Genomic DNA, 72,089 nt, shown 5'->3' with positions numbered 1-72,089 from the left:
GATTGGGTAAGGGAAAAGAGATGCTCATCCGGAAACTCGTCCCGCAATGGGAGAGGAGTTTCATTTGAAGTGATCCGACTTAGATGATGGCAACGAGGTTCTCGCATCCGCTCTTATCCCGGATTTCCAAGTCAAATTCTTGTAACAGTAGGATCCACCGGATGAGTCTCGGCTTTGCATCCTTCTTCATCATCAAGTACTTAAGAGCTGTGTGATCCGAATACACTATGACCTTGGTACCAAGTAGGTATTGTCTAAATTTCTCCAAGGCGAACACTATGGCCAATAGCTCCTTCTCCGTGGTAGAGTAGTTGCTTTGGGCATTGTCTAGTGTCCTTGATGCATAACAAATCACATGGGAGGCCCTCCCATTCTTTTGACCCAAAACGACGCCAATTGCATAGTTACTTGCATCACACATGATCTCAAAAGGGAGATCCCAATTTGGTGCTTGCATGATGGGAGCGGACGTAAGCAACTCTTTGAGCTTGTCAAAAGCTTCTTTGCACGCCTCATTGAACTCGAAATCGACCTCCTTTTGCAAGAGTTGGCACATTGGTCTTATTATCTTTGAAAAATCCTTGATGAACCTTCGGTAGAAACCTGCATGGCCCAGAAAAGAACGAACTTCCCGAACACAAGTCGGGTAAGGTAAGCTTTGAATAACATCAATTTTGGCCTTATCTACCTCAATTCCTTTTTTAGACACAATGTGACCCAAAATGAGACCTTGACTCACCATGAAATGACATTTCTCAAAATTCAAAACTAAGTTTGTTTCAATGCATCTTTTTAAAATTTTTGTGAGATTAGTCAAACATTCTTGAAAAGAGTTGCCATGTACCGTGAAATCATCCATAAAAACCTCAATTATGTTTTCAACATAATCCGAAAAGATACTAACCATACAACGTTGGAAAGTGGCCGGGGCGTTACACAATCCAAATGGCATTCTCCGGTATGCAAAAGTACCAAATGGGCATGTAAATGTTGTCTTTTCTTGGTCCTCCGGTGCCACCAGGATTTGGTGAAAACCAGAGTACCCGTCTAGACAACAATAATGGGATTTCCCGGCCAACCTTTCTAACATTTGGTCAATGAAAGGCAATGGGAAATGATCTTTTCGTGTGCTCGCATTGAGTTTGCGGTAGTCAATACATACTCTCCACCCGTTTTGCACACGGGTGGGGACCATCATACCTTTGTTGTTCTCCACCACCGTGATTCCCGTCTTCTTTGGAACGACTTGCACCGGACTCACCCACTTGCTATCCGAGATTGGATAGATCATCCCCGCATCAAGAAGCTTTAATATCTCTTTCTTCACGACTTCCATCATTGGTGGATTTAGCCTTCTTTGCGCGTCTCTACTTGGCTTGCATTCATCCTCCATTAAGATCTTGTGCATACAAGTGGAGGGGCTCAAACCCTTGATATCTGCAATCGTCCAACCCATGGCTTCTTTATGCTCCTTCAACACCTTGAGGAGTTGCTCTTCTTCAAATTCGGTTAAATGAGTTGAGATGATAACCGGAAGGGTTTCATTCTTTCCCAAGTAGGCATACTTCAAGTGTTGAGGTAAGACCTTTAATTCCAATTCGGGTGGTTGAACAAGGGATGGAGACAATTTTGTACGAGTTTGGGACAATTCAATTTGCTTGACATCTAATCTTGTGGATTTTTTCATTTCCATTTTATTTACCAACTTCTCAACTTCCGGATCCAAAGAATAAAACTTTAATTGCTCGGCTAGCTTCCCACAATCGAATCCTTTGCTTAAGATCATCTCCAACATATCACTGTTAGATAACTCAAACAATTCTTGAGTAATTGGCTCAACAACATCAACAAAGTACAAAGATGAAACATCACTAGGATATCTCATGGCATCATAAATATTAAAACTTATTGTTTCACCATCAAACTCCATTGTCAAGCTTCCCGCATACACATCGATTTTTGTCCTAGCCGTCTTCAAAAACGGTCTCCCAAGCAAGATTAGAGCCGATTTGGAGGACACTTGCTCATCTAGATCAATCACATAGAAATCCGCCGGGAAGACTAATTGGTTCACTTGCACTAGGACATCTTCTAAAACACCTCTAGGAAAGACACTTGATTTATCCGCAAGAGAGATTATGACACCGGTTTCACTTAAGGGTCCGACATTTAATGATTCATACACTGAATAGGGCATGACATTGATAGAAGCACCAAGATCAAGCATAGCACTACTAAAAGTGACATCTCCAATCTTGCAAGGAACCGTGAACATTCCGGGATCTTTGCATTTGGGTGGAAGTTTCCTTTGTAAAACCGTGGATGCGTTTTCGTTCATCAAAATTTTCTCATTTCCCTTCAACTTCCTCTTGTTGGTACAAAGTTCTTTCAAGAACTTTGCATATCTCGGGATTTGCTTGATTGCATCAAGTAGAGGGATGTTTACTTCCACCTTTCGGAAGGTGTCCAAAATCTCTTTCTCCTCCATATTCTTCTTTGAAGTTGCAAGTCGAGAGGGGAACGGTGGTTGAGTGGCTATTGGTGTTACTAGAGGGATGGACTTCTTTGGAACTCCGGCTTGTGCATCGTTCTTGACTGTAGGTTCTTCAATGGGAATGATCTCTATTTCTTCCTCTTCTTCCCTTGGCTTCTTCTTTGAACTACTTTCTCCGGCTTGCTTGCCACTTCTCAAGGTCACCACATTGACATTTGGGTTCTTTTCGGTTTGAAAAGGGAGTTTACCACGAGATTCCAACTTGCTTATAGATGTAACTATATCTCCCATTTGTGCTTCAAGGTTGGAGATACTAGTCCTTGTCTCTTTTTAGAATTGTTGGGTGCTAGTGGCTAGAGATTTGACAATGTCTTCAAGAGACATTTCGGAGCTACTTGGTTGAGATTGAGGAGATTGTTGATGATGATGTGGAGGGTGCGGTTTGGATTGATAGTGTGGTTGTTGATGTTGGTATTGAGGTTGTGGTGGTAGATAGGACGGTCTAACCAATGCATTGTGAGGCAATGGTCTTGGGTTGTAGCTTCCGTTGGGATTTGGTTTCCAACTTGAATTATATGCATTTTGGTACCCGGATGGTTTGTTGTGGTAGTTTTGGAATTCTCCCGTGGCATTCACATGCTTCGCATCTTCTTGAAGGATGGGACACATATCCGTAGGATGTCCCATGGTTGCACATATTCCACAAACCATCACTTGTGGAGTTTGTCCCATGGCTAGCTTTTGGACGACGGATGTTAGATCTTTTATTTGAGACTCAAGATTCGATGTTCCCACTTCATTAACTTTGTGTTGTGTGTCTCTCTTCATGTCTTGGCGAGGGCCAAAATGTTGTGAATTTGCGGCTATGGTGTTGAAAAGTTGTCTTGTTTGTTGTGGGGTTTTACTAAAGACATCTTCACCACTTGAGGCATCAACTAGTCTTCTCTCCATTGGCAACAATCCCTCATAGAAGTGTTGAATGAGGAGTTGTTCCGGAATTTGGTGTTGTGGGCAACTATAGCACAAGTTGTTGAACCTCTCCCAATAATCATGGAAAGTCTCATTTTGACCTTGGCGGATTCCACAAATCTCATTTCGAAGACTTGAGACTCTTGAGGCGGGATAAAACTTGTCAAGGAAGGCTCTTGCCATGTCGGTCCATGAGTTGATCGACCCCGGTGGAAGATAGAATAACCAATCTTTTTCTCTATCGGCCAATGAAAAGGGGAATGCCCTTAGCTTGATTTGGTCATCGGTTGACCCTTGTGGCTTCATGCTAGTGCAAATAATGTGGAACATCTTCAAATGCTTATGAGGGTCTTCATTCTCCAATCCATGGAAAGTCGGTAGGTGATGGACTAAACTTGACTTCAACTCCGAGCCTCCTTCCAAAACCAGGTAATTGATACCGGTTGGAGTTTGTGTAACATCGGTCTCCATCATGTGCCTCAAAGTTCTTTCGGGAACTTCTCCTCCGTCCTCCATTTCAATTGGTTCAATAATGGGTGGATTTTGTTGTAGGGGTGGTGTTTCGGGAATTTCTTGGCGAAGGTCGGGACTAAAATCGGGCTCTATGTCACTTAGTGAAGCGGTTTCGACCTCCGGATCCCCGTGGGGATTAGAAGTTTGACCACGTTCAATTCGCTTTTCCTTTGCCAAACGCCTTGCTTCTTTTTCGATTTCTGGATTGTAAATCAAGTCACCTGTACGCTGAGATCTGGGCATAGAGAAACAAATTGATTAAAAATAAACCAATCCCCGGCAACGGCGCCAAAAATTTGGTGGTTGTCGACGCCAACACAAATAATAACCCTAAATGTTACACACTAAAATAGTGTATAGTAGTAAAGGGATCGAATCCACGGAGATTGGTTCAATTTCTAACTCTATGAAAAATCTCTTTGTAAAAATACTTGTAAAATAACGATAAAAATAAAATGGGGGATTTTGGTGTTTTGAAATACTTGAAGCTAACTAGAATTAACTATGATTTAAATAGACAATTGCAACAAAAATAAGAATTTGATGTAAAATCAATAAGGGAAAGATGGTTGACTTAAAGTTTTCTCACTTTGACTTTTGATGAACATATCATTAGAATTCAATGGTGCAATACTTGTTTTAAATCCTCAATTTGGCTATAGTAATCCAAGGAGCTTGAGATTACCTAGACTTTTCTTAATTGTTGAAATGGCTAGAGAAGCTCATAACAATTTCCTTAGTCAAAGTCACTAATTCCAAATAGCATGTAATTAGTGAAAGTCAACTAGCATTAAGAACCAAAAAGTCACCAAATCCAAGAGGGGTCAAATGCTTTCACCACCATGTTGGAGGAAATGTTTTTATGATTATGTGAAGCAAAAACAACACAAAAATCATTTGTTGCTTGCTAATTTGAGGATCCTTTACTTAATCAAGAAATTAGCCAACTAATCACCACAAACACATTTAAACTCATGAACTAAAACATACAAGTAATGATAAGATGTTAAAACACAAAACATTCCCATAAAGATTCAAGAACATGTTCATGGATTCTTCAACATTCAACAAAAGTTCAAAGGATTAACCAAAAATCAACCAAGATTAGCTTAGCCAAGCATGGCTAAACACAAAGAAACAAAGTTAGAGAAATTTGTACCAAACATTAAGCAAGAATCAAGAGGTAAAAATATGATGTTCTTCAAGGGTTCTTGGCCTTCAAAAGTCTCCAAAACTCCAGAGAGAATCTTCAATCGGATGTCCAAGAGTGTGCAAAAGATGGGCACCAACCTTCCTCAAATAGCTCAAAAGAAGAATTTCCGAAACTACCCCTGCAGGGCCTTGTGCGACCCGCGTGCTGCTACGCGGGTGGTGCCTGACATGGGCTTCTTTGAGATTTTGGGCCTCTAAAGCATATCCCACTAGCCCAGATCGAATCCAATCACCTCCTAGCCCATTTTCTTCAAGTTTTTCTTCATTTAAAGCCCAATTTGACCTCTCCAAATCCTCCAAAGCTCGTGAACTCGCCCGATTAATAATTTTCATACGCTTGAATGTTCCCCCGCATATTGCAAATTTAAAGCTTATTTCTCTCCAAGTCTTCAAATAATCATCAAGATCACTTCATGCATCATCTCCACTACCCATCAAGCCCAACGTCATTTTTGTCTACCAAATCTCATCGCCTCCTATACGTCCCGAACACTCCCGCTCCGCTAGACCCGAAAACCTGCAATTATGCTCACAAGATTCGAGAGTACCCGAAATAGTCATAAAATAATAAAAAGGAAAATATGCATGGAAATTATCTAAGTTATGAATGAAATATACTAAAATAAACTATAAAAAGAAGTAAATAAAATGAAGCTATCACTAAAGAATGGGGAGCAAAGTTGCCAAAAAAAGATCCAAATTTACTATTGTTAACTGTGAAACCCAACAATAATATACAGGCACCAATTCTACTAAAAAAATAGCAAGTTCACTATTCCTAATATTCATTTTTTTAATATATATATATATATATATATATATATATACATATATATATATATATATATATATATATATATATATATATAGATAGATAGAGAGAGAGAGGGTTAGATTTATGTGAGACGGCCTAATTTTGTGAAACCGTGAGACGCATTTTTTTTTTTTTTAATTAATTCAAGTTCCGAAAATAATATTTAAAAAAAGAATTTGTTTGATTTTTCCATTTATTTTGCATTTTAAAATTATTTTTAGAATATGTACAGTGTAATATTCTATTTAGAATATTTCACGTATTTTTCAAAAAAATATGATTTTTTTTATTTTTTTTTAGTTAATTCAAGTTCCGAAAATAATATTTTAAAAAAGAATTTTTAGATTTTTCCATTTATTTTGTATTTTAAAATTATTTTTTAGAATATGTTGTAATATTCTATTTAGAATATTTCACGTATTAAAAAAAAAAAAAAAAAAAAAAAAAAAAAAAAAAAAAAAAAACAGGATTTTTTTTTAGTTAATTCAAGTTCCAAAAATAATATTTAAAAAATGAACTTTTGGATTTTTCCATTTATTTTGTATTTTAAAATTATTTTTAGATTTAGTTTTACGGTCTCACAAAATTAGTATGGTTTCAAATGAACCTGAACCTATATATATATATATATATATATATATATATATATATATATATATATATATATATATATATATTCCGTGCATTTATTTGAAATATATAAAATATAAATTAATACTTTATAGTTATATAAAATGTTAAAATATATAGTCATTATCAGCATAATATTTAATAAATGAAATTTTATTATATATTAAATAAAAGAAATTAGTAATGATAAAACAAATATTTAAAGTTTAAATATAATTAAGAAAGTAATGATATATTATTGAATAAGAAGAATTAAAATTGTCCTATTACTAAGCATTGAGCAGTATTAATTGATCGTTCATATAACTTAATCAAATTTACTAATAATACTACATTGCAGCAAATAAAGTTTAAAATTTTTTAAATAACCTGATGTAAAATTGTCCTATTACTACTTATGTATACCACCAAGTCATGAGACGCTGGCAAATGACTTCCCATTCCTATGTTTCTAGATGTCGTTGCACCGACGTTAATTCTTCTCAAATCACGTCTCCTATATACTACACCTTCCATGATCCAGCACTTATTCATCTTCATCACTTCTTTCTAACTATTTTTATAACTGAACCTTCTTTCTGGAGCTTAAGATGAATCCTGCAACAATAGAGATCAAAGTCGATAACACATTCAATGACATTAATGACGAAAACGACGACGCCTTCTCCCTCCGTGACCTTCAAATGTACGACAACACCAACGCCAGTTCCACCCACAGCAGCCCTAGAACTTCATCTGGCCAAGAACTATTCGAGTTCTTCCACACTCTGTCGAATCCGCCTGAAACTGTAGACATTGTGTTCTGTGGTAAAGTTATTCCTGGTTTGGTTGGTAATGGTAAAGGCAACGATGATCACTTTACACTTGTTAGATCGCCATCGTCGAGGTTGCCTGACCCGCCTGTAGTCAATCACGCGATCCCGATGCGATCCGCGTCGTTCTCGACGTCGGTGAAGAAAATGAACATCACTTCGCTGACGTCGATGTCTTCGAAGTCCAGGCGGAGGATGTTTATGTTTGGGCCGGTGAAGTTTTTGCCGGAGATGGAGATGAGCGCGATACGGGAGAGACAGCGACGTCGTGCTCCGTCGCAAATGTTCCCGGTGGCGGAAGGTGGTGGTAAGGAGACGACGGTTAAAGTGATTGCCGGGCGGCATAAGAATATTCAGAGGGATGCAGTAAAGAGATTGACGTGCAGGGCCCGCCTGAATACGGTGTTTGAAAGGTCGCTTGCTTGTCTTCGGCTTTGAATCGGCAATTCTTTTCGAATTCACTTTGACTTTTGAATTTCCACTCATTAACTAATTTATTTATTTGATAGTTTATACTTTATACCTTTATACCTTTATATTATGTTAAGATATATAAATTATAAATAATTATTATATAGATTTCACGAGATGGATAATAAAGAAATTTTGTGTATGTATAATAAGAAAAATATAATTTATAATAAATGAAATTTAATTATATATAAGAATGTATTTTTTTTATTTGTACAAACAAAAATGTATAAAAAAAACTAAATTTTATACATTGTTACAACTTTATATTCATGAAAAGAAATATGTAAAGGAAAAAAAAAAACTAAATTACAAATTTATGAAAAAAAATCTTAAAAAACATGCAAACAAAAACAAATATGTAAAAAAAATCTTTAAAAATAGTTTTATAAACAATAATGCAATAAAAATGATTTTGTAAAAAAAAAAGTTGTAAAAAATTAATTTTATAAGCAAAAACCTAAGTTTAAAAATATTTAAAAACACAATTGTAAAAGATATTGTGTAAACATTATAAAACATTTTGCCAAAATTTTTAATAAAATTTGAAAATTCAATTAAGTTTGTAATAAATAAATAAAATTTATAAAAAAAATAATTAAAAGAGAGTATACTTGGTTTAGAAGCTTGGATGTGTTCGATATGATGTTGGGTAGGCGGGCTTGGGTTTGGATATAAAATAGATAGGTTTATGACCCATGCGTAAGGTTAGACGGAGTGGGTGCGGGAAAGGAGTGAGGGAAGCTTCCTTCACTCCTGCACACCACCCCATGGGTGAGGGAAAGAACCGCGGGAAAAAAAGTGGGGGGAGGGGGTGCCGCACTCTCTCTCCTCACGCTATTGGCCAGTTTTTTTTTTCTTTTTTCTTTTTATCTTTTTTAATATTTATAAAATTATATATCTACTATAAAAATATAAAAGTATATTAAAATTAATGATTTTTAATTCCCTACAAAATGAGTATAATATATGTATGAAATATATTAAAAAAAAGTGAGGAAAAGGTTTCCCACCCATTCATTAGCTTTTAGGTGAATGAAAAAGAGGTATGGTCCACCAAAAGTGAGGAAAGTTTTCCTCCCACACCCTCCGGTCTAAAACATTTAAAAAAAGCATAAGTGTAAGGTGTTTGTATTCGAACAATAGATGTCACTACCACTATCCAACATGGTTTTGTTTAAAACTTACACAATAAATATAAAGTAAAAAAGATAGTAAATGTCCACGTATTGATAACTGGTAGTATCATATACGGCATGTCATGTAGAAAGTTTTGAAGCTTCTAGTTTTTAGCGAATGATAAAACGTTTCATTTTGAATAGAAAGTCTTATTTGGTACAACAAGTGTAGTATTTAATTTAAACAAAATACTCCAAATTCAAATATTATCCCATTTAGCGTTTAACAAAACGCTACCAGCTAGTTTTACTGAACACGCTTAGAATATCGATAATCAGTATGCTAGTTTTTCTTTTTTTTCTTTTTTTGAAATGACAAGTTTATTAACTTCATCCGAAAAGGATCTAGACAAAAATTAAATAATAATAATAATAATAATAATAATAATAAAATGTCAAAACAACCAAAAACTTACACGCACTTAAGTGAATTACATGTCCAATCCCCCATGTACAATTTGTAATGTTATCCATGTATTTCACCCGGCTAAAAATTTGTCACGGTTTTCAAAGACAACTGGTTTATTTATGATCAAAAGTTCAAATTTTCATATGTAGATATTTAAAGCGTACATAGGGTCTTTGAAGGTTTTCTTTATGAAATTTAAAGGACCATACGAGATTGGAAAATGATATTGAGTTACTGGAAGGAGGTTTTCTTTATAGTGTGACTACCATTATTAGGGGTGAGCAAAACCGCACCACAACTAAAATTAACCACAAAAACCGCATGAACCGCAATCGATAAACCGCGTCATAATAAAAACCAATTGTGGGGTTTTCTGTTTTTCGAAAAGCACAAATTTGTGGTGCGGTGCGGTTATTTGTTTTCAAAAACCACAAAAAAACCGCACTGCACCGCATAATCGCATATAATATATACAATTTTTTATTAATTATTAATATATTAAATATTAAAAATAAGACAAGTTTTATGGATGGAAGAATGATAAATTTCTAAAAGACAAAATTGTTGATTTTTTGTTATGTTTAACTTTAAAAAATTATGAAATTTCACAATTTTAAGATATTTATTGTTAATTATTAGTGATTTCACGTTTTTAAGATATTAGTTGTTTATGATTTAAGTTAATTGTTTTATACCTTATTCTTTTTTTAATATTACAAATAATATGTTTGAACTCTTAAAACCGTTTAAATTCTAAACCGTGGTTAAAAACCACACAAAATAACCGCACAAAATCCATGCGGTTAATAACCGAAATAAAATAAATAAATAACCCTACACCTCAAAAATAATCGTCTAACCGCACCGCAAAAATAACTGCACCAATTTGAAAATGGATTAACTGTATTTGCGGTTAGTAGTGAAGTTTTGATCAATAACCGCACCGCTCACCATTTTATAGAAAAAAAAAAAAAAAAAAAAAAAAAAAAAAAAAAAAAAAAACTCTAACCATGGAAACGATGATTGCAATCAAATCTAAAGTTATTTGACACCTTTTCCTTTTCGAGATTGGAGTTCATTTTGTCCGTGTTTGTGAATTTTAAGTTAGAAATATTATAAAAAAAAAATTAATACACTAGAATACATTTTATTTTCAATGTTTAAGTTTATTTTGTTCAGTGTTTATAAAACTTTAGTTATATAAAATTGCAAATCAAAATGAATAGACCAAAAAAGAAAAAACCCTTTCTTAGGTAACTTTTTTGTGACATTGTTTTTTTCAAATGTTTTTGTTGAATGTAGGAATGTTCACTTATACGTTTACAAAACGATCATTAATTTATTATACACCAACAATATTCAGAATGGGTTCGAGAGATGAAATGTTGATAATCGAATCTCAACCCGATAATGTGAAGATTGCTCCGACATTGAATGGTCTCTTGTATATGAAAGATCTAATCCATAATCCATAATATAGAATAAACACAGATACATAACGTAATAAAACAACATATAATAACGATAAAACTTAAAATAGGGGGAAAAATAACCATGTGTATATGTATATATTATACTGACAACAAAAAACAATGAAAATTAACAATAAAAGAAGTGAAGATATAACAATAAAAGTTAAAAGTAAGAGAATTAAAATTTATAAGTGATAGTGGAAAAATATTAGCATGCAGTTGAAGCAGAAATCTCTAGAACTCCAAATTGCAGATTTAAAGCTTCAGCAACATGAAGAAAAGTTGGTGAAAGAACAGTCTCAGATGAAGATGTATGCAGAACAAGTGTCGCAATTGCTGGCCACTGAAAAGAATTTACGGTTACAGTTAACTGCTGATGGTGAAAAATTCCAGCAATTCCAGGTTAACCTTTTCTTTTTTTAGTTTTACAAGCATGTGCGGATGCACTTTTAACAAGCTAAGCTTGTTTTCTTTTTTGGTTGCTTCACATAATCGAATCGAGCCCATGAAAGATTTTTCGGTTAGTAATGAAAGAATCTGAAAATATTGGTTCCAAAGTGAATGAGTGGTAATGTTTTGTTTTGTATCACCTCACTTGCTTCTTTCGAAATTACATGTCTTTCCCTTTTAACAATACACAATCATTAAAATATATATTGCCCATGTCAATATGACTATAATTATAGTTTGTAGGCATGAGGTGTTTTTTTTTTGACTAAAACAAGCTAGCTTCTGCTTCTGCAAATGGCAGAACCAAACATTAACAGTTGTTTAAAAAGTGACTACATAAAATATCAATTCATTTTTTTTCCACTTTTTTAAGTTATGAAGTTAGTTTTCGTGGAGTGAATAGCAATTTGTAGTGGTTATTTTGATTAAAAGTGTACATAGGGTTTAATTATATCTTCGATCTGTAAATAAGTATTTATATAAAATATAATACCTTATCCACGAGAACGCTACCGACGCACCACCAATAACGCATCTGCCACGAAAATAAAAACAAGAAACCTAGCAATCGAAAAATCGTAATACAAAATACAAGAAACTAGTGTTTAATTTGTGAATGAAAACGCTGCAGGGAGGGAAAGTGAATGAAAACTTTTACCTGAATTTTTTCTGTGCGTATAGAAAATGTCGAGAGAGAAGAGAAAATAAAACACAAAGATTAGAATGACGGAGAGGTTACGCTATCGGATCTGAATGACATCCTATTCAATACGATTACTTCCTCTTTTCGCGTCCGGTTTCAGAGATAACAAGAGAAGTGGATTTTTCCTTAACGGTGCTCATTAGCTTAGGAGTGGTCAGCCTCGCTGTACATTGCCCTGGCGCGCGCTAGGAGCTCGCCGGCGATGGAGAAGAGAAAGAAAGAGTATTGCTGTTTTGTGTTTTTTTTTTTTTTCAAAAGAAAAAAATCTAAGAAAATAATATACTATCATTCTCTACATTTTTTTAATTATGTAATCCACCCTTTAAGTCATCCGGTTCTTAGACCTTAGTCATACATTCTTGAGTAACTTATAAATATGGTGCCTATTGTATATCTTTTTTCCAATTTTGTCCACATTTTTACTTTTGTATCAAAGTCATCCATATTGTTTGTTTTTTTTATACAAGGCAAAAAAGAATATGACATTCTAATTTTTAACGTATGTCTATTGTTAATTTGGAAACTGGGAACAGTAACGGCCGACTAAATACAAAAGTTGTTGGACTCATTCATCTGGCAAGGCCATTGTTAATTTGGAAAGCTAGAAACCACGTGAGGTTCAACAACAAAATGTGTAGGCATGCAATACATGGGTACTAATGTTTTTATTGATTAAAAATAGGGTGAAGCTTAGAGGTTAATTGAAACGTTTGGATTATCTTTTCTTTTTGGCTTGTAATGTTAAAAATGGTATTGTTTGTGAGGGTGGGTCTGTTTGCTACTATATTAATGTCGTTCAGAAAAAAAAAAAAAGATATGTGAATTTTAGATGATTCCGTCCCTTACAATTGGTATCGTGAAATTATCAAAGAGCCCAGTTGATTAAAAGGGAGATGATGGAGATGGAACTCCTTTTTCAAGAAACTAGTAGGTTTGAGAAGTTAAAAGTTATGTTATAATTAAGTTAAATAATTAATACATACGAAATTGCAACTTTGCAAGTAGCCCCTCCGTCTTTCTCACACCAACTAACAAAGTTGGAATCTCACCTAAACTTTTAAATAGATAAAATAATAAAACTCAATCTTAATTTCTAAAGTCAAACCCTATCTTCTTCACAAAAGATGTTGACTGTTGACACCCACCCACGTGGACGATGTCATCAATCATCATTGTTTACCAATAAAGTAACATTCAAACCCTCCAGTTTCTCCAAAACTTGACAATCAAACCAACTTGAAAATCCATTATCCATTACTTTTCAAGACTTTAAACATATCATCATCCACAACACAAATACAAACTCCTGTGAAAAAGAACACTACTATAATATAACCTCTTTTTCCTTACCTACAAACAACATTGACATTGACATTGACATTGACAGACAGAATTATTTTGTGTATCTTGATTAATAAATACAACAAACTACAAACCTCTTCCTCTCCCCAAAATGAAAACAACCTAAAAAAAGACCAAAAAAGACGGCTTCTCCTATATCAGCCATCCAATCATCCTAACTCCTATCACTGCTTGCTCAATTCCTTACATATAATACAGAGGCGCGATAAAACATCATCATCATCATCATCTGCTACCTATATCACCGCTATTACTGCCATTGTTGTACTGTTCTGTTTTAGCATAATGCATTCTAATGGCTGCCACTGGATCCGAAACCAAAACCCCTTTGAAAGACTCCTGGTTTTTGTATGAATACACTTGTCTTGTTTGAAAACCAGTCTTGACTGAAGAAGATGAAGAAGAATTACCAAAGATGGAAGAAGGGTCTGGTAAAGAAGGAAACCCGGTGGTTTGTATTCTGTTCCCATCCCAAAACCCGTAACTCCTCCTCAATGGAACCTCTGATAGACCATGATCATTATTAGTATCAATATCAAACTTCAAGTTAAAAGATGATTTTCTTTTTTCACCATTCTCTTGCAAGCTACTAGTATTTGTATTTGTACTTGTTTTTGATCCAGATAAAGATAAAGAGGGCTTTATTAGAATCTGACCAAAAAGCTTCACATCACCCTCACCCTGTCTCTGTCTCTGACTCTGTTTTTGCAAACATGAATCACGTGGCAGACAGTGCTCTGGTAACAGATTTTCATCTTTTTGTACAACAACTTGGGAGGATGAGGATTCAACACAATCCATTAATGAATGTTTTGGAAGATGATGATACCCATCAGTACTTGAACATCTTTGAGAACCACCAATGCTTTTTCTAAATGAGAGTCTTGATGATGTATCAATATCATCTTGGCTAACACTCTTCCTGTGTGAACTCACACCTGGAAGAAAACCATTCTCTTGACAACCCTTTGACTTTTCTACACCATTCAACTCCATTTTCTTAGTGTTATTGTTATTCACAGGCTGCTGCTCAATGCTTAAATCCATACAGATGCTGCTGTCTCTTGAATTAAGGTCCTGTAACTGTTTTGACTCCTCATTTACTACAATCTGCTCAGATTCAGATTCAGGAACTTCTTGCTTTATATCAGATGAGTGAAGGAGGTCTTCTACTTCCATCTTTACATCTGAAGATGATTTATCGCATGAGATAACAGACCCACTATCCACCATGCATGTATCATCATGACCATGACCATGATCAACATCACCATCATCATCACCAGCTTTCCTGTGAATGGAATCCAATCCAAGACATTTCCGTGCCTTGCTGTAGAAAACTTTGCACTCATCTCTCGACCTTGTTTTCATGCATCTTGAAATCATTGAAAAATCCTTACCATAAGATCTAACTGCCTGCAAGAAACTAGACTTCTCTTCATCAGTCCAATCAGAAGAAGTAGGATTCATCTCTCCTCCACAACTCTCATCACCTGCACCAGTTTCCTGTTCATTACAAAGCATTTCTGAATGCAGTTTATGTTCACCATCCACACTGGCAACCATTTCTGAAGCAGCGCCAAGCATCTCAAGGGAAGTAGCATCTGCAGCCATTCGCCTCCCAGATGTCACCAGGTACGTATTAGTAATACAAGACATCCCTTTTGCAAATGCTGATTTCTTCTTTATCTTCTGAAAACATTCAGACTTGTGGTTCTTGTAGTAAAACTCAACACAATCACCACATGTTTTGTTTTTCAGAAAAGACGCGATTTTCTTGAAATCTTTTCCAAACAAAGCATACTTTTCCAAAAAGATTTTCTGCGCTTCTTCTGTCCAGGCACTGACAACGGATCTTTCCTTTTCAACTTCAAGAGGGTCCTCCACCAATCCATTATCTGAAACAAATCTTGTCATCGTTCGTTCGCTCCTGTCTAATATCAAACAAGGCATCTTTAATGTCTTCCTCTGAACCTTCACCCGTGAATCTGAAAGCAGCTTCTTCACATAATCAAGTGTCTCTGTGGTTGGAACCAGACTCACACTCCCACCTACAACATCAAATTTAGAGTTCAACACACACACACAATATATATATATATATAAAACACAGCAAGATTTCATTTTAAATGGTTCAGTTCGGTCACTTACCAGGAGAACCTAAACGAGAATAAATTGAAGAACAGTATTTCTGATGATCAGCATATCCCATTCGTGAGCTCGATTCAAACTTCTTCTGTGACTTGCCACCAGTTTTTTTTACAGAAAGCAACTGAAGATCTTCCTTCCATGCATGCTGTAACACCCGAAACTTACTTGTGATAACCCTTTCCTTAAACTTTAGAAAACGCTTCCTCGAAGCAATTGTAGTCTTATTCAATGATTCATCAGTGGATTTCAAAATACTGGTACATGAGTGTGTAGTTGGCAATAACATCCTATTAAGTTCATCAGAAGTTTCATTTGCCATAGCTTTGTTTGCAGCGAATAAGAGATCATATAACTTATCATCTTCTCTGCCATTATCTACATCCTCGCCATCTGAAACTGTAGAGCTACTGCGGTCCCCACAAGAAGTTACAAAGCCTAAAGCATCATCATTACCAACATCTTCAGAGCATTTAGAAACAGACTCCACAAACTCAGATGTTGTGTCTGAACTCTTGTCATCTGAATCTTCTGCTCCATTAACTTCTTCTGGAGAGCTATCAGTTTTCTCCACAGGCAAAGGTCCACCACAAGTCTTATTCTGGTAATCTGTTGGGAAAGAAGCAGCATCTGAAACCAATGACTTCAATTCATGCTCAAGAGAATCAATTTCAGTTTCTGTCATTTCAAGTGTCCTTGTCAGCTCTGCTTTCCATACATGTAACTTGTCCATTGCAGTAGATTTCACAAATTTAGACCCTGGAGAACTTGAATCATCAGCCTGCAGCAGTTTATCAAGTGCAGAGCTAAAGTTGAGCTCCAAATTCTCCAAATTTGATGATAATCCCTCTGTGTCATTCTCAGACACATGACAAGAAGCAGGATTACAGGTGCCATTATCCACTGTAACTGTCTTAGTAGATTCCTTTTCTTCTAGACCTGTCATGGCAATAGAGCGCATACAGTTTTAGATTCATCCTTACATAATATATAATAAAAAGCAATGTTTTAAAAGTCAGTAATTTAGTTGACATGGTGTGCAGACCGAGTCACAGTTCAACCACCGGGTCAACCCGGTTCTCATAATTTTCATTCATTCATTATATATATATATATATATATATATATATATATATGTGTGTGTGTGTGTACATTTATGGATAAACCAGGAATTTGATGTCTCACAAATTGAAACATAAGAAAAACACATAATCACAAGTTCTTGATTATGAGAATTGATCCTGGTTCAAGTCATTTTCATGTTTGTTAGCCTTTGATTCAAAAAATAAAAATAAAAAATTCTTGAATCTTGTTGTCGATGTAGTATTTTTATAGCATGTAGGAGATAAAGATTGTTTGTATAGTTACAGATGATGATACTGCACTAGATGGGTATAACAAGTTTCAGAAAAATAATGGAAAAAAGACGCATGTGATGAATATAAGCATTATACAAGTTACTGGTCAAGGTTTTTATACAATTGGCGAGGCTTCCAAGTTCCAAGTTCCTTTTTTGCGTATTTTTGTGGATTCTTGAATACCATTCTGAAACGCTCAGCTTAATTCTCCAAATGACTGAAATTTTTGTGACTAAATATGAATAAACAACAATGATCATGAGTTTTAAGTGGTTCAACTCGGGTTAGTGGTTCCAGGTTCACCATTCATGATTGGCCTGCTCTCTTCATTGGGTCACGATCCAAGGTTCAACAGGCTGGGTCAACCCGGGTTTTAGAACAAATCAAAGTATATGAATTACCTGGAGAGGAACTGCAAGCATACGAGTAAGGAGTAGTAGGAGATGCACATTCTGAATAACCATTGACACTGAGGCTTTTATCAGTCAAACTAGAAGGACTAGTAAGCAAAGGTTCAGAGCCACTGACACCATCAACCATACCATTTCTAGCTGCAGCCTCTTTATCAAGAAGAATATCTTCAGGGTCAACCTTCTTTTTCTCATACTTGGCAAGGCCTTCCCCCCATCCAAGGCGCTGCTTCTTGCGGGAGGTGGCCTCATCATGAGTCATTGGTGTCACACAGGGGGAAGCATCCTCAGAGGGGGATCGAAGAGGAGTGTTGTTACCCAGTTGGCTGTTCTTAGCATGTTGGTCAGCTGACTGAAGTTGATCCAGCGAGTTCACAAAGTCATTATGGGGAAGAGAGTTACCGTTGGGTGATGCAGTGGTCTCCCAAGAGTTGACTCCTTTAGGGTCTTTCAGACTCCCAAAAGCCATACAATTATTCTCTTTGGTGCCTGATTCAACTGTTGTATTGTGCCAGCCACCACCAACCCGCTTACCATGAAGACCTTTACAGGCAAATAACCAACAAAAAAACACATAAGGAAAATCACCAAACTAATTAGCGAAAGTAAAAATAATCACCCCTGTCAAGACAATAATTCTTGAAGACTATCTAGCTTCCTCCGAACACAGATATCATGCCAATAAATGCAAGATATAACAACAGATCTATGAAATTACTAGCCATACGGTTCAAATTAAATGACTATCTTCCCTTCCTCTCAGATCTGTCCCCAATTCTATATGCCTGTAGCGCGTGTGTGCGTACTTAGGAGAAGAGAAGAGCAAGGCAGTCTATAACATAAAGAAGTAGACTTGGTTCACTGAAATTAATTTCAAAGCAAGCAGATTTTGGTTTCCAAACCCCAAGTATGTCACCAGAATGGGAAAACGCTAGAAACATAACACAAAAACTAACCGGAAAATGGTCGGCGGAAATCAGAGGGTCCACCTCCAGCGCCCCATCGACAAAACGAGGAGGATCCATGGATGTTATGCTGCGAAGGAGTAGTAGGCGGCTCTCTCCATCTCGGCGGAACAATTCCTACAGGGTCCGCATACGACGGCTTCCTATCCTTCAAAAAGTCCTTCCGGTCGAATGGCAATGGCTCCGGCGGCATCAATGGTTCAATTTAATCAAAACCAGTTCCAACGATACCTTATCCACAAGAACGCTACCGACGCACCTCCAATAACGCATCCGCCACAAAATCCGTAACGACAAATCAATCGAAATAACGTCTCTTTGTTAGGGTTATTCCACAACAAACAACAAGGAGATCTTACAAACTATTCCACAGTCGAAATCGGTTAAGATTAGGGTTAGATTCTAAGAAATGAACCGCGACCGTGAGGGAAGAAGAAGAATGAGAAGTTCCCAAATTTCTGAGCGTTTGGAAAAATCTGTAGAGAGAGAAAGAGAAGAGAACGTGAAGTTGATAAGCTGAGAGACAAAATAAAAATAAAAATAAGAGTTGTTAAAATGACGGGTAGGTTACCCTCTCTTATGTATCTCAACGGCACCCCTTTAAACCCGAATTTATTCCTGTTTTCACGTCCGGTTTGAAAATAAAAAAATAAAAAATATAAATTAAATAATAATTCCTGTCTTTTTTTGCTTTTGCTCTTTCCCTCCGCTTTCTCTTATTCATTGCCCTAATTGCGGGGATGCCTGCGAATTTTCAAAAATACCCTTGGCTTTGGGGCAAATGGCATTTTAGTTTTTGCTTTCTTCTTATATTTTTCATTTTGTTTTTTACGGTAATATCTAATAAATGGTAAAATGTCAAGGAAATTTTTTTAAGTGTACTAATATTTCTATTTTTTTTTTTTTTTTGAACGGCTAAAGTGGTTTTTTTACTTTTATGTTCAATATATTTAACTCATTTTGTTTATTATTTTACCTCTATTGGAATTGGGTTCGAGAAAGGTTCAACACTTGGTATTTACATCTTTGCTTTGATTATGGACTAAGTATCCCCAATGGCGGATCATGGAGACCATACAAGATATCCTCGGTGTACTATAAGAGCGTCCAAGGTAGGGGTGAGCATCTGGACCGTTGAATCGGACTGGACCGTGTTTATTTGGATCCTCGGGCCGGTTCTCGGTTCTAGGAATTCATCAAAACCGGTTCGGTTTTACCAGGTTTAGAACCGGTTGGATCCGATCTAAAAAAATTTCTAATCTGTAAATTTTTTTAAACAACCATAACTCATTTGTTTTAAATCGGATTGACACGCGATTTTTTCCAATATTTAATTTACAGTTTGTAGATGAATTTTGACTATAATTTTGTTGATTTTTGGTATTATATTCAATGAGTTACAGTCTTTCAAAGTTGAATTATCAAAACTGAAAATTTTTAGCTTTTTAGCAAGAGTTTTAAAATTTTGTAATTTGTGAATTTTTTTAAACAACAATAACTCATTCGTTTTAAGTCGGATTTACCTGCAGTTTTTTCCAACGTTTAATTTACAGTTTATAAATGAATTTTGACTATAATTTTGTTGATTTTGGTATTATATTCATTAAGCTACAGTCTTTCAAAGTTTAGTTATCAAAGCTGAAAAATTCAGCTTTTCAGCATATTTTTAAAATTTTGTAATCTGTAAATTTTTTTAAACAACCATAACTCATTCGTTTTAAATCGGATTTACTTGCGGTTTTTTCCAACATTTAGTTTACAGTTTGTAGTGAATTTTGATTATAACTTTGTTGATTTTTGTATTATATTCAGTGAGTTACAATCCTTCAAAGTTGAGCTATCAAAGCTGAAATATTTCAGTTTTTTAACTATTATTTTAGAATATAATTCTAAATTTTATGTATATTTGACAGATAAATCATATGAAAGGGATTTTTGGAAAATTATTTTTGCAAGTTATAATATTATAACATCAAGGTAGATTAGTAATACATGAAACGGAAACGTAATCATTTTTAAAAATTGTATCGTATCAAACTCATCAAGATATTCATTTTAACGAGTTCAATCAAACCTAAAAACTTATTTTAATTACTTATACTCTATTCAATTAAAGTTGTACCGGTCCAAACGGGTCCAAGAACCGGAAAGCTCGGACCTGAACCGGACCCGCACACGGATTCGAAAATGACTCATCCGGTCCGGTCCACGATCCACAATATTCTCCATATTCGGTCTAGTCCAAGAGTCGGTCCGGTCCGGTTCGGTCCAAATGTCACTCATATTCCATAGATCCCACTTGAAAGTAACCTCCATTTTACTAAAACAACCCTTGAAATTTTCATCTGTTGCTCAAATTATCCCTTTTAACATCAATTTTTGTTGAAAAAACCTCTTTTTGTAATATTTTTAACAGAAAAATCCCCCAAAAAATCTCATTTTTTTTCTATTTTCAAATTTTTGTTTATATTTTTATATAAGATGGACATCATTAATATTGTTTATGGACCCTTCATTGGGTATCCCAAAAGATACAAAGTAAGGTACCATGTTGTGTGTGTATGTGTGTGTGTTTGTATATATATATATATATATATATATATATATATATATATATATATATGTGTGTGTGTGTGTATATATATATATATGTGTGTGTGATATTGGTTTGGTTGTTGAATCTATAAATGAGTTCAATGTTATGTTGGATACATGGAAACTAAGTATAACATCCATAAAATTTTGAAAATTTTAAAACTTTTACATAAATCCAAAAACCATCATTATGTACAAATTGTTTTCAAAAATAAGTTCGACATCAGAGAAATCTCAGAAATTATGAAAACAACATATGAGGAGGTGCACGATCATTCCTTCGCCTTCTCGCGATCCTCTGAGATTACTGAAACATAGTCGGAAGCTGTAAGCCTGAAGTTTAGTGAGTTCCCCCAAAATATCAACACAATACAAAAAACCAGAATAATATCACAAACAGAATGCATTCAGAGCCTTCAGTCTGACTGGAACGCCCCACCTGCCTACAGTCTATCGGGTACGCTCATATAACCTGCAACATGACAAACACACTACCTTGGGCCTTCAACCTATCTGGAACGTTCTCCGAGCCTTCGGCCTGACTAGTACACCCCACTGGCCTTCAGTCTATCCGGGACGCCCTAGGTCTATTGGCCTTCAGCACAAAGCAGGTTCGCCTCAACCCAACCGTACATAACATGTCAACATATACATAATAATTAAACATATAACCAGTCCACAGACAAACACTAAGCATAACATCATCATATTACTAGGATACATATCTAACATATTACTACAATACTCATTCATATAATAATCAGGACAATAATCCAAAAGGGTCGGTCTTGGTGCCTTCGACCCAACAAGTAAAATGAGGAACACTCACCTCACAAGTAGTGTTAAATTGGTAAAATCCAACTCTAAAACTCAACTTCGGACTCAAATGCCTAAAACACCATGTGACCATCCCCATTAAAACCCCGAAATACCCAAAATGCCCTCAAGAGTCAAACTTGGCCAACCATGGTCAAAGTCAAAGTTAACAGTTAATGTCAACATTCCATGTTGACCCAACTCATCGAGTGCACCCACTGACTTTTCGAGTTCCCACAGTACTCAAAAGATCAGGAAACCCCTAAGTTGGCTGGAAAACTCGTCGACTTAACACATTCAGTCCTTTTTCATCAAGTCTAACGCTTTAAAATGTAGATCCGATACCCAAGAGCTGGAAAACCACGTAAAGTTGCTAACTTTACGTCAATGCATGTTATAAAGAGGCTCCAAAACTCAAGGAAGGCTTAATAAGGGACCTAAAGCAAGAAGGAGGCCTAGAACTTAATAAAGATTGAAACTTTATGTCCAACGAGGCCACAAAACATCGAGATCTGAAGTGATAACTTCATAAAATACTCAAACCATGAACAATCCAAAAAATGAGCCAAATTATGACAATAGACTTCTAAGGAAGAGATCTAAGAAATAGATAAGCAAGGTGTCAACTTTATACCTCAAACTGACTGCAACAAAAGAGTAGGTTCTGGATCTATAGCCTTCTTTTCAATCAAGCCACCTCAAACTTTAAGCTCCTTCAAAATAACACCAAGAAATCACTCTTCAAGCTCACACATACAAATATGGGTGAGGATGCACGAAACTAGGGTTTTTGGATAGAGGATACTGGTAAGGAGGCCATCTAAAAGGTATAAGGCCTTTTAAATAGGGTGAAACACCCTAAAAATTAGAATTTCATAATCAGCCACTAACTCGTCGAGTTTGCCTCTCCAACTTATCGATTTGGTCCAAAAAGATGTGCGACCCAAGGCCTTTAAACAAGTCGAGTTGAGGCCATCAACTCAACGAGTTCCAGGGGAAACTTGGCTTTTTAAAATACTAAATCTCATACATGGGAATCAGGATGTTACAACTCTCCCCCACTTGGACTAGGCTTTGTCCTCGAAGCCTACTACGGTGAACAACTCCGGGTAATGCTCCTACATCTCTGCCTCCGTCTCCCAGGTCCACTCAGAGCCCTTCTGATGTTGCCAACATACCTTTATTAAAGGTATTTCCTTGTTGTGTTATAACACCCAAAGTCTTAAAGGCCATGAAAGGAAAGAAAAGCCCTAATTTAAGGGCCGACTCGGCGAGTCCAAGGAGGGACTCGGCGAGTCCGAGCGGGATCCGGGTCTAGTGTAAGCGACCGACTCGGTGAGTCGGCCAAGGTGACTCGACGAGTCTGGTCTGTGCGTGGAAAACCCTAAATTCGGGACTTGGAGCCTATATAAATGTCTTAATCTTCTTCCTAGGGTTCCTTACTGCCTCTTTAGCCCTGGATATCAAACCCTAGCCGTCACATCTCCTAGTTGAGCCTTGGAAGGTGCTTTAAAGTTTGGAAAAGGAAGAAGGAACTTGGAGGAGCAAGAAGGAGCTATAGATCTGGGATTGTGAGTTCATCTGAGCACTTGGAGGTAATAAATTAGTTCCTGGACCCTTTTTGCACCTAGATCTATGTGTGGTTGTTGGGGCTCTTTAGCCATAATGTTATTATTTCGAGTTAGAAGTCGGATCTGGAGTTGCTACTTCAGATCCAAGTGTGTTATGGCCTGGAGAAGCATAAAGTATCATCCATTAAGTCGATTTTGAAGCCCCTTGGCCTTACACCCTAGTTTATGGCATATTTTGCCTAGATCTCCTTCTCTACACGTAAAGTTTGCAACTTTACGTGTGGAGTAGGCTTGGGAAGGGTAGATCTACAATTTGGAGTCCATGCATGACTCTAAAATCCTCTGCATGTAAGGAGATCTGAAGGGACTCGGCGAATACTTTGAGTGGACTCGGCGAGTAGCATGAAGTTGTGGAGGAACTCGACGAGTGAGATGAACAACTCGTCGAGTCGTATGAAGATTGCCTTGTACTCGGCGAGTCTGTTCTTGGACTCGGCGAGTCAGGTCGCGAAACCCCAAACCCTTCGAGTTGTAACTCAAATCAGTGAGTTAGGTGGAGACTCAGTGAGTTGGTCAGGTCTGGACTCAGAACTCGGTAGACTCGGCGAATCATGGACTGACTCGGCGAGTCGAGTCAGGATGGAAGGAATCTGAATATTATGAACTCGGCGAGTCAGTAGGGTGACTCGGCGATTAGGGTTGACCTGGAAGGTTGACTTTGACCAGGAATTTGACTTTGGACCAGGGAGGACTTGGTTGTCTTTCATGGGTCAGTTAGACTCAGTGTTGCATTGATATTGGTAGTTCGGGGAGCAAGAGGAGCAGGAGTTCCGCGTGTTGTCAGGCAGGAACTAGTGAGAGCATCAGCAAGTTCAGCCAGTGCAGGTGAGTTTCCCTTTATGTGAATGGGTCTAAGGCCACAATGTCGGCCTATGTAGTTATCAGTAGAAGACCCGGGGGTTAGCCCTAAGCACAGTATGCTAGTATTGTTTGCAGGACGAGGTCCAGTAATAGCGGGCGGGTGCCTAAGGAATTGTTTATATATGATAGTTTATACTTGTTGTCTGTGTGATACATGTATGTGCCTGGTAGGGAGGTGAGTGTGGGCGAGGTCCCGTATCTCACCAATAGCAGAGTGTGGATGGGGTTCCATATCTCACTAGTAGAAAAATAGGGGCGAGGCCCGAACTAGAACAGGAGTGAGAGTGGGCTAGGCCCGTACCTCACTACCATTAGGAGCATGGACGGGGTTCCATGACTCATCAGTAGCAGGACATGAGCGAGGCCCAGTATAGGCGAGGCCTTAGGACGGAACTAGTTGCATGTGTCAGTTATGTGTTGTGAAATGTGTATGTGTTATTATTTGTTGACGGGCGAGGCCCTGTGACAGGCGAGGCCTAAGTGAAACAGATCTGTATCCGAGCGGGGCTCGAAGCCAGGCGGGGCCTGGAGCGGCGGGGCCGTTGTAGCGGGCAAGGTCCGAGGTAGGGGGCGAGGCCCAAGATAGGGGGCGTGGCCCAGTATGTGCAGTATGTGGTTATGCATGGTATGTGGTAGGGTGGGGAACTCACTAAGCTTCGTGCTTACGGTTTTCAGTTTTGGTTTCAGGTACTTCCGGTAGCGGAGGAAAGAGCTCGGGGTGATCGCATGGCCATACCATAGATTAGACAGCCAGGGAATGTTTACTCTGATAACGAACATGTGTTTTGAAAACTTATACTCATATTATGTTTTGGAATGATGACTTTACTTTAAGTAATGATTTATTAAAGAAATTTTTGGTCTTAAATTTTGGGTCGTTACATGTGCAAAATCTTCGCCTTCATTTCCAAGATAGCTACCGGCCTCTCAACATAGTTCAGGCACTCATCAACCTAAATATCATCAATGATACCACTGCATCCTCGTCCAATACGCACTTTCGCATCTGTGAAGCGTGGAAAGTGTTATTAATTTGACTGAGCTCCTCCGAAAGATCCAATCTATAAGCCACCTTGCCAACCATGGCGATAATCCTGAATGGCCTGATATACCGGGGACCCAATTTCCCCCTCTTCCTAAAACGAATCACACCTTTCGAAGATGAGACTTTCAACAACACCATGTCACCGACTTGAAACTCTAACTCGGATCGGTGTCAGTCAGCATAACTCATTTGCTGACTCTGAGTAATATGAAATCTCTATCTAATCTACAGAATCATCTTTATAATCTTTAGAACCACCTTAGTCCGACCCATGACCATGTGACCAACCTCACCCCAAGAGACTAGGGTATAACACTTCCGCCCATACAAAAGCTCAAAGGGTGTAACATACAAGTTTTGAAATCGTGTTTTGTAATGAATAAAATTATGAAATATTATGTAAAATTGAGTGTTGAGTTCTAACAGATGGTTTTTTACTAAAAATGAAGTAAAACTATGCTTAGAATCACTCAGAAAATATTGGAAGTCTTATGAGATTCCAATTAAAAGCCAAATAGTGAAATTTAGCGAAAATATAAAACTTTAATAAGTTAAATTTTATTATTTGATGTTGTAGAGAATATCGTTAGAAACTTGTAGGCGAAAACCTCGTCAAAATCCGAGTTATAACGAAGAAGTTATGACCAAGCGAAGATCCGCGACAAAACCGGCACGACACCGAATGACGTAAAAAGTGAGTTTTTGATAAACTACTTTTTAGCCTTAGTAATCTAAATGAAAGTCTTAGTATTCGTTAAACTGAGAAATTCGATAAACAGAACGTCAAAATCTGACTTCGTATGAGGAAGTTATGATTTTTCGAAGTTTCAACTTAGCAGTAGACAGCTAAAAACTCGAATTTTAGATCGACCGATATTTTACCGATACATCCTAAAAGAGAGTCGAAGTTCTCATCATATGTAGTTCAACGGTAAAAAGTCTGACGAAAACGGATGTCGGATGAAGAAGTTATGAATTTTAACGGATTTTCCTGTCCCGGTCTGTTAAAAATAATAATATTAAAAATAAAGTCAAAATTAGCCAACGAAGTCTAAACGAAAGTTGTAGAGCATAATTTTACCTATGAGCGCATATAAAGAACGTCAAAAACGGAGCTTGTATGCGAAAGTTATGGATTTTAGAAGTTCGGGGCCCGAAAACCGAAGAAATTCGCATGAATAGTGTTCGGACACGTCACTCGCACAAAGCATCAGCGTCACCGAGACGTGGCCCAATCCGGAGACCGACGCGTGTTCCCTTCTGATTCTCCAAAGCTGAGTCCAATAAGATATTGACACACCTCGCATCGGTGGCCAATCCGATGCGAGCCACGCCTCGCAGCTTCGTCACCTTTCCGTTCGAGCCTCGCTGGAGCCCTACGCAGCTGCCGCGTGTTTCCGCTGAGTCACCTTCTCGGTCGAACCCTCGCCTGTAAATAGGAGGACCTGCGAGACCTTCCGACTAACTTTGGAAATTTGCCACTTTTAGCCCCTCTTTCCATATTTTCTTCATTTTGACTTTCCCCGAAGCCCCGATATCAATTTTAACAGCCGAAACACGTCCCGAGACCCCCGAGAAGCCCGGAAATTTTATCTTTTCAGTTTTGAAGCCCTACCTTCGCAGAGTCTGGTTTTGAATTAAGCTCCCGGTTTTCAACATAGAAAGACATATTTAACGCCGAAGTGTTGTCCAAATTACTATTTTACCCCCCGGTTAACTTAAGGTGAGTTTAATATATAGGAAAATTTGTATGTTATGTGTTATATGTGCTATGTGCTTTTCAGTATTATTATTATGAGTTATTTTCTCGGTGTTATTCGCTATGTTTATAGCAATTGTAATACCTTTGACCATGTGATCAGTGAAAGGACTTAGATTCACATTGGTACTGGTACGTAGCCTCTAGCCATGTAGAGCATGTCTCCGTAAGAGAATGACTTCTATTGTATGGGATTAGAAAATGGTTAGACAGGACTATATGCCTGAAATCTAACAAGATGTTAATCAGAAATTGCATGTCTTCTATGCCATTTGGGCCAAAGCTTTATTGATGTATATCAAGAATTGAAAAGTATATCTTTGAATAAAGTCTTTGATTGATATGAACGCTTTTCACATGATCTCACATACATCTTATTGTTCCTCTTTTCTTTGCCACATTGAAGTATATATATGGCATAACATTATATTGTATCTATTTTTGAACTCACTAAGCGTCACCGCTTACCCTATCAATGTTTAACAATTGCAGGTGATAAGTAACTAGTATGTTTACATACTATTGAAAGATGTAGAATAGTTTGTAATAGTATTTTTGTACTACTTTTTATGTTTGTATAAATTACAATATCCTGGGTAGTTATGTAATATATATAACACTTTGTAATCAAAGGTTTGTATCCAATATTTTGTAATTCCCTTTTTATCAATGTAAAATATTGCTTTTATAAATATGCAAATAGCATGTTTTGGAGTAATGATATTGTGAAGTACGAAAGTTTGGGTCTTTCAAAAATACGAAAGTTGGGGTCTTTCAAAGGGCGGAGGACTATTGTTGGAGTGGAAGTTGTTGTTGTGGGAGAACTTTGCAAGGGGTAGGTAGAAGTCACAACTCCCACCAAAAGCTACGGCACATGACATGACCTTGAATCTGGCGCTTAGCGTTGTTGAAAGTGATAGGGTTGGAGGCCAAGAAATGACCTTGAATCTGGGGTGACAACCCCCAAATGTACCTCTCAACCTTTTTCGGTTATAGGTTGAACATGGCAGGGCACAAGGCAGCAAGGTCGCTGAACCTGGCCGTGTAGACAACTAGGTCAGACCCAGTCATCTTCAGATTCCAGAGCTCCTGCTCTAGCTTTTGTATCTCGCCCCTTGGGCAGTATTCCTCCAGTAGTAGGACCTTCAATTCCTCCCAACTCATGGCATTGGCGATGGTGAGAGTCACGAACTTCACATGGATTTTCCACCAGGTGAGGGCTCGATCAGTGAGGGTGGGTGCAAGCGGCGAACTTGACTTTGCTCGCTTATTGGCAATAGCATATCTCAAAGTTCGTTTCGGTCTTTTCGAACCGTTGCATCAGTGCAATGACTCCCCCAATGCCATTAAAAGTTTTTGGATTTGCGTTGGAGAACTCTTTGTAAGTACATTCCCTTACGTGACGATGACCAATGCCATGGTTGGAATGATTCGTGTTGCTTCCTGCCCCTCCATTTTCATTGGAGTTTATTTGTGAGAGGGTGGCGGTTACTGCTGTTGTGATAGCAACCTGGACCATGGTCGGATCATAAGCTGGTGGTGGAGGTGGTGTTGGTACCGTGCCCGGTTTGGGCCTTAGGTTTGGACAAGGAGGCATCGCGCTGCCAAAAAATAAAAATGAAAGATTATAAGTTTTGGTGGTTGGGAGTTGGATGATAATGAGTTAACTATTTTTAATGGTTCAAGAATTTGGTTAGACCTACACGGGGCTTTGATTTTGATTCACAAATGGAGTTTGAATAGTAATAGATAAACTCATGAACTCGAATGAAATGCACAAAATTAACACATAAAAGAGATATGCCCTATATATATTAAACATATGGTTGTGTTACATCCGACGTTAGAAAAAAAATTGACCTTTCTAAAGGTCTCCGATTTACAAAAAGTTAAAGAAAGTAAGACTTTTAGCCGATGGTCCTATTCTATATCAAAATTTGGGAGTTAGGCGAGCACTACTTGCTGCGCGGATTGCGCTTGGAGCTTGACTCCGCATTCGATTGCTTGGCTCCCATGAGACGCCTATCAAAGGAAACTTGTTGCTCCCTTAAATCCCTAATTTCGGAGAGAGCTGCAGTCATTTTCTCCTGGAGGGAGTTGGTGTGGAGTTGAGCATTCCCTTGTAGCATGTCTAGGCGACGGATATCATGTAACGCCCGTAGATCAGGGCTAGACAATTTAGAGATGATAAGCATCAAAAATGACTTTTTGATAGAATATTATTTAGAATAAATAATATTAACTAAGTTGTAGTATATGTTACAAGGATTCCGTACATATAAAGAACGTCGGAATCCGAGTTATAACGAAGAAGTTATGACCTGTCGAAGTTTCGCGACAGAACCGGCACGACACAACACGACGTAAAAAGTGAACTTACGTTAGAGAGATATTTAGCCTTAGAAATCTAAATGAAAGTCGTAGAATATTTTAAACCGTGAGCGTGCATAAAAAGAACATCCAAATCTGACTTCGTATGAGGAAGTTATGATTTTTCGAAGTTTCTGTTGGATTAGTGTCTAAGTCCATAACTATTTTGGTATGTACTTGACCCGATGGTGCATGGTCCTTTTGGGTTGCCTTCACCAAAGCAACTTGATTGGAGAAATAAATAAAGAGAGAGAGGTTATTATGATTTATTAATATGTTATAAGAATAATATATTAAAGGAGAAATCATATTTGCTTAATTAATATTGGTCAATAATTAATTAGGAATTAATTTTGTGATCAAGTGTAATTAATTAAACTAGAGGGGCTGAATTGTAATTATGTGATAGTTACAAAATATGGTAATAGTTATCCTAAATATGGGTTGAACGAATTCAAGGAGATAAGGATCCTTGAAATCGTCCAAATGATAAAGGATAAGGGTTTTCAAGGCTTATCTTATGGTTGCTTTGTGGATAAGCAACTAGATAAGGATAATGACTGAAACCCTATCTCTACACCTATATAAAGACCCTAAGGCCTTAGAATTCGTGTACTTGTTCCCAAGGAGTCCTAAGGACGAATTCCTACCTCTCTCCTCTCTCTTTATACCTTCTCCATTTGCTCTTGGTGTTTGTAAGCCATTAGAGGAGTGACACTTCTGACTCTAAGCATTCCAAAGTCAATTCAAGGTGGAATTAGGATTGCTATTGCTACATAACAATCAAGGTAACATATTAAACCCATTCATATGTTAATATCGATTTCATATAATAGAATTAGGGTTTATAGTCTTGGATTCAAAGGATGTACAATAGAGAAACCTAGATCCAAACATTAGGGTTTGTATGAGCGCATAGGATGTCTTATGACCAAAACCCATCAGTGGTATCAGAGCCATTGGTTTGGTTTCAATTGTATGAACTTGATATATTAGGGTTTATTGTCAATAAACCCTAGGAGGCTAGGGTTTTTTAGAGATTAGGGTTTGCAAACCCTAATTTGCAAGAGTTTGAATAAGATCTTCAAATACTTTCCTTAAACCCTTAAATTTCGAAATCTAGGGTTTGTTATAATCCCTTGATTTTCAAAATTTGCCTCCTCCCCAAGATAAGATCCTAATTTTTAGGGATTTGGATTATCCCATATCTTGTAATTATCCTTTAATTGTTATATATGGTAATTCAAGATCTTGCATTATCCATCCATATTTTCGAAATATATATAGATATTTAAGGGATTAGGATAACTTAAATGTATAAATGGTAATTATCCTCATTATTTAGATAATCCCTTATGATTTAATAATTAAATTAATAGTCTAATTCAAGATAATTATTAAATCAAGAGTTTTAATATTTAAAAATTTAATTTAAATGTCATAAATTCGAAATTTTAAGATAGATTAAAACTAAATTGTTTTGAAATGTTTCAAAACTTGCTCTCAAGTTTTGGAATTTAAAAGTTGATTAAAAAGGTTTAATTAGGAGTGTTAAATTCTAAAACCCTAGTATTGTTTTGAAAAGTTCAAATCACACATTTATGGTTTTATTAATTAATTAAGGTGTATAATTAAAAGAGATTTAATAAATCCATAAAAGTTTTGCTTTGCAATTTAATTGAATTAAAGGTATAATTATTAAATTTGACTACCTAGTATTTTAAAAGTGTAAAATACACCCTATACTATATATAACATTAAAAGTCTAACATTATATATATGTATGAGTAAAAGTCAGTCTTACCGTTAGTAAGTCTTATTCACGAAGTTGGTCTATAAGGGATGTTTAAGGAAATTGCCTATAAAATGGCGATTGAATGGGTATCCACTCTTACCCACTGCACTCTTGACTAGTGGAGGGTCGTTAGCCGAACGGGTAGGATAGTACGAAACCTTCCATTATAAGTATAATGAAATACAAAGTAACTAAATGTTTTTCAAATTCCCAATCTTAGTTACTTAGGCAAAAGTGAATTGATGCAATTCCATGAAATTACACTTTGTGCCCTTGCAAAGACGTTAGTGGAGCGTGTGTGGTTTACCGGCATGCTAAATGGTTCTAAGCAAAGGTAGCAAAGGGTGACTCAATGTTTGTCATAGTTCGGTGGAGCGTGTGTGGTTTACCGGCACATCGAATAGGTGACTGTAACATGTGAGGGCACCATGTAATTTTGCATGGTTATTCACACCCGCTTTGTGATCCTCGGCATCCCAGTCACAAACAAGAGGGGCATATCGAGATTTAAACATGCCATTGAAAGTTAAATGAATCTCAAAGGATCTAGGAGTTTTCATAGATTTAAAACTTAAATTTCTTTTTCGTTTTTCATGGTGGAAATTAGTGAATCGTCATTCACTTACCTTCAAATATTCTTCAATTAGGGTTACGGCATCCCTCTCCCGAGTTGTAGAATATTTTGTTGGGTCCTAGCCTTAGTATTTCATTTGGGTGATTTACTAAGGACTCAATCTATCAACTAACTTGAATTTTTTTTCTCCCGTTCTGTAGATGTCAAAGTTCGACAACTATGGTCTTCTCAAATCCCGTGGAACAAGCATTCCACATGAAGATGATATTCCACGATTCGATCGAGGAACAAGAAATCATGTTTCACTTCCTCCTCCTCCTCCAATTATTCTCCCTAACCCACAAGATTGTAAAATTGAAAGGTTCAATATTACTCAAGCCTTGTTGGCAAGTAAACATAAAGAAGGAAAGTCGGTGTGTGCACACGTCTTAGGGATGAAGTCACACATTGATAGGTTAAGGATGATGGGATCCGTTGTCGGTGAAGAGATGGTTGTTGATTGGGTTCTTCAATCACTTCCTAACTCGTATAGTGAGTTCGTAAGAGAGTACTATATGATGAACCACGACGTAACCCTTATTGATCTCACCTATATGCTTATTGCTGCTGAATCAACAATGGTTTGGCACAATAGAAAAGCAAAGTTGATTGGTGAATCTGCCTTCAAGACCTCTATGGATATAGACAATGGCAATGAAAGACATGCAATGATCGAAAAGTTTGATCATAAGAGAAAGGCGATGTCTGAAGTAGTTCCATGTGTTGTTCCAAAAGAGTCAATTTGCTTTTATTGCCAAGAGAAGGGGTATTGGAGACGAAGTTGCCCTATTTACCTAAGAGATCTAAGAGATGGGAGAGTCAAAAGTATGACTACGCTTCAGGTAAAATCCACTATCTAACTCCGTTAAGTTCCTATTCATTGATTCTTAATACATGATGTGATAAGATTGCATTTGAATGTTTTGTAGGATCGGTGAAAATAAAGGAAGCTTGATAAGAGAGCAAGATGAATCTAATCACAAGAGATGGATCTCGATCGCAAGGACTTGAAGATTGGATTTTGAGCTTAGATAGTTATGATAGAGTTGTTAGAAACTTTCCTTTTTGAAATACATAGTTTTCAATGGATTTTGCATTGTAAGGACAAATCTTTTACGCTGCTTTTATAAATAAAATAAATTTTGACTTATTTATTTATTTGTTTACTTCCTTGCAATGAAATCGTTATGAAAATTGATGTTTGCATATTTCTACAACGAATAGATATGATTCTTAGTTATGTTATTTATGGAAATGTCGAGAATTTACCAAATAGGGAGAGTTTCTCATCGCCCAAATTTCAATTGGACAGAAATTTGGAATCATGCAACTTGGTTGCATGATGAATGAGAAATTTCATATTTGGAAATTAGACTAATTCGTTGACGAAGTGTCAAGTAAAGGACTAGGAGATCGAGTACACAAAGTTGTGTGTTGATAAAGTTCACCATAAGAGTAACAAAGATATTCGTCATGATTTACTAAAGGCTTAGTAAATATGATTACACTTACAAGATTAAGTGTAATTCTGAATTGATTAAAGGGTTTAGATCAATAGCAAAACGAATAAGAAGAATCAAGTAGGCAGGAAGATAAAAGTTTCTCCATTCTAAGAAGAAGGGAGAGTAGCTTTTATGCTTTATAATGGGTCTTAATGATTAAGAACCATATCTCAATTGATCCTCTAAGTGAGTCTTAGTACAATTGTATGTTTAAGAAGAGGAATCAAAGATTGAAGAAATGGTTAAATCAAGAAGTCTATCATACTTCGTTCCAATAACAAGTCTTAAAGTTAAGATTGTGACAATGAGTGAAAAGTATTAAAGGCTTATAACATTCATTAAATGTGGAAAGTTGTGATGTATTGGATAAGACAAAGACCAACTAGGACCAATTTATGAAGTGTTTTGATACAAGCTACACTAACTCTTGAAAATTTGTTTGTCAATAAATGTTTATTGACAAAAGAATCTTATATGTCAAGGAGTCAGTGGAAGTCTTAATGGTCTTGAAAGGTTTCAAGAACAAATCAAATAAACCTTATTGATCATCACTAGCACACGAGTTAAGGTTTACAACCTATCGTATTGACATTATTTGGTTTCTGTGATGTTTCCAATTGAGTTAATTATGCATGTGAGTTCTATGAGTTCTCATTTTGAACGCATAAAGGGCAAGGCACCTTGATCAATGAAAGGTACATTGATAGGAAAAAGGTGAGATGCTTAACTACTTGGAAGACGTGGTGGGCAGTTGTGCTACCATAAGGCAAGAAATCAAGATTAAGAAAGTTCGGTCCATATGAGTTTGAATTTGTCATAAACTTTGTTTTTAACAAATTCACATGGATAGGAACATACACACCATTAAAATCTAAGTGTCATAAGATTTCCTCCTTCATGAAAATGATTATGAGGAAATTCTTTCACTAAGAAAGATTTTAAGAAGATAGTGATTGTAAAATTGCATTCTCGAATTCGATCATGGTTACGGTATCCCTTTCCATAATTTGAATTGTGAAGTTTGGCAATTAGTCTTAATTGTTAAGACACACATATGAACTATCTAAGGCAAAGGTGTATAAGTTCAAGAAGCCTTGATAAAAGATTATCAAAACACTAAGTATTAGAAACATGGACTTAAGAAATTCAATAGGTATTGTTTTTCTGAAAGTTAAGATGTTTATGAATACATGTCGAAGCTAGTGGGAGCTTAAGTGTTATGTTTTATAGTAATCATCATGATAGTGGGAGCATAAAAGTTATGATTGTATGATTATTATGGAAAGTATTGCAAGTTGGCAATATTAATTATAGAAAAACAAGAGTTATACCTTGCAAAGTCGTAAGGGTTGTAAAGTTGTTTTGCTATAATTAAGGGAGAGAATATTATGCTTCATTTCAAATCTAAAGGATTAGGTTGTGAAACGTTAATAGATTTAGTCAAAGGTACATAGTGTGTTCTTAAAATTTCGATTATGATTACGACATTCCTCTTCACAATTCGAATTTTGAGAACATAGCAAATAAAACATTGTGCATCGTGTCCCATACGCTTCGGGTATAGGATTGATTGCAAATGCTTTAATGTTTGACCATTCTTAAATTTTCCAAATGTCTAGCGCATTTAGAGGGAAAAGGGACTAGAATCGGTTTTGACTAAAATAATTAAACAACTATCAAAGAACAATCCAAAGTTCAACGAGGATTGGTTGCTTGTGAGTAGTTGGAAGCATGGTATTGGATGGACCATATTGACATTATTATGAATAGATAAGATTCTATTAAGAATAAGTTGTCATATGGAAAATATGGAAGCATGTCCATATTGGGAAGTAAATATTGAAAATCTATGACTAGATTAGAAACTTTTATGCAAAAGGATGTTCAAAGGAATGTACTTTGAGTGAGAGACATCATATCTAAGGAATTGTCTTGTAACAATCTACGTTAGAGGACTTTGTAATATCATTGGCAATAGTCTTTGAGACTTTGGTTCAGTGACATTACAAAAGGATCGTTGCATAAAGTGTTAGAATCTAGTATATTCTATAAGTAACAAGAATTTGATATTCTTACACTTAAGAAAATGGATTTGGAGTTGTAAAATAAGAATGATTGGAAATGTGTTCAATTTGTCTATTTCACAAAAGTAAGAACCATAGGTAAACATTGTGTGCATGCTAGGAGCATGGGACAAGTGTAATAATTCAAGTAAGAAGTTGATTACCCGAAACGACAAATAATGAGTAATCGATATGGTGATAAATAAAACGTGTTTTATTTATACTCAAAGGTTGAGGCCATATGGGATTAGTATTATTCTTGTGTTTCACATTTGCATGTTTTGACTTCCAGAATAATTGAGTTTATTAAGAATAATCGAATTATTTGAACGGGCCACAATCATTCATATGTTGGAAATAGATATGAATGAAGACTGTCATGAATTGGTGTGTGGATTGTCTATAAGAGTATTAGACATAAGCAAATGTTTGTTGCAACGTTCATCAGTGCTTACGAATATGATTTGAGCATTGGATTAAACCCACGCTCACTTGGATCACTCCATGAATTGTATTACGAGTGATTGGTGATATGATAACATCTTATATTCTTGAAACCGAGATGTGTGAGTTGTATCTTGCGAGTCGGTTGCACATTGATAATATGTAAACGCACTAATAACTTGGTGTTATAAAACATATTGTTGTGTGTGATTCGGTGAGTGAGTGCAAGCAAGCATTGTATCAAAGTTTATCCGTTCCTTTTATTCAAAGAATAAAAGCGATATCTTTTGGGCCCCTCGATGGTTTAGTGATGACAAACGTAAATGCTCGGCCGGGCAAGGGCTAATTTGATTTGTTCAATTAGTCTGTTGTCATAAATCAGAAATCGAGAAGTAGTTCAAAGAGAATGATTTGAAATCATGTCTCATATGATATCTAGAATGGAGGAATATATGATCCCGTATCTAAGGACACGCGTATCTGATATGATCAGAGTTAACAGCGGCTTTGGAAAGCTACGATTGCAGATCAGGATCTGAAGTCATACGCATAATAGTTATTAGACTTATCCAAGTGGGAGACTGTTGGATTAGTGTCTAAGTCCATAACTATTTTGGTATGTACTTGACCCAATGGTGCATGGTCCTTTTGGGTTGCCTTCACCAAAGCAATTTGATTGGAGAAATAAATAAAGAGAGGTTATTATGATTTATTAATATGTTATAAGAATAATATATTAAAGGAGAAATCATATTTGCTTAATTAATATTGGTCAATAATTAATTAGGAATTAATTTTGTGATCAAGTGTAATTAATTAAACTAGAGGGGCTGAATTGTAATTATGTGATAGTTACAAAATATGGTAATGGTTATCCTAAATATGGGTTGAACGAATTCAAGGAGATAAGGATCCTTGAAATCGTCCAAATGATAAAGGATAAGGGTTTTCAAGGCTTATCTTATGGTTGCTTTGTGGATAAGCAACTAGATAAGGATAATGACTGAAACCCTATCTCTACACCTATATAAAGACCCTAAGGCCTTAGAATTCGTGTACTTGTTCACAAGGAGTCCTAAGGACGAATTCCTACCTCTCTCCTCTCTCTTTATACCTTCTCCATTTGCTCTTGGTGTTTGTAAGCCATTAGAGGAGTGACACTTGTGACTCTAAGCATTCCAAAGTCAATTCTAGGTGGAATTAGGATTGTTATTGCTACATAACAATCAAGGTAACATCTTAAACCCATTCATATGTTAATATCGATTTCATATAATAGAATTAGGGTTTATAGTCTTGGATTCAAAGCATGTACAATAGAGAAACCTAGATCCAAGCATTAGGGTTTGTATGAGCACATATGATGTCTTATGACCAAACCCATCAGTTTCGACTTAGTAGTATGCAACCCGAATACTCGATTTGAGATCGAGTGGTTTTTAGCCGAAACAATCTAAACAAAAATCAAAGATCTCGTTAATTGTAGTGAAACGATGAAAATGGTAGGCGAAAACGGACGTCGGATGAAGAAGTTATGATTTTATAACGGAGTTTTCCTGTCCCGGCCTACTAAAAATAAATAATAAAAATAAATTCAATATTAGCCGACGGAGTCTAAACAAAAGTTGTAGAGCGTAGTCTCACCTACGCGTGTATATAAAGAACGTCGAAAACGGAGATCATATGAGGAAGATATGAATTTTTGAAGTTTATTAAATATTTTCGATATTTAATTTAAATATATATTAACTTATATTATCCATGGGGGGGGGGAGTCAGCGACCCTATCATCTCATGTTACGCCCAGCGTAATTCGAACTTCCAGCCCCTATAAAAGGGTGTCGAGGGCAACCGACTTCTTTGCTCATTTCTCTTCTTTCTCTCGCGTTTTTGCATCGTTTTTCGTGCAAGAAATATCCCGAAGCCCCGGTATCATTCCCGAGCCCCGAAGCAAGTCCCGAGGCCCCGAAGATCCCGAGAAGTGCGGTTCCCGAGCCGAAGCTCTGCCCGCAAAAAGCCGATTTTGGGGAAGATCTTTCAGATCTACCGAAGAATACTACTTCTACAAGCCGTAGTGTTGTCCGATCATCTTCTGATTAAGTGAGTGTGTGATTACTTTCTTCTAACGCATAATTATTAAGTATTTAATATAAAATATGTGTTATGTGTATATTTTGTTGTTATATGCGTGAATGTATATTCATTTTCTTCTATATCATAGATACTATTTATTCTCTATGAAACACGTGTTATGTGTATGTGTCTCATCTGTTGTTTTGGAATATGTATTGAATGAGAATGCTATACAGGTTTTAAACTATGTATATATATATATATATATATATATATATATATATATATATATATATATATATATCTATTAATATGTCGGGTAGAGCATGGGTAGATAGTTGTGTGATAAACAGATGAGAGACCTCGATGTCATTGTAATTCAGTCATCTAGCAGAATTTAGATGACGACCACAGACTTTTCTAGACAGTCTAGTGGAACGCTAGCAGGCTCATAACCTGTAGGTGTTAATGAAATTGGGTGTTCATTCGTTGTATTCCATCCCCCTCATGGTTGCCTTATTTGACTTATATTGTTGAGGAACCCCCAAAGCATGTGTTGTCACCCCGATGAAATATTCTTAGACTAGGTCCCTTGTGTTAGTTGTCTTAGGGACGTAAGGTGAGAGTAACGGGAACGGGTAATTGGGTTATTATTGGTTGATGAAATTAAATTAATTATTGTGGGTTGAAAACCCTATATGCTCACCAGCTCCCAATCCTGACCCACTCAGTTTTCTTTGCATTACAGGTAATGACACAAAAGTACAAGTTAGTGGACTCAACGAGAGATTTTGGATTATAGATCAGTAGTTATAAATAACTTTTGTAAGGTTTATTTTATATTGTTTATACTTTTGGTTTGTATCGAACATGACATCCCGATGTTTTATTATTTAATGAAAATACATTCTTTTTGATAAATGTTTTGATAAATGGTTATCGTATTTTTGTTTTTGGGAACAAATTCCGCAACAATTTTCTTTAAACGGTTACTCTGATTTTAAAAATAAAGCATAAACAAATCGGTATTTTCTGGCCGTGAAATTGGGGATGTCACAGTTGGTATCAGAGCATTAGTTTAAGCGAACTAGGAATTTGTAGGAAATTTCTAGACTTAAACTTAGGATGCTAAGCGATGATTGTGAGTTGAGTGTGTCTTTTATATTTTAGGCAGTACACCTAAATTGACACGAGCACTAGGATGCTTTAGGAAAGATGCCTAAAATGCTTTTACATGCTAAATGCTATATGTTTGCCATATATGATATAGTTTGTTCGGGTCTATGGTCTGTTGTCGACTGGATCTGAAAACCTTATATGTTTAGGATTCTAAGCGTACGAATACGATATTAGAACTAGCATGTAAACGTTTCGGAGTGAAAAGGATGATTTGAACGTCTATTGAAATATATATCTAAATTCACCTAATTTGGTGTATAGATCAAAATGGAAAACACACAAAATGGATTGGCAAACGATAAACCGCAGCCTGAGCCACACTTGATTGGGAGTGCACCTGAGCCAATCACGATGGTGGGAGTATACGCAAGGGTGCGAATGATGTTGGATCATCAGATGGAGGAAACAAGGCGTTTACTTCAACAAAGTAAGAATGAACATACTGTGCCAGTACTCCAGGAACCTACTCTTGAGACAACTATCAGGGTTGCTAAGTCAGTCGATGAAGTGATCAATGGTTGTATCGCCAACCGAGTTGAAGTTGGCAAGAAGAGGAAATTTGAGGGGTCTTCAAAGTCTGACAAGAGCAACATGTTCTCGAAGTCTAGAAAAATAGGATATGAAGAAAAATGGTGCGGGAAATGCAAAAAGAAAAACTCGAGAAAAAGTGGTGAGGAGGTGACATGTTTTAAGTGTGGAAAGCATGGACATTATGCTAATTAATGTACATTCAATGAAAAGGTATGTTACGGATGTAATGAGGAAGGGCACTTCAAACAGGACTGCCCAAAGAGGGAAGAAGCTACAAAGCCAAATATTCCACTGAAACATTTTGAGAGATGCGACGAAGAGGTGACTTGCTACAAGTGTGGAAAGATAGGGCATTATGCCAACAAGTGTGTATCCAAAAAGAGGGTGTGTTATGAATGCCGAGGAGAAGGGCATTTATCTAGGGACTGCCCGAAGAAGAATGAGGGAGCAAAACCCAATGCACTGCCACAGCCAAAGGCAGAAGCATTTTAAATGATCCTTGACGAAGCATATGATAAAGCGAGGAATCAAGGATGAAGACTTCGTATCAAGGTATAGCTAGTATCAGGAAGTGTAGCCTATTAGGGGCATAGTATAGGGTGAACTTGAACTTTCGTGTAATAGTTTCAAGAATTAATATAAACCCTGGTTTTGTTATCTTATGTGTTGGATGACACCTATCGAAGGATATCTTAAGAGTGGTATCCTGCCTTTAGATTATGTCTGATAAAATAACGGAACGTTAAGAGGAGTACGATATGTTTGAAGTACACTTGCGGTTGGCAGGATGATGAAACGGTTGGTGTAATTCTTGAAGTTGTCCCATCGTCTGGAATTTCCATCACCAACCAAGTTGAAGTATAATTAATGATTGAAGATATGCATGGAAGAAGTCCTAATAGAGTCTAGGAAAATTTTTATGATTATTTGAACACATACGTATGTGTTAAGTTGCTTTGTGATTTTAGGACTTGGGGACTACGAGACAATACTTGGGACGAGTATGAGTAGGTGTGAATAGTAGTAGAGATCTATACTACTAGAAGCACAGGACTCACGCTTGGATCAGGGAAAGTCGCAAGGTTACCAAGAAACTAGTAATTGATTCCGTTTTATTCATGTATGTCATTACCATTGTTTCGGTAATGACTAGTAAGAGGGTTGTTATTATGACCCTAGCGGTCATGACAAATTGAGTCCGACAGCAATGAGTTTGTTACTTGGTTCCAAGAACCAAGTTTGATGTAGCATCTGACTTAAGTCAGAAGATTGAAATAAATGCAATCGATAGCATCACACTCATTGTTAAAGAAGTTAGTAGCTAGAAATGCTACATGCTAAAATGTGATTATATTACATTAGAATATGAAGGAAGGTATAATCCATTATGGAATTTGACTCTAAAAAGACCTGAGTCTAAGCGTTGCATCATACGATGAGAGGTCATTAGAACATGACCCATCGGTCTGTTACAATAGATAAAGGAAAGTACTTATCGTAAGAAGAAGAAGGAGTCACAATAAGGATTCATTTTGTAAACTCGAAGGTTACAATTAAAAGTACAACATAGTACGAAGAGCAGATGCAGGATTGAGCACTACCTGTTATCGAGAAGTCCAAGAGTTAGATACTCTTTCGAGGAAATATAGAACTTACGGTTATTACCTAGGATAAAGAAATAACATGTGGAATCATATTGTAAGCCCTATTTTGTTGATGATTCTGGGACGTAATCATCCTAAGGGGGAGATAATTGTAACGCCCATAGATCAGGGCTAGTCAATTTAGAGACGATAAGCATCAAAAATTACTTTTTGATAGAAGATTATTTAGAATGAATAATCTTAACTAAGTTGTATTATATGTTACAAGGATTCCGTACATATAAAGAACGCCGAAATCCGAGTTATAACGAAGAAGTTATGACCTGTCGAAGTTTCGCGACAGAACCGACACGACACATCGCGACGTAAAAAGTGAATTTACGTTAGAGATATATTTAGCCTTAGCAATCTAAATGAAAGTCATAGAATATGTTAAACCGTGAGCATGCATAAAAAGAACATCCAAATCTGACTTCGTATGAGGAAGTTATGATTTTTCGAAGTTTCGACTTAGCATAATGCAGCCCGAATACTCAATTTGAGATCGAGCGGTTTTTAGCCGACACGATCTAAATGAGAATCGAAGATCTCGTTAATTGTAGTGAAACGATGAAAGGGTAGGCGAAAACGGACATCGGATGAAGAAGTTATGATTTTATAACGGAGTTTTCCTGTCCCGGCCTACTAAAAATAAATAATCAAATTAAAGTCAAAAATAGCCGACAGAGTCTAAACGAAAGTTGTAGAGCATAGTCTCACCTATGCGTGGATATAAAGAACGTCGAAAACGGAGATCGTATGAGGAAGATATGAAATTTTGAAGTTTATTAAATATTTTCGATATTTAATTTAAATATATATATATTAACCGATATTATCCATTGGGGGGGGGGGGGTCAGCGACCCTATCGTCATTACGCCCAGCGTAATTCAAACTTCCAGCCCCTATAAAAGGGTGTCGAGGGCAACCGACTTCTTTACTCATTTCTCTTCTTTCTCTCGCGTTTTTGCATCGTTTTTCGTGCAAGAAATATCCTGAAGCCCGGTATCATTCCCGAGCCCCGAAGCGAGTCTCGAGGCCCCGAAGATACCGAGAAGTGCGATTCCCGAGCCGAAACTCTGCCCGCGAGAAGCCGATTTTTGGGAAGATCTTCCAGATCTACCGAAGAATACTACTTCTAAAAGCCGTAGTGTTGTCCGATCATCTTCTGATCAAGTGTGTGTGTGGTTACTTTCTTCTAACGCATAATTATTAAGTATTTAATATAAAATACATGTTATGTGTATGTGTCTCATCTGTTGTTTTGGAATATGTATTGAATGAGAATGCTAGACATGTTTTAAACTATGTATATATATATATATATATATATATATATATATATATATATATATATATATATATATATATCTACTAATATGTCGGGTAGAGCATGGGTAGATAGTTGTGTGATAAATAGATGAGAGGCCTCGATTTCATTGTAATTCAGTCATCTAGCGGAATTTAGATGACGACCACGGACTTTTTCTAGACAGTCCAGTGGAATGCTAGCAGGCTCATAACCTGTAGGTGTTAATGAACTTGGGTGTTCATTCGTTGTATTCTACCCCCTTATGGTTGCCTTATTTGACTTATATTGTTGAGGAACCCTCGAAGCATGTGTTGTTGCCCCGATGAAATATTCTTAGACTAGGTCCCTTGTGTTAGTTGTCTTAGGGACGTAAGGTGAGAGTAACGGGAATGGGTAATTGGGTTATTATTGGTTGATGAAATTAAATTAATTATTGTGGGTTGAAAACCCTATATGCTCACCAGGCTTCCAAGCATGACCCACTCAGTTTTCTTTGCATTACAGGTAATGGCACAAAAGTACAAGTTGGTGGCTTTGACGAGAGATTTTTGATTATAGATCAGTAGTTATAAATAATTGTTGTAAGGTTTATTTTATATTGTTTATGCTTTTGGTCTGTATCGAACATGACATCCCGAGGTTTTATTATTTAATGAAAATACATTCTCTTTGAGAAGTGTTTTGATAAATGGTTATCATATTTTTGTTTTTGGGAACAAATTCCGCAACAGTTTTCTTTAAACGATTACTCTGATTTTAAAAATAAAGCATAAACAAATCGGTATTTTCTGGCCGTGAAATTAGGGATGTCACATATCAGTTGTGTTATCTTCCATCCTTATGTCAACCTTGCGAATCCGGTTTGCTTGGACTCCGGATTAATAAGCCTGATTGGCAAGTTTGCCTACCACAACTGGGAGTGCTCGATCTGCTAAACTTCCTCCGCTGACATCGTATAAGTCCTGAAACATACCGTAAGGAGGATGCAGTCCTTGCTGCTGGCTCGAATGGTGGATGTGGCTTCCCCAGACGGGAGTTGGTCCTTGAAATCCCATCATAAAAAGAGGTTGGACGATTGGCGGATTGATTACCTCAGGCTCTGAGGCTGAGTTATCTGAACCTTCCTCCTCCTCGTCTTTCATGGGTTCCTCCTCTGGGTCATCTTCAATCCATCCCCCATTACCTTGGTTGGGGTAGTAGGGGTTGCCGGGGTGATGGACTCCAACCATTGAGTCTATACGAGAATAGGGTTAAGAATTGACTATAAACTAAAACACGTAAATTTTACCCTTAAGTTTGACGGTTGAAGATACCCAAATACTCCCATAGTATTCTTAATGATATGCTCTTGGTAAGTTTTACATTTCTTGTCCACTGTAGACACTCCCTGGCATACATTAGTCGGCTCTTGGACAAATATAGTTGATCATGCAATATTCATCCCAATTCCGATTATATGTCCCAAGGCACACCTGCACTGCACAATTTATTTATAATACTTCTACATTAATCTATTTATGACATTGTTATTAATATGCAATGAATGCATGCCTACTTTACAAAAATTAAATAAATTTAATTTTAAAAAGTGTGACTCTTACTCATAGTGTTTTTGCCCAGTTGTGTTTATAGTTGTATACCAAAAATGGTTTTGATATACTTAATTCACTATAAACAATGCTCTGATACCAATCTGTCACACCCCCAAACCAAAACGGCGGAAACGTTCGGGGGCGGAGGACGTCATAACAGTTCATAGTAAGGAAAGTACACACCACCATACATATAAAGGTTTCAAAATGTTTACATAATTGTATTCGTTACATGTTCAAAAGATAAATACATAAACATCTTTCAAAAGAAGTAATTAACATCAGAGCATTAATCCCCAAAAGTTGGTTTCCAAACCTTCTTAGCGGTTCCATGAGAATACAAGTTATTTCAAAGAAAAAGTGTCAACGATTAAGTTGGTGAGTTTATAAGCGGTTTTGAGAGAATGTATACCATTCCAAAGTTCGTGCGTTTTTCAAGAAAATCCCGTATTTTCTTAATAAAGTATGAAATGCATATAAATGTTCATGTTGTGAATTGCAAATAGTTGTACCAGGAAAATCCCTTATTTTCCTATTAGTTGATTGTTTTGGATACAGGAAAATCCCTTATTTTCCTAAAGTAACAGGCAGTCTCTAATGTCCAAGACCGAAAATTGCAAGCAACTGACATGCTTAAAAGGTTGAGGCATAGTTTTAATTAATAAAGCTATAAGAAGATCGCACTTGTTAGATGAATAATAGTTTTAATATCTATTCATTCATAAAAGCAGAATATCATAATAATTGTCCATCTGGTGAGTTTTATAACCATACTAAACATAATATGCCTATGGCGACAGTCTACGGGCGTCGAAACGTTATGAAAAATTGTCACCCAAAGGATTGTAGCTAACAGTCAAGGTGCGGGATCATGACTTCCCGTATAGATCTATACACATTTGACACGCTCTCCAAACGGGAGACTCTGGTTATTATAGACAGGACTTTAGGTAGTACCTTTTAACCAAAAGGTAGCATTGAAGATGTAATCGTCTCACGGATTCTCAACTAAGTCTGTATTAAAATAATAGTTTTGTATGCAATGTTTATCCTCTTTCACAATGTTTGACAAAGCATAAATCATAAGTTCTTTGAATGCATAAAATGATTTAACAAGGATGGCTACCCTGAATACTATGTATTTTGTATAAATCTAATGCATGCAAAGTATAACAAGAGTTTTCACATTTCCACTTGGGATTAAGTGTGTGTTTACTTGTATTCTCCCCCGAAATGTATTAAAAGTACATTATAAAGTATTTGAAGGTGTATAAGAGGGGGTATGAACTCACTTGATTGAAGTGGTAGCTTGAAGAAGTTAAGACAAAGAATCGAGCAGAAGTTCGACTAGAGTAAGCTGAATTATCGGGAGCGTAAGACTTCCTTCTGATCTTGAGTATAAAAACTCGGGGCTTTAGGAAGGCTGCGAGAGGTATAAACGCAGAGCAACAAACTTAGATGGAAAGAAAAGAGCACTAAACCCGACACCCCTAAGATTTTATTTATAGGGAGGGTTTTGGGGTCTCACGTCGTGAATATAGCCTTGTTCACGTCATGAGGCTGAGTCAACTCTATCCCCTTCGACGATTTGACGTGGATGACACTATGGAACCCATCAGTCACAGTCTCACGTCGTGAATATGGAACTGTTCACGTCGTGAGGCTGAGTCAGCCTCGGGTTTTGTGTCCCGAACTTGTAAAATCCTCCGATTTCAACATTCTTTATATGCACTCGTAGGTGTGAGAATGCTCTACAACTGTCGTTTAGACTTCGTCAGCTAGTTTTGACTTTATTTTTATTATATTATTTATAGTAGATCGAGTCAGGAAAAGTCCGTTTAAATTCCATAACTTCTTCATCTGATGTCCATTTTCGTCAGTCTTATTACCGTTGTATTCCTAGTGTTGAGGTCTTCAACTTTCGTTTAGGTTGTGTTAGCTGAAAATTGCTCGATCTCTAATTCGAGTTTTTAGCTGTCTACTGCTAGGTCCGAAACTTCAAAAAATCATAACTTCCTCATACGAAGTCAGATTTGGGCGTTCTGTTTATGTATGTTCGCAGTTTAATGATATCTACGACTTTCATTTAGATACCTAAGGCTAAAAAGTATTCCATTGAAATTTATCGTTTTATGCTTAACATCGCTTTATCGGTACTGTTACGAATCTTTGATTGGTCATAATGCCTTCGTTATAACTTGGATTTTAGTGTTCTTTATATTTTTGGAAACCTTATCACGATATCTACCACATAGTATACTCAAACGGAGCTTTTTTACCATTTCGTTTTCGATGATATTCTTATTACTTCACAAAGAGATTACAAGACTCAACTTTTAGACATTACATTGACTTGAAATAACAGGTTGTTATACGTGCTTAATCATCTTGCTGACAAGGTGGTTGTAACGATTGAATATTTGAACAAGACTTTCCTCTGGCTTTTGCTTGAAGTCACCGAACTCTGAGAGTATAAGAGTTTGGATGGAACGCTCTAGATCTGCATCAGTGGAATATAACTCCTTAAGCCTTTTCCAATATCTCATTTGCAGTAGTACAAGAACTCACCAAACAAAAGGTATCACATTTTAAAGTAAATATGATCATCCTCATTGTTTTTACGTTGCTCATCAGTTTATCCTTCTCATCCTGAGGGACTTCTTTTACGTCTATCATCAACTGATTGTACTCTTTATGTGTCTTGATGGTTTTATTGGTTTCAGAATAAGCGAAAGGACCCAAAGTAATAGTTTCCCAGATCAAATATCTATTATCCTATGAGCTGAGAACATAGTCTTCAAAATGAAGAGCTTAGACTTCATATTCATGAGTGTATAGAATCGGAATCCATGTGGTCGATCCAATGTTGTTGGAGATGTTGATAGGATTGGTTTAAGACTCGTCGTGAGACATGATGACTTGATCTACTTCTTTGTCAAGAATCAGACTTGTAAAGATTGAGTTGGGGTAGAATCAAAATCAAGGAGTAGCGTCAATGAAGTGATGACGACTCTAACAGATTCGATAAAAGCGGAAACCCTAAAGATTTTCTTCAAATAGAAGAGATGCGTATGAATTACATAGCCTCCTGTTCTAATACCAACTGACGAGACTAACAAGTCTTTAAGATTGATTAGATTCTTAACAAGCAAACCAAGAATGTAGATCAAACAAGAACACAAAATGAATCAAACTGTTGTCGAATGATTAAAAAGCCACAACCTCAAAAGAACTCTATTAAGAATTACTATTATAGAGGTGTGGTAGGGTTACAATATTATTTGAAGGATGAAATCAACTATTAACCTTATACGGTGCATGCATGCACCATAACCCTAATAATAATGGTCGGACAGGCCTAAGACCGTGTATACATTGGACTTATACAAAAGGCCCAAAGACGCAATCCAATAATCCTCAACAGTTGACTTTTGACCATGTTTGACTTTTAGTCAAACTGAGGTTTTATCCTTGTTTGGTTTGGGTGGTGCAGATAGTTGATCATGTGAGATATTGGGTAGTTCGGATTTAACTCTTTGTTTTAGGTGAAGTTTCTCACTAGGTGTCATGGTATGTTTGTTGCCTTTGTGACTCGTGTATGTATGTTTATATGCTTGTTAGGTAGGGCTCATTAGGTTAGGCCCGTTTATATGTTTGTTGGGTTGGGCCAACTTAATTGAAAACAAACCATTAGATTGGGTCTGTTATTTGTATGGTATGTGGTATTTTGGGGAAATACTAAGTTTTATGCTTACAATTTTAAGTTTACATGTTGGAGGTTGTTCTAATAGCAAAGGGAATGGCTCAACATGATTTTATGTAATCCTTGAATGTGTTTTGAAACTTCCACACTTTTATTACCGTCTTGATACTCTAATTATTGTTTTGAAACAAATGGTTTTTATTAGATCTTTGAGAATGGAATTGGAACAAATGTTTTTGGTCTTAAATGAAAATTTAATTGTGAAATTTGGGATGTTAAAATGAGTCTACCCCCTCGAATGACAAAGAATTGTATTTCCAAGAGGAGAACCTAGCTTTGACCCACTCACTAATAGGCCTCAATTTTCTCTTTTAATTCATATTTTCTCCTATCGCGACGCCCAAAAAAGTGAAAGGAAAGGAACCCACTTTACACCCAAGGTATTTACCATTCCAATTAAGATCATTATCGAAAATACCAACGCCATAAACCTTGGACTTGTTGAAATTTACTTCCAGGCCTGAAGAAGCATGGAAGCAACCAAGAATGCAGGTCATGTTTTTTAGATTACTAGAATACCATACCCCCACGAAAATCACATCATCGAGATCCCCCCCCTCTCTCTGAAAAAGAGACTTATCACATGCAGTTTTCATTACGATATTCAGACCTTCCATGACGATTATAAAAAGGAATGGGGATAACGGGTCTCCATGTCGAACACCTTTTTGATAATTGAATTCTAGAGTAAAAGAACCATTTATAAGAACTGAAGCACGAGAAGAGGACAGGCACTCCCTGATCCAAGCTCTCCATTCTACTCCAAAACCCATATGTGACGTAATAGAATATAACTATTCTCAATTAATGAAGTTGAAAGCCTTTTCAAAATCCACTTTAAAAAAAACATTTTTTTCTTCGTTTTTTGGCCCACGAGACGAGATTATTTATAATCATAGGACCATCCAGAATGTTTCTACCCTCGATGAAAGCTGATTGAAATTCATTAATAATCGAACCCATAACGCGCTTGATGTAGAAGGAGAGGGCTTTTGCAATAATCTTGTAATATTTATTTAAACCTTGGTATTTAACTTTATCAAATAATGATTTTGTAATGGGTATTGTTGTCATGCTAATAAATGCATGGTTGTGCGGCTTACGACACATCAAATTTGTCAAGGTTTTCGAAGACAATTAGTTTCTTTACGATCAAAAGCTCAAATGTAAATCTTTAAAGTGTATATGGGGTGTTTGAAGGTTTTCTTTATGAAATTTAAAAGCTCATACGAGATTGGGAAACAATATTGGGTCAATAGGTCTTAGGAGGTTTTCTTTATAGAATTTAAAGGTCCATATAATATTGAAAAACCATTTTATAGGGAAAAAAACTCAACCATAGAGACGATGATTGTAATTAAATCTAAAGCTATTCAACACATTTTTCTTTTTGAGTTTTGAGTTCATTTTGTCCCTGTTTTTGAATTTTAAGTTAGAAATATTACATAAAAAATGAATACATTAAAATAAATTTTGTTTTTCAAGGTTTAAGTTTATTTTGTTCCGCGGGTATGAAATTTTAGTCATATAAAATTGAAAATGAAACTGAATAAATCAAAATGAATAAACCAAAATACCCCTTTCTTAAGTAACCTTTTTTGCGGTAATGTTTATTTCAAATGTTTTTGTTTGAATAAAGTGATGTTTACTTATATGTTTATAAAATGATCATTAATTTATTATACACCAATATTAAGAATGGGATAAAGAAGAGATAAGGTGTTTCACAATCGAATCGCAACCCGCTAACATAAATATTGTTTTGGTATAAGACAAAAACGATAATATAGGATGATCTTTTGTATATGAAATATCTATCCATCATAAAAAAATATAAGGTAATACATAATGCAATTAAAAATATAATAACAATAAAACTTAAAAGAAAAAAAAAATCATGTACACATTATATTGACAACAAAGACATGAAAATAAATACTAACAATAAGAAAAAAAAAAGAAAAAGATATTAACAACAAAAAGTTAAAAGCAAGAGAACTAAAAGTTTAAAGACAAAACTTCAAAAATGATCCTTGTGGTTTTCAAAAATATCAAATTTAGTCCCTAAGTTTAAAAAACCTCACCGATGGTCCCTGTGGTTTCAAAACTTTTAACATTTGGTCCTTCCGGCTAACTCCGTTAGCTTTTGGCCGTTAAGTCAGGGGCATTTTTGGCATTTCACTACACAGGGACCATTTATGAGGTTTTGCAATTACTTTATTTTTAAATAAATAAATAAATAGTATTTAATATGCAAGGGTCCCACCCCATCTCTCTCTCTCTCTCTCTCTCTCTCAGACACCATTTAAACATCACCACTTCACCTCCTTTTCTCTCCCTCCCTACAATCTACTGTACAAATCAAAGAAAGAAACAAGGACAACCAAGGACTGCCACCCTCAACCACCCACCGGCAGCGGTGAGTTAACGGGGTTGGCAGTGGGGTTCATGAAGGTGGTGGTTGGTGGTGGATTTGGATTGGGTTTTGTAATTGTATCTTGATCATCGAAAGAAGAGGTGAAACTCCACCATTCAATCAAGTGGACTTCTGTGCTTCCCTGAGTTGACCCATAAAATCCGACAAACATAAACTCATTTACGTATCGTTTGAGATTGGTGGTGATTGATAAGAGAGGTGATTTGGGTTTTGTGTTGGAATACGAAATAGAGATGTTGAGTTGCTGAGTTGAACTTGAATAATCTATCCCCGAGTTGACTTGAGTGCCACTTCGTAAATTGACTTCAATAGAGTCCAAATCGGCAACTTGGGAAGAAACCATGGAGTCAAGATCCAAACCCACATGATTTCCATTGACATCTTTGAACTCGATGTCCATTAGAGTATCGAACTCAACAACAACAACGCCGGTAGGAATACCCAAATACGTACCAGCGTCGCCGACATCTTCATCGTTCGGCGATACAACAAAAGCCAAACCACCTCCAATCGAACCCGGATTCAAATTAACAATCGAGAATGAAAAATATGTTGAGAAACTCGCCGGATTAGGGCTCCCAGGTCACCGGAATCTAACAGGCTTGTTGTACAAAACCCTGCCGGCGCCAGAGTTAGGGACAGGGAGATCTCGGGTGAGTCTGACACTGTTGTTGAACAAGTGAGCGTCGCCGAGGAACTTCAAGCTTGTAAGAGTAAGTGTTTGGAAGTCAAATGTGGTGGTTCCGGTGTCCGCATTGCCGGAAAACAAAAGAAAAGCAGAGAGTAAAACAGAATGAAAAGGGTGTTTGTGCTGGAAATTGAAGAAAAAGACATTGTTTGTGAGCTAGATCTGAGGAGCTTCCATGGAGAATTCTTGAGACTACAGATGAAGTCAATCAGTCAATCACGAGATTACAACACAGTTGTGGAGAGAAAGAGAGAGAGAGAGAGAGAGAGAGAGAGAGAGAGAGAAGACGGTGTGTGTGAGAGAGAGAGGGGGTGGGATCCTTTAATATTAAATAATTATATATATATATATATATATATATATATATATATATATATATTAAAAAAAAGGTAAAACTTCATAAATGGTCCCTGTGGAAGTGAAATGATTGAATTGCCCTTCACTTAACTGCCAAAAGCTAACGGAGTTAGCCGGAAGGACCAAATGTTAAAAGTTTTGAAACCACAGGACCATCTGTGAGATTTTTTGAATTTAAGGACTAAACTTGATATTTTTGAACTTAGGAACTAAACTTGATATTTTTGAAAACCACAGGGATCATTTTTGAAGTTTTTTCAAGTTTAAATGATAGTGGGAAAAAATTAATATCTATATTATTTTGATCTAAAATTATAATAAGAGAATCATTTCAAAAACAAAATGTAGCTTAATTAATTCTCCGAAGATGATTAGGTGTCTAAAGCAGTTTAGTTTTGTAACTACCAACTACATAGTAGACAAGAATAGCACCAAATTATTTTAAAAATCAATAATAGATTAAACCTGCAATTCAGTGAATAAATGAGGGACTAAACTTGTAACTAAATTTAAACAAAATGATGTTGTTTGTACCTTGTAGCATTACTTGTTTCACCCTCAATTCTTGTTAAAACTACGGTTTCGTCCTTCCTTGTTATGATGTAATGTCATTTACACACGCATACACTCGTCGCTCCGCAAATCTCTCCAGTTTGTAAAGGAAGAGCAGGTTCCTTCGTTTGTTCATCCTCTATCGTCTTTTTCGGTACGTAAAAACCCTTTCATATTCACAAAATACATGCCTATATATGATTAGGTTTATGGAAATTTATCAATGTGTGTTTATCACGTTATGTACTTCGATTTTATGTCCGATTGTTTGCTTCATTAACTAATTAGGTTTCAAACCCTGTTTATTTGAATGAATAACTGCTTGAAATTTTCTAAACTGCGACAACCCTAAGGTTGCGTTTCGCTTCGCAAGTTTTTTTTCTAAATGTTGTTTGGGGAAAATGAAGAGTCTGATTCTTTTTATTTTATCATTATTTGTAGGTGAAATGGAGAACTCTGCAGCAAATCAACTGCCTGAAGCAGATTCGTTGCCTGATGGGTTTGTTGATAGTTCCGCTGAACCTGTAACCCCTTCGGTACCCACAGCACCAGATCAAGAAGACGAAGTGACTGATTATAAGGAGGAGAAACTAGTAGAAGTTGAGTCAAGGCCTGATTTGATAGTGAATGACTTTCAATCACGTGAAGGTGATAATGGAAGTTCTGAGCCATCAAGAACGTTCCCCGTAGAGCTATCTGAATATGTCAGTTCTGGAGAGGATGCAGTCAAGAGTGATGCTGGATCACCAAATGCTGTTTCTGAAAATGTTGTAAGAAAACCAGAACAAGGAATGACTCCTGTAACTGATGGTGACAAGCAAAAGCATGCTGCAGAAACATGTCAAAATTCAGAAAAATGTAATATTCACACACTACTCCACTATGCTTATAACCCTTAAATACACATTATGTATCAAAACCAGGCATTAACTTTAGCTACCATTTATTTATGTTGCAGTGACTGAGCAAGGAGTGGAGACACAAGCAGCCAATTCACAAGGGACATTATTATCATCACAGAGCTCTGGAACAAGCAGAAAAGTATTTAGTAATAACTTTGTGCTCCTAATTATGTAGACTGTTTTTTATGTTACTGAATTAGTAGACAGGTTGTGATTAGAGACTTGTTATGCTAGGAAGGATTGATTAGTAATTTGGTCAGGAGCCCTAATTATTTGAATCTATAACTTGTATTCTGTTTCAGGATACATCTGAAGTAAAACGTAAAAGTAGCAAGCGTACTTTCAAGACAGAAAAGGAATTTTTGGAGTTCACTCTGAGTTATCAGAAAGTTCTTTCTGAAAGAGATGCAGGTATGTTATTTTTATGGTTCATGTCTGAGATTATATGTGGAATGTACATCAAACAAGTTAGCTTACATTAAGTGTGTACACAGGTTTAAACAATTTAAATAAATAAAGAAACAGCTGAATAAACAATATCATGTATAAAAGTAAAATACTAAAACATTGTTATGCAATGGGCAACACATTTAAATATATAATCATGAATGTGCAAGTTCCCCACAATTAAACAAGAAAATGCATAAATGCACAAAAACAAACAAACACTTACCTGAAACTGCATTGATTTGCTGGATGAAAAGTTGTTCTTCTTGACATGTTGAAGATTGGAGTTCTAATTTCACTTTCACAAATCGGTTTTTGAAAGAGAGATGTGTTTAAGGTTGAATTAATAAAATAGTTAGAGAAAAATCTGTTTTCTCTTACCCTCTCTCATCCTATATATACTTCTTCTATTTTCATACATTTGCCACACAACTTTTGGCCAAATAACACATATGGCCTCTCAACTTAATCTTGCAATATTCTTCCTTATAAAATCCAGTTTTTTTCCAATTCAATCCACCAAACTTCATAAAACTTCACCAATAATATATTATATGTTAATTCCATTATCATTGTTTGAGTATGTATAGATTTAGCAGTGAGTTTCTCCATCACTTGATAAATGTAAACTGATTATTGTTTTCTTTCCTTGTGTATTTCCACAAATTTTGTTTTAATATGTGATTATTCTCTCATTTTTCAGCTATTACTATGCGAGATAAACTTGAGTCATTGTGTAGGGAGCTACAACGTCAAAACAAAATGTTAATGGTATGCTTTTCTACTTATGCATCCATTTCATTTATTCTCAAATTTATAATTGTGTAATGATGTTCGTTTCAGTATTGATATATATATATATATATATATATATATATATATATATATATATATATATGTCAACATTATTACCAATTCCAAATCGATTCCAGAAAAATATTTACAGGTCTTGTTGTTTGTTGGTTTTTAGGATGAATGCAAAAGGGTATCAACAGAAAGTCAAAACTTAAGACTGGATCTATCCAACAAGTTTCAGGAAGCAATAAAGGTTTCTGTAAATGCATATATACACAGGATAAATAACATGTGTACATTTTTACTATATCCATTTGCATTGAAGTCTAATTAACTAACTTTTTGTTTGTGTGTTATAGGATGTTACTAGTAAGCTGGAGGAGCAAAGGGATGACAGCCTGACTCAACTTAAGGAGAATGAAATGTAAATATAGACTTTGTATTTATATTTATATAATATACTCCCTTTCCATGCCAAATTTGTTGAACATATTGTGTATCAAAAATGTTGTTCAGGTTAAGAAACCAATTGAAGCAAAAGGAGGAGCATAATGCTCTTACTGTCCAACAATATACTCAACAGGTAACTCCTTATGTTTAATGTAAACCAACTTGAATGGAATTTTTTTTCTTCATAAATATAAATATTGATATGGATGCATGCAGTTGAAGCAGAAATCTCTAGAACTCCAGATTGCAGATTTAAAGCTTCAGCAACATGAAGAAAAGCTGGTGAAAGAACAGTCCCAGATGAAGATGTATGCAGAACAAGTGTCGCAATTGCTGGCCACTGAAAAGAATTTACGGTTACAGTTAACTGCTGATGGTGAAAAATTCCAGCAATTCCAGGTTAACCTTTTCTTTTTTTAGTTTTAAAGCATGTGTGGATGCATTTTTTTAACAAGCGAAGTTTTTATTTTTTTCTTTTGCAGGATGCATTGGTGAAGAGCAATGAGGTTTTTGAAACATTTAAGCAAGAAATCGAAAAGGTATATCATATATGTGAATTGTGGTTTGGGTTTCTAGTTTCTAGTTTCTTAATTCTTAATGTATGTATGTGTGTGTTTTAGATGGGAAAATCGATAAAGGAACTGAAAAAGGAAAATAGTTTTCTAAAGGGGAAGAGCGAGAAGTCAGACATGAGTCTTATTCAACTTGTGGAGGAGGTAATTGTTGAAAGGTTGTTTTAGTTGGCAAAGGCAAAATATTAAAAGTTATTTGTGTGAGCATATGCAGCGTGAACGCATGAAGAAGCAATTGGAGAAAACCAAGAATCAAAAAGAAAAGCTTGAATCGCTATGCAGATCACTTCAAGCAGAGAGGAAGCAGCAGAATCCAACAACTCCTACTGCTGCTGCTTCTGCTGATGATGTTTAGCTCCCTGTTTGACAATATTAAAAGACAAAGACACTGTTAAAAACACTTTTGAGGTTTTGTTTTCTGAATCCAATTGTTTTGTTGGAGTTAGCTTAGTTTTCGGGATCTTCTACTGAAATGAATGTGAATGTTTGTGATGAGAATCAAACCGAGCCCAAGAAAGATTTTTTGGTTAGCAACAAATGAATCTGAAAATATTGGTTCCAAAATCCCAAGTGATGTTTTGTTTTGTCTTTTTGGTTGTGGGTGGAGATGATGGAATTGTCGTAGCTTTCATTTCATCACTTCACTTGATTTGCTTCTTTTGAAATTACATGTCTGTCCCTTTTAACAATTTACATCATTAAAATATATGTTGACCATGTCAATATTACTATAAATTATAGTTTGTAGGCATGAGGTGTTTTTTTTTGACTAAAACAACTATACTAGCTAGCTTCTGCTTCTGCAAATGGCAAAACCACAGTAGTTTATAAAGTAACTACATAAAATATTAATTCCATACGTCATATATTTCACCTTTTTATGTTATGAAGTTCGTTTTAGCAATTTCTAATGGTTATTTTGGTTAAATGTGTACATAGGATTTAATTATATCTTCCATCTGTAAATAAGTTTTTACATAAATTTATATAATATTAATACAATCATGTTAAATGGGTGGCAATGAAAAACTACAAGGAAGAATACGTAATTTTTTGAAAACAAATTTCAACTAGCTCCTCAAATTTGTAGTTTATATTTTATCAAGTATTTGTCCAATATTTATATAATTTAAATTGTATTTATTATTAGCATCGATTTAAAGATATTAATAATATAACTTCATATGAGATGTATATTAACAAAATGTGATGAGGTGGTTGGTGAACGCCCTATTTATGCAAAAAGTTGGAGAGTAGAACAGAGAATGTAGATGCGTTGCGTTATATATAACAATTAACATCTTTTGGTTTCTAGTGAGAGCAGTTGAGCAGTATCTATCTATCTATCGACTCTGTTATTGTTGTTGGTTTTGGTTGGCAGGTTAGCTACTTGCTGAAAAGGTAAAACGTAAAAAAGTGAAACTCTCAAGTCATGAACAAAAGAGATTAGGCAAACCTAAAAGAGAACTCCTGCTGACAGACAAACCTGGTAAAACCATGTTTTCACTGGTTCCAGTTTAAGTCAAGAGTTTGCAAGTAAGGACTTTTTCCAAAAAAAAAAAAAAGTGGAATCAATCAAAATGGCAGTTGCCAGCATATGGATATTTATTGCATAATCATAATAGAGGAGAGGATCCATATTCTTTTCCTTTCTCTTTGAGATATTATTATCCACAGGATAAGATAGGAGATGAGAGGAGCGGAAAGCTCCAGGAAGGTGTGATGATGTTGAAAGCATACCTACTACTGCTCTGCTTTTGACTTTTGACTTTTGACTAATCAATCATCACACCACAAAATATCACTCTACTTTTTTTTTTTTTATATATCACCACTTCCGCTTCTGCTTCCACTTCCATCATATAGAAGATATATATATAGATAGTGACACCCACTTTCACTTTTTTTTTTTTTTTTCCTTCAACACTTAGCTGTACTTGAGTAAACGAGCATCACGTCATAAACATAATGGATTCCATTCCATGCCAAAACTTAATAAGAAAAAAATTAATAATAAGTAACATCTAGTTTTGAGAAATTATTTTGTGTACTTGATAAATAAAATACAACAAAACAAAGCTAGGCTACTACTCCAAACATTACAAAAAAAGACCCTCCTCCTAAAATTACCAAAAAAGACCACCAGACAGCAGGCAGCCCTGTTCTCTATCACTACTCAAACTCAACATATATAATACACATGATATGGAAGAAGAAAATAAAAGAGAAAAGACTCTAATTTACCACCAACCAACCAACCATATAAGAAAGAAAAGACTGACTGTACTTGTCATCATCTGTTTCTGTTGTCTATATCATCCTCCTTCTCCAAGCTGCTGCTGCTTCATCTTCAACCTTGCTGTTGTAATCGTATAGGTGCTGTAGATCTGTCTTATTAGCAGCATAGGCATAGTGCATTCTAATGGCTGCCACAGCATCCGAAATTCCATTTGGTAACAATAACTTATCTACTCCACCTTCCTGCCTCCCTCCTCCATTCTTGCTACATGATGGAAAACCAGCAGAGATGATCTTGTTTAATGAGGAGGAAGAAGACGAATGCTGATCAAACTTGGTGAATGGATGAAAAGAGGAGGTTTTACTAAAAGCAGCAGGATATTTTGCCAGCAGCCTTGCAGAGTCTGGAATCCTTATTCTGTTGTTGTTGTTCCCATCCCCCCAATATCCATTATCACTCCTCTTTAACAATGTATCAACATCCACATCCACTTTCCTCCTATCATCATCATCGAACTTGAGCTCAAAGGATTTCACTTTCCCACCACATCCATTCTCTTGTGCTTGTGGTGGCTGATTAGTTATGATTTGACCAAACAGCTTCACATTACCAGTCCTGCTTGGCTTTTCCACATCTTGAGGCCCCCTTGCTTCCATTAACAGACTCTCACCCAACTTCAACTTGCTTTGGCTTTGGCTTTGTGTTGCTTCACTGTAACCTATCATCCCACTGCTAGCAGGATATCCCCTAAGAATTTGGGATGATTCTTCTGCTGCACAATCCAGCAATGAATGTTTTGGAACAAGATTCAAATGAAAACCATCTCTACTTTCATACTTCTTATCCTCCTCAAAGCTCTTCCTGAAAGACAGTCTGGATGATGATGATACTGATACTGATCCTGATCCTGATCCTGATCCTGATGCTGATTCATCCTCCTCCTGCCTAATCCGAATAGTCTTCTTGAACGGAATAGCAGAATTAGAAGTAGGATTTCCAGGAAACAAATTTGACATCAACAAGCCATTACTACCATCCGAGCAACTTAACTTCATATTATTGCAGCTTAAATCCAAACATCCATCAGTTTCAGTGGTGGCCATAGGCTCCTCCTCCCTAATTCCTTCTTGTATGCAAATCTCACTACTGGCAACTTTGGCATCATCTGATGCGCATGACTGCTCACCAGAATATGTATTTGAACCCACCAAATTATCCATCTTACTGCATTCCAAAGAGGACTTGTTATCTTGAGAAATGTCCGACCCACTGTCCACCATCAAAGCATCTTCACCCTCCTCCTCCTCCTCCTCCTCCTCCTCCTGGTTGTTATTAGCATGCTCAACATCAATCTCATCCAGTCCAAGACATTTCCTAGCCTTGCTGAAAAACACCCTGCACTGATCGATTGTCTTTGTTTTCACGCATATTGAGATATTTGCAAAATTCTTGCCACAGGATCTGAAAGCCTTTATGAATTTCATCTTCTCTGCATCGCTCCAGGTTGAAGTGTCCACCTCTTCCCCACAACTCTCATCCGAACAACTTTCCTCATCAACATCCTCTTTTTGCCTCCTCTTTGAACAAGAACCGCCGCCAAGCATCTGGCATCTACTCCTCCTCCTTCCATGATCCTGGTGCTGGACATCTCCATTATCAACAGAACTTGTGATGCAAGAACCCAAAGCTTCTGATGATACAGACCTACAAATCCCAGCCAATACATCAGCTGCAGCAGTTTCCTGCTCATTACAAAACATTCCTGCATCTAGTTTCTGTTCACCATCCACACTGGCAACCATTTCTGAGGCAGCACCAAGCATTTCAAGGGAAGTAGCATCCGCAGTCATTCGCCTCCCAGATGTCACCAGGTAGGTATTAGTAACACAAGACATCCCTTTTGCAAATGCTGATTTCTTCTTTATCTTCTGAAAACATTCAGACTTGTGATTCTTGTAGTAAAACTCAACACAATCACTACACGTTCTGTTTTTCAGAAAGGATGCGATTTTCTTGAAATCTTTTCCAAACAAAGCATACTTCTCCAAAAAGATTTCCTGCTCTTCTTCTGTCCAGGCACTGACAACGGATCTTTCCTTTTCAACTTCAAGAGGGTCCTCCACCAATCCATTATCTGAAACAAACCTTGTCATCATTCGCTCGCTCCTGTCTAATATCAAACAAGGCATCTTTAACGTCTTTCTCTGAACCTTCACCCGTGAATCTGAAAGCAGCTTCTTCACATAATCAAGTGTCTCTGTGGTTGGAACCACACTCATGCTCCCACCTACAACAACAAATTTAGTGTTCAACACACACAATATAAAAGTAAAACACAGCAAGATTTCATTTTGAAATAGTTCAGTTCAGTCACTTACCAGGAGAACCTAAACGAGAATAAATTGAAGAACAGTATTTCTGATGATCAGCATATCCCATTCGTGAGCTCGATTCAAACTTCTTCTGTGACTTGCCACCAGTTTTTTTTACAGAAAGCAACTGAAGATCTTCCTTCCATGCATGCTGTAACACCCAAAACTTACTTGTGATAACCCTTTCCTTAAACTTTAGAAAACACTTCCTCGAAGCAATTTTAGTCTTATTCAATGATTCATCGGTGGATTTTGAAATATTGGTACATGAGTGTGTAGTTGGCAATAACATCCTATTAAGTTCATCAGAAGTTTCATTTGCCATAACTTTGTTTGCAGCAAATATGAGATCATATAACTTATCATCTTCTCTGCCATTATCTACATCCTCACCATCTGAAACTGTAGAGCTACTGCGGTCCCCACAAGAAGTTACAAAGCCTAAAGCATCATCATTACCAACATCTTCAGAGCATTTAGAAACAGACTCCACAAACTCAGATGTTGTGTCTGAACTCTTGTCATCTGAATCCTCTACTCCATTAACTTCTTCTGGAGAGCTATCAGTTTTCTCCACAGGCAAAGGTCCACCACGAGTCTTATTCTGGTATTCTGTTGGGAAAGAACCAGCATCTGAAACCAATGACTTCAATTCATGCTCAAGTGAATCAATTTCAGTTTCTGTCATTTCAAGTGTCCTTGTCAGCTCTGCTTTCCATACATGTAACTTGTCCATTGCAGTGGATTTCACAAATTTAGACCCTGGAGAACTTGAATCATCAGCCTGCAGCAGTTCATCAAGTGCAGAGCTCAAGTTAAGCTCCAAATTAGATGATAATCCCTCTGTGTGATTTTCAGACACATGACAAGAAGCAACACTAGGATTATAGGTGTCTTTATCCACTGTAACTGTCTTAGTAGATTCCTTCTCTTCTAGACCTGTCATGGCAAAACAGCACATACAGTTTTAGATTCATCCTTGCATATCATATAACAAAAAGCAATGTTTTAGAACCCGGTGTTGTAAACTCTTAGGGTTTTAAAATAAGTTCAAACATTAAGAAAACACATAACCACAACTTCTAGATTATGAGAATTGATCCTGGTTCTAGTCGTTTTCAGATTTGTTAGTCTTTGACTCGAAAAATAAAAATAAAAAAAATTCTTGAACCTCGTTGTCGAAGTAGTATTTTTATAGCATGTTGGAGATAAAGATTGCTGGTACAGTTACAGATGATGATACTGCACTAAGTCAGAATGGATGAAACACTAAACTTAATTCTCCAAATGACAGAAAATTTAGTGACTATCCAAGTTTCAACAAGGCCGGGTTTTAGAACATTGACAAAAGGCACTTAAAATTAACAAATCAAAGTATATAAATTACCTGGAGAGGAAGTACAGGCATACGAGTAAGGAGTAGTAGGAGATGCACATTCTGAATAACCATTGACACTGGGGCTTTTATCAGTCAAACTAGAAGGACTAGTAAGCAAAGGTTCAGAGCCACTGACACCATCAACCATACCATTTCTAGCTGCAGCCTCTTTATCAAGAAGAATATCTTCAGGGTCAACCTTCTTTTTCTCATACTTGGCAAGGCCTTCCCCCCATCCAAGGCGCTGCTTCTTGCGGGAGGTGGCATCATCATGAGTCATTGGTGTCACACAGGGGGAAGCATCCTCAGAAGGGGATCCAAGAGGAGTCATGTTACCCAGTTGAGCCCCTAACTTTCCATTTAAAGGATCCACCACCCCAATGATCTTACAACCACTTGAATGACTGAAACCAGAACCTCTTGAAGATAAGCTTCCAGAACGGATCCATTTGAGAGGCTTCCAATCAAGTGAAGATCCCAATGAAGTTTCTTTCTCAAGTCTCTGGTTGTTGGTAGTACTGATTCCACCACCACCACTGTTCTTTGCCTGTTGGTCAGCTGAGTGAAGTTGGTCCAGCGAGTTCACAAAGTCATTATGGGGAAGAGAGTTACCGTTTGGTGATGCAGTGGTCTCCCGAGAGTTGACTCCTTTAGGGTCTTTCTGACTACCAAAGGCCATTGACACACTATCAGTCATACAGTTATTCTCTTTGCTGCTTGATTCAACTGTTGTATTGTGCCAACCACCACCAACCCGCTTACCATGAAGACCTTCACAAGCAAAAAACCAACAAAAAAACACATAAGAAAAGTCACCAAACTTGTTAGCGCAAGGAAAAAAAATCACCCCATGTCAAGATAGTAATTCTTGAAGACTAGCTAGCTTCCTCCCAAGATATAACATCAGATCTATCAAATTAATAGCCCTATGGTTCAAATTAAATGACTATCTTCCCTTCCTCTCAGATCTGTACCCAATTCTATATGCCTGTAGCGCGTGTGTGCGTACTTGGGAGAAGAGAAAAGCAAGGCAGTCTATAATCTAAATAACTAAACTTGGTTCACTGAAATTAATTTTAAAGCAAGCAGATTTTTGGTTTCCAAACCCTAAGTTTGCCACCATAACTGGAAAACCTAAAAAATATAACACAAAAACTAACCGGAAAAGGGTCGGCGGAAATCAGAGGGTCCACCTCCAGCGCCCCATCGACAAAACGAGGAGGATCCATGGATGTTATGCTGAGAAGGAATAGTAGGCGGCTCTCTCCATCGCTGCGGAACAATTCCTACAGGGTCCGCAGATGACGGCTTCCTATCCTTCAAAAAGTCCTTCCGGTCGAATGGCAATGGCTCCGGCGGCATCAATGGTTCAATTTAATCAAAACAAGTTCCAACGATACCTTACCCACAAGAACGCTACCGACGCACCACCAATAACGCATCCGCCAAGAAAATTAAAAAAAAAAAAAAAGAAGAAACCTAGCGAGTTAAAGCCTTCTCGAAAAAATCGTTATACAGAATACCAGACCAAGAAAACTTGATGAGGCGTTCAACAGTTGTTGAGGCCTGTCAAAATTGGCAAAAACTAGGGTTTGATTTGAGGAATGAAAACGCTGCAAGGAGGGAAAATGAAAGTAAACTTTAATCTGAATTTTTCTGTGCGTATAGAAAATGTCTAGAGAGAGAAGAGTTGAGATGATAAGCTCAGAGAGAAAAGAAAATAAAACACGAGATTAGAATGACGGTGAGGTTACGCTATCGGATCTGAACGACACCCTATTCAATCCGATTAATTCATCTTTTCGCGTACGGTTTCAGAGATAACAAGAGAAGTGGATTTACTTGGCGGTGCTCATTAAGTCTGGTTCTGAGTCATTCATTGTTGGTAAATTACAAATCTAGTCCCTATACTATATCTTTTTTTCTAATTTTGTCCAAATTTTTACTTTTTATCAAACTCATCCGTATTATTTGTTTTTTTTAAAAGATCCAAGGAAAAGAAAGTATGGCAATCTAATTTTTAATGTAGGCCTATTGTTAATTTGAAAACTATGGATGGTCGACTAAATCTAAAAAATTGTTAGGTTCTTTTATTTGGCGAGGTTATTGTTAATTTGTAAAATTAGAAACAAGAGGTTCAACAATAAAATGTATAGTCATTCTAATAGTGTTCAAATACATGGTTGCTAATGTTTTTTCATGGACAAAATATAAGATGAAACTTAGTTGCGTTAATTAGGATGTTTGGATTATTTTTTCGTTTTTTGCTTGTAATGATAATGTTAAAAGTGGTGTTGTTTTGTGGTTCAAAAAAATACATGTGAATTTAAATGATTTTTTCTCTTACAATTTGTATCATGAAATTATCGACCACCTTGAGAGTGTAGTTGAATAAAAGAGAGATGATAGAGATTGAATTCATTTTCACAATAGTAATAGGTTTGAGAGGTTTAATAGAACATAACTAATATCATAAGTCAAAGTTAAAACGATAATAATTTAATAAATAAATAGATATCAATTTGCAAATTGCAAAAGCCCCTTCCAATTTTGTCTTTCTCATAACATCTAATAAAGTTGGGATCTCACCGAAATTTTTAAATAGCTAGCTAGCATAACAAAACTCAAAGTCATATTCCAAGGTCAAACTCTATCTTCTTCGCAAAAGATGTTGATACCCACCTCACCAACGTGGACGATGTCATCATTGTGTACCAATAAACTAACATCCATACCCTCCATCTATCACTTCAACGTCAACCACAACCCTTCCTTTTCACCATTCAACGCTTTTAACAATCGGACCAACTTGAAAACCCATTACCCATTACTTTTTGAAAGTTTTAACCATCATCCACAACAAAAAAAATTCAAGGTTCTAAAAAGTTCGTCATGGCGCGCCACGACTTCAACGTTTGCACATGCCGCCAAACTTTACCAAAACGCCGTATTAACTCATATATGTATATAAAAATGAATAATAGTTGAAAATACATATAAAAATATTAATTATGTAGAAAATTATCGTCTTAACTCACGCCTTACAAACGTCGTGACTCGCCAATGCTCGAAAAAGCTTGAGGCTTGACATTGCCACCAAGTCACGCCTTACGGTATTTAGAACATTTACAAAAATACAAACTCCTTTGAAAAAAGAACACTCTTATAATATAACCTATTTTTCCTTTCCTCCAAACAACAACATTAACATATATATACATAATTATTTGTGTATCTTGATTAATAACTACAACCCCTTTTTCCGGATGAAAACAACCTAAAAATACAAATAAAATAAAATAAATACGACTTCTCTTATATCATCCATCTGATCCTCCTAACTGCTATCATTGGTGCTCGTCATTACATATAATACGGAGGAATGATTAAAAAAATCATCATCATCATCTACCTATATCACTATCATTATTACCATTGTTGGATTGTTCTGCTAAGCATAATGAGTTCTAATGGTTGTCATTGGATCTGTAACCAAAACCCTTTTAAAGGCTCCTCATTTTTGTACGAATACACTTGTCTTGTTTGAAAACCAATCTTGATTGTTACATATGTCGACATATTATGTTTGGGTTAAGGTGGTTTTATTTGTGTTGTAGGACAAGACACCCGAGGACGACCGAATAGGCTGTAGGCCCTACGAGGCAGTCCAGTCAAGTTGGTTGATCATATTTGTATGTTTGTTTGCTATATAGTGTGATGGTACTTTGTAGGAACTCACTAAGTTTTAGCTTACAGTTTTTAGTTTGTTGTTTCAAGTACTTCTGAGGATCGTGGAAAAGAAAATGAGTGAACGTGCACATCTTCTTGTTTTATGTCATCGGATCTTGGAAAAACTCTGATTTTGAAACAATGACTCGTTTTGTAAACAATGTTGGTTAATGATTGATTTTGAAAATTTGAAATTTCGTTGATTTTTGGTATGTTACAAACTGTAATTTAATAATTATATAATATTAATATAAAACTATTTCATTAAGTAATCACATAGTAATAAATTGTACATAATTAAAATTCAAGCTAAACTAAAGCATATTAAAAGAATACGTCTGTAACGTCCTAAAAATAAAAACATAAAAATTTCTGTTTTAAATTAATAAAACGTTAATACATATCATTTCCATAAAACCAAGGTAGTCAAGATTTAGCAAATCAGAGTAAATCACAGAATGCGGAAACATGTGGTGTGTGCTCTGCAATCACCCTAACTCTTCCATTAGAAAACCAAAGTACCTGAAACATAAATTGAAAATCGTAAGCACAAAGCTTAGTGGGTTCCCCAATATACCTCATACCATATATAAAATAAAAATATAGTGGGCCCCGCCCGACTTTGGACACCCCGCCAGGTCATCGAGTTGAGCTCGGTAATAAATCTAACATATATCAAATAATCACATACACATGCAATAATCACAAAGATACATAACATACAAAGTGATCATCGGGACCCGCCTGACAAGCATATAAACACATACACGTGCAAGAGTCACAAAGACAACTAACATACTAACATAACATAAACATGGGCCGACATTGTTGCCTTCGACCCACTAAACCCCATTGAGGAAACTCACCTTGATCGACTAATAACAGAATCCTTCACTCGTTGCTGCTGCGAATTGGCTTCGCACACTGAACCAACCCAAACTAATCTAAATTAATATCCAGGGATAAACCCAAAACATAGGTCCAGCAGTGGCCCAATCTAACACGACCTACTAATAGCCCAAACCAATTAGGCCTACTTAGGCCTAGCCCAAATTGGGCAATCCAACTAGATAAGTCCGAACATGGCCCAAAATAGAAGGTCCAACCCCAAAATCAAGTCCAAAGCAAAAAGCCCACAAAGTCCACTGATGACCCGAACGCGCAATGTTCCCAAGACGAACGCACGATGTTACCAGCCAATGTCTAAAAATTGCACTAGTGACTTAGGGGGTGTTTGGCTTAGCTTTTCATATGCCAAAAGAACTTTTAGTAAAAGATCAAAGCCAAAAGATGTTTGGCAAAATACTTTTAAAAGCAACTTTTAGATTTTGGATAGAAGAAAAATCAACTTTTTGGAAAAGTCAGTAAACCTGACTTTTTTGTAACTTTTTGGAAAAGGAGTTTTGGCCTCTAAAAAGATAAGTCAAACACCCCCTTAATACCTTAAGTCCAACGTCCAACTGCTCAAAATAGCTTCATATTATTGACTTAACCCATGAAGTTTCAACTTGGTACCTTTTCATGGTCCAAAAGGACCTAATCATGATTTCAGGCATTCTAACTCCATAAAGTGGCCAAGATGCAAGCTTTTACCTTAGGACCTTAGTCCAAACTTCCAGATCTGATTCAATGGGATTTCTTAAGTCATAAAGTTCCAGACTTTATGAATTAACAAGACTAATGGGACCCAAATCAAAACTCTAAGTCCCAAAATTTACCAAAAGACCACCAAAACATGCATGAAAGGTTTATACTCATCAAGATCCAAACTTTAAGACTTCATAACCCCAAAAAAGACCAAATATGAATCTCAAAGGTTTTGGAGTAACTTCTACTCACAAGAACCACCACAAAGGGACCAAAACCATAACCAAAATCAACTAGCTAGATCTACATGAAATAGTTGTCAAGGTTGAGACTTTATACCTCCAGAAGTTAGATCTAGGTGAACAAAACCTTTATCTAAAAGCTCTAAGTCAAGCATTGACTATTTAAGAAGTTCCCTCTTTCTCTTCAAGCACCAAAACACACAAAAATCACCATGAGGCTTAAGAAATACACAAATGGGGGCTACGGTTTCGTTCTTAGGGTTAGAAAGGATGGAGGTTGAAGAGTGGAAGAGGTTTGGGTCCATAGTGATGCTTATAAAGGGATCAGACCCTAAAAACGAGCTTTTGAAAACACCCAACAAACACCTAGCATTCCCAATTCCCCCCCCCCCCCATTCATTTTCCTTTTGAACTTCACGCGTTCCCACTTGGTACGCATGCGTACCCGTTTTGGCCCAAAACCCTTTTAACTTCAAATGTTCATAACTTTTTCGTTATCTCCGATTTTGACGTTCTTTATGTCCACGAAAAGTAACGAGAAGCCCTACACTTCTATTACCTTTATTTAGCTTGAAAACCAACCGAACTAAAATCCATAATTCAGAAAAGGCCCGAACCAACACCTTAAACTATACACTTGGGCTCTAAAGTACAAACCAAATCCTTTCATCACATAACCAACATCACCCACATCCAAATGATTCTAAACCTTTCTTCTTGAAGGCCCCAATCCTTTTGATAATAGATGATCAGGGCATGGTCGCGAATAACGAAGTGATTCGAAATCGATCGTTACAACGTCACACTTCATTGTCAGTCATATTGTTGTCAGTCATATTATCAAATAAAATCGTTGTATCAATTATCTTCATTTAAATCCTCGCCCGCAAAGCCAACATATACGACAAAATGAAAGATGATGATAATGTTTTGAATATATTAATAATATATAGAGGTTTTTGATGTTTGTATTGTGGTATAAAAAACACGCAGTAAAATGGCCTTACGTGGGGGTCACCATAGCTCCTTACACCCAGTCGATGTGATGTCCACCACACATCGCATTGTGTTCCTAAGCCCACTGCAGTGTGCGATGGTAATACGTCGTTGAGCCTTAAAGGTGCTTTTAGACCATCTATAAGTGATATTCATCTTTCACATCAATGTTATATAAAACATAGTGCATATATTGTTTCATCTTCGAAATACTCTATTTTTTACATCAAAAATATATCCAAAATCTCTTTGTAATAATTAATATAGAATGTCATATACATTTTAGCAAAATAAATAGAAGTGTGAAAGAAATGAAGTGAAAAAGTAAGATGAAAATGATATTTAAAATGGTATTAGAGATACCATCAAGTAATAACAAAAAATTAGATATTATTCTACATAATTACCTCAACATATTTATCATTCAGTTTTCATTTTTATTTTATTAAACTATAAATTGATTTTAACGCCCCAAATTTCAACCCAATTTTTTCGATTAAAACTTTAAGTATTTATTTAATTCACAATTGCAAGATCTTAAAACATTTATCAGAGTATCATTAAAAGTTATCAAGTAAACGAGTCCCCATTAATGCGATGCAATCGAGTCGTGCCCCTACTTTAATATAAGAGAACATGAAACATGTAAACCATAAATAATAAACACAAAGTTTAGTAACTTCCCCAAAATACCACACTAAACACACCACAAATAAATAATTATGGGTTATCAACAACCTTAGGGACTATCGGCAGTACTAATGGGCTAGCAGCACGCCCAGTGGGTTATCAGCAACCCTGAAGATTATCAGAAGTCTCAGTCACACATAAACAACATAACACAATAATAACAGCTAGAACCAGCTAGTCATCATAAATACAATTATTCTACCACATAGGCTCATACAAACATGCAAGAGTCATAATGACAGTCACAATCCTACATACACAAATTAGTGAGCTGACATTGGTGTCTTCGACTCACGAGCACTAGGAGAAGACTCACATGTATCGATGGGCCCTGAGACACTACGACACAATCCCTTTTCTATACTACTCGCACTCGCAGATCCACTAATACCGGAACTAGATAAAAAAAATTATTAATAACTCAAACCCCTCAAGTTTAACCATTGGTCAAAAGTCAACGGTAAACAAAAGTCAAGGTTAATAAGTCGACTTCAGGTTGGGTACGCTTAACGTACTCAGCTTGTACGTATGGCGTGCTCACTATTAAAAATCAGGGCCTCATACGAGTACGCGCAGTGTACCCAAAGGTATGCCCAACGTACTAAGCCAAAAGGCACTTTTACATTAAGTGCTTAATCTCTTAAGTCCTTTCATCCAACACTTAGATGTAGTCGCACAACATCATTCTTAGTCATAAAGTTTCCACCTTTATGACTTTCCATGTATAGAAAAGGTCAAAAAGCCAAAACCTTAATTTATTAATCCATCAAGACATCATGACACTTTCATGGAAGGTATAGAAGGAACAAGATCGCATTTTTATGAATCCTAAAAGCTTGATGGTAGATAAAGTTTCCAACTTTATCCATTAGAATGATCCAAACCACCAAGTTCTAGCCTTTAAGCATCAAAGGGACCAAAAAATGCATCTTTTTCAACTTAATCCATTAAGTCCAAGTCTTGAACCTTCCTATCTGAATCACAATGATGTTTAAATGGATAAAGTTTCCAAAATTATCCATAACAAGGTCATAAACTTTCAAGATCTAAACTTTATGCACTAAAATGACCAAAAGCTCATAGCATTAAAAGTAGCTAGATCTAACAAATGCATCATCAAGATTCAAACTTTATACCTCTAGAAGATAGATCAAGGCGAACAAGTCTAGATCTACAAGATCCAATGCAACCAACACTTCTCCAAGAAGTTCCTTATTCTTCAAGGTGCATCATGCATACTCCAAAGAACTAAAAAAAAACTTTATTTTAGCTCACAAGGCTCAAATAGGGTTAGGGTTTCATGAAAGGGGTGGAGGCTGAGAATGGAGTGGGTTTGGGAAGTTAAGGAACTTAAATAGGGCTCAAACCACGAAAATATGGTTTAGGCACTGATCATGTACGCCCAACGTACTCAGGGTGCCTTAGTACGCCTAGCGTACTCCCCTTTGTACGCCCAGCATACTCAGCTTAACCCAAAACCGACCAAAATTCAAACAATCATAACTTCTTCGTTCTAACTTTGGTTTTGATATTCTTTATATCCATGAAAAGCTATTAAGGATCTCTACAAGCGTATTTAATTAATTTTGACTTAAAACACCGCGAACTAAAATCCATAATTCATAAAAGAAGAAGGTGTTTCCAACAAGAGAAGGTCAAAGGGATTGTGATTTTGTGGTTTTCAAGCTTGGGTATTCATTGTTGAGGTAGTAAATCGATCCCTTCTTCTTCTTTGTACAAGATCCTTGAGTCCAGGGTTTTCTCTATGCCTTTATTGGCTTGAATTGATGCATATGTTGTCCCTTTGAGTGTTAGACTCTAGATCTGGACCTTTAGAGGTCCAAAGAGCATTATATATCCTGCTTTATGTTGTTCCATGGAGGAAATGAACCTAGGATGCCATTTTAGAAACCATTTCACTAAAAGAAGCCTTAGGTGCGTTGCATGAGTGTCAAGATTTGACCTTTACATGATTATTGGGCATGGGGACGTCAGATCTATACGTTAGAGAAGCAGATCTTGCCTCAGAAGGTCGTTTGGGTCATTGTCATGGAAGAAACTCGTCGAGTCCATATGGGGACTCGATGAGTCGAGTCGGGTTGCCCCGCGACTCGTGATCAGTATTATCCGTTGAGCGGAAGGTTCACTCGACGAGTCAAGTGAGGTTAGAAAGATCCAAAGGACGCGCTTGGACTCGCCGAGTCACCTATGTGCACTCGATGAGTTTGGTCAAAGTTTGACTGTTGACTTTCGTTGACTTTTAGGGTTGGGTCAACATTTAGACTTTTTGTAACACCCAAAGTTTGGAAGGCCAAGAAAGGAAAGAAAACCCTAATTTTAAGGGCGAATCGGCGAGTCCAAGGATGAACTCGGCGAGTCCGAGCGGGATCCGAGTTGAGGAATAAGTGATCGACTCGGCGAGTCTGGTCTGTGCGAGGAAAACCCTAAAATCGGGACTTGGATCCTATTTAAACGCCTCATTCTCTCCCCTAAGGTTCCTTTACTGCATCTTTCACCCAAAACACCAAACCCTAGTCGCCTTAATCATTGATTGAGCCAATTAGAGCCTTGAAGAGTGCATTAAAGCTTGGAGAAGGAAGAAGGATCTTGGAGGTGCAAGAAGGGGCTATAGATCCGGGATTGGGGGGATATTTCTGAGCATTTGGAGGTAATAAACTAGTTCTTGGACTCCTTTGCACCTAGATCTATGTGTTGTTGTTGGGGCTTTTTTAGCCATAACGTTACTCTTTCAAGTTAGAAGCCAGATCTGAAGTTGCTACTTCAGATCTAAGCAAATTATGGTCTTTAGAAGCATAAAGTAGCAACCATTGAGTTGATTATGGAGCCTCTTTGCCTTAAACCCTAGTTCATGGTGTATTTTGCCTAGGTCTCCTTCTCTACACGTAAAGTTTGCAACTTTACGTGAGGAATAGGCTTGGGAGGGGTAGATCTACAGTTTGGAGTCCATGCATGACTCAAAAGTCCTCTACATGTAAGGAGATATGAATGGACTCGACGAGTCCTTTGAGTGGACTCGGCGAGTAGCATGAAGAGCAGGAGCAACTCGATGAGTGGGATGAACAACTCGTCGAGTCAGATGAAGATTACCTTGTACTCGGCGAGTCTGTTCTTGGACTCGGCGAGTCAGGTTGCGAAACCCCAAACCCTTCGAGTTGAGACTCAAATCAGTGAGTCGGATGGAGACTTGATGAGTTGGACAGGTAAGGACTCAGAAATCGGTAGACTCGGCGAGTCGAGACGCGAAAAGAAGGATTCTGAAATTATGAACTCGGCGAGTCAGTAGGGTGACTCGGCGAGTAGGGTTGACCTGGAAGGTTGACCTTGACCAAGACTTTGACTTGGACCAGGGTTGACTTGGTTGTCTTTGAGGGCCAGTTAGACTCAGTGTTACATTGATATTGGTAGTTCGGGGAGCAAGGGGAGCAGGAGTTCAGTGAGTTATCGAGCAGCAGCTAGTGAGTTCATCAACAAGTTCAGCCAGTGCAGGAGAGTTTCCCTTTGTGTGAATGGGTCTAAGGCTACAATGTCGGCCCATGTAGTTATGAGTAGAAGACCCAGGGGTTAGCCCTAGGCACAATATGCTAGTATGATATTCAGGATGAGGTCCAGTAATAGCGGGCGGGTGCCTAAGGATTTGTTTATATGATAGTTTATACTTGTTGTCTGTGTGATACATG

General features: G+C 36.7%; 3 protein-coding genes and 1 long non-coding RNA gene across 8 annotated transcripts; 1 reads left to right on the top strand and 3 right to left on the bottom strand.

Moving 5' to 3' along the window:
- Window positions 1-11,006: 11,006 nt before the first annotated feature.
- Window positions 11,007-12,505, bottom strand: LOC145032816 (uncharacterized). The gene is made up of 2 exons (XR_013677215.1): window positions 11,918-12,505; window positions 11,007-11,317 (listed from the first exon to the last, which is right to left on the bottom strand). It is a non-coding gene; the product is annotated as an uncharacterized LOC145032816 (long non-coding RNA).
- Window positions 12,506-13,363: 858 nt separating this feature from the next.
- LOC145032815 (uncharacterized) lies at window positions 13,364-18,888 on the bottom strand. 4 transcript variants are annotated; one of them, XM_078981759.1, is made up of 4 exons: window positions 18,362-18,888; window positions 17,397-17,948; window positions 15,641-16,576; window positions 13,364-15,540 (listed from the first exon to the last, which is right to left on the bottom strand). In XM_078981759.1, exons 1-4 carry the CDS (start codon window positions 18,561-18,563, stop codon window positions 13,715-13,717), a joined length of 3,516 nt encoding a protein of 1,171 aa, XP_078837885.1. In that variant the 5' UTR covers window positions 18,564-18,888; the 3' UTR covers window positions 13,364-13,714. The 4 variants fall into 4 exon arrangements, with proteins under 4 accessions (XP_078837885.1, XP_078837886.1, XP_078837887.1 ...); XM_078981760.1 differs by lacking the exon at window positions 18,362-18,888 and adding an exon at window positions 18,133-18,151; XM_078981761.1 differs by lacking the exon at window positions 18,362-18,888 and having other exon boundaries at window positions 17,397-17,731; window positions 17,808-17,948.
- Window positions 18,889-52,016: 33,128 nt separating this feature from the next.
- LOC145032813 (alpha-taxilin-like protein) lies at window positions 52,017-55,722 on the top strand. The gene is made up of 12 exons (XM_078981758.1): window positions 52,017-52,146; window positions 52,434-52,850; window positions 52,951-53,033; window positions 53,197-53,305; window positions 54,045-54,112; window positions 54,312-54,389; window positions 54,496-54,560; window positions 54,653-54,719; window positions 54,803-54,985; window positions 55,069-55,125; window positions 55,207-55,302; window positions 55,373-55,722. The coding sequence occupies exons 2-12, from the start codon at window positions 52,439-52,441 to the stop codon at window positions 55,511-55,513; spliced, it is 1,359 nt and encodes a 452-aa protein (XP_078837884.1). The 5' UTR covers window positions 52,017-52,146; window positions 52,434-52,438; the 3' UTR covers window positions 55,514-55,722.
- Window positions 55,723-57,186: 1,464 nt separating this feature from the next.
- On the bottom strand, window positions 57,187-62,864 carry LOC145032812 (uncharacterized). Of its 2 annotated transcripts, none has more exons than XM_078981756.1 (4): window positions 62,308-62,864; window positions 61,157-61,918; window positions 59,776-60,708; window positions 57,187-59,684 (listed from the first exon to the last, which is right to left on the bottom strand). In XM_078981756.1, exons 1-4 carry the CDS (start codon window positions 62,507-62,509, stop codon window positions 57,469-57,471), a joined length of 4,113 nt encoding a protein of 1,370 aa, XP_078837882.1. In that variant the 5' UTR covers window positions 62,510-62,864; the 3' UTR covers window positions 57,187-57,468. The 2 variants fall into 2 exon arrangements, with proteins under 2 accessions (XP_078837882.1, XP_078837883.1); XM_078981757.1 differs by lacking the exon at window positions 62,308-62,864 and having other exon boundaries at window positions 61,157-61,694; window positions 61,760-61,874.
- Window positions 62,865-72,089: the final 9,225 nt, after the last annotated feature.

This window comes from Lactuca saligna, chromosome 2 (genome assembly GCF_052625555.1).
Source record: "Lactuca saligna cultivar CGN05327 chromosome 2, ASM5262555v1, whole genome shotgun sequence".
In the NCBI taxonomy this organism is placed as follows: Eukaryota; Viridiplantae; Streptophyta; class Magnoliopsida; order Asterales; family Asteraceae; genus Lactuca; species Lactuca saligna.
This window is presented reverse-complemented; position numbering and strand designations above follow the sequence as displayed.

Excerpts from the sequence above, each read along its gene's own strand:
- LOC145032813 (XM_078981758.1), top strand. The coding sequence starts at position 52,439 with ATGGAGAACTCTGCAGCAAATCAACTGCCTGAAGCAGATTCGTTGCCT. Across the intron at positions 53,034-53,196 it reads GCTCTGGAACAAGCAGAAAA|GATACATCTGAAGTAAAACG; the intron begins GTATTTAGTAAT and ends ATTCTGTTTCAG. Across the intron at positions 54,113-54,311 it reads GTCAAAACAAAATGTTAATG|GATGAATGCAAAAGGGTATC; the intron begins GTATGCTTTTCT and ends GTTGGTTTTTAG.
- LOC145032812 (XM_078981756.1), bottom strand. The coding sequence starts at position 62,509 with ATGCCGCCGGAGCCATTGCCATTCGACCGGAAGGACTTTTTGAAGGAT. Across the intron at positions 61,919-62,307 it reads TTTCCGCCGACCCTTTTCCG|GTCTTCATGGTAAGCGGGTT; the intron begins GTTAGTTTTTGT and ends TTGCTTGTGAAG. Across the intron at positions 59,685-59,775 it reads TTCTCGTTTAGGTTCTCCTG|GTGGGAGCATGAGTGTGGTT; the intron begins GTAAGTGACTGA and ends TTGTTGTTGTAG.
- LOC145032815 (XM_078981759.1), bottom strand. The coding sequence starts at position 18,563 with ATGCCGCCGGAGCCATTGCCATTCGACCGGAAGGACTTTTTGAAGGAT. Across the intron at positions 17,949-18,361 it reads TTTCCGCCGACCATTTTCCG|GTCTTCATGGTAAGCGGGTT; the intron begins GTTAGTTTTTGT and ends TTGCCTGTAAAG. Across the intron at positions 15,541-15,640 it reads TTCTCGTTTAGGTTCTCCTG|GTGGGAGTGTGAGTCTGGTT; the intron begins GTAAGTGACCGA and ends TTGATGTTGTAG.